General features: G+C 32.9%; 1 protein-coding gene across 3 annotated transcripts; it reads left to right on the top strand.

The window, feature by feature from the left end:
- Positions 1 to 24,267: 24,267 nt before the first annotated feature.
- Positions 24,268 to 62,679, top strand: VSTM2A (V-set and transmembrane domain containing 2A). Of its 3 annotated transcripts, none has more exons than XM_020981293.2 (5): positions 24,268 to 24,802; positions 26,723 to 26,889; positions 28,030 to 28,080; positions 32,760 to 33,096; positions 59,992 to 62,679. In XM_020981293.2, exons 1-5 carry the CDS (start codon positions 24,727 to 24,729, stop codon positions 60,078 to 60,080), a joined length of 720 nt encoding a protein of 239 aa, XP_020836952.1. In that variant the 5' UTR covers positions 24,268 to 24,726; the 3' UTR covers positions 60,081 to 62,679. The 3 variants fall into 3 exon arrangements, with proteins under 3 accessions (XP_020836952.1, XP_020836954.1, XP_020836953.1); XM_020981295.2 differs by lacking the exon at positions 59,992 to 62,679 and adding an exon at positions 59,737 to 59,960; XM_020981294.2 differs by having other exon boundaries at positions 24,269 to 24,802; positions 59,870 to 60,149.
- The last annotated feature ends 9,410 nt before the right edge of the window (positions 62,680 to 72,089 follow it).

Here is a 72,089-nt window from a genome sequence, read left to right as displayed (position 1 = left end):
TACAATCTTAAAAAAACAAATTAAACAAGCCATCAATGAAATCCCTAAAAAAAAATCTGCAGGGCCAGATGGATTTGCAAATGAAATCCCATCAAACATTTAAAAACAATTATTGTCAATATTTTTGGTTGGTTGGTTGTTATCCTTTATTCTCAAAAAGGACCACACTGACATCATTATGAGCTATTCTCTGGCTTTTTAAGAGGTCAAAAAGGAAGAATGATAGTGCCTTACTGTGTACTCCTTCATCCTGGCTCTAGGAAGAGCTCAATGATTTTAGAAAAAAAAATTGGAAGCTTTTGTATGAAATAATGAAGAGTAAAATGAGCAGAACTAAGAGAACATTGTGTACAGTAATAGCAATACTGGTTCACGAATGACTTTAGGGACTTGCAGGAGCCAACATGATGGAATAACCAGTAAGCTGCTATCACTGTACCTTTTTGACCTTTTAAAAAACCAGAAAATAGTGCCCCACCCACCAGGAATAATCCTGGAACAGTGGAGCCAGCAGAAAGGTGAGGTGGAGCAATCTCTTAGTCCAGGAAATTTGGAGGATCAACAAGAAAAATCCATTTCACTAAGGTAAAAAACAAACCTAAGAAGTATATGAACACAATTACAAAACACTTTTCTCACAACTAGAGTCAGATCTAAATAATGAAGAAAACATCAGTTGTTCATGGGCAGACCAAGATAATATTATAAAAATGACAATTTTACCTAAACTAATTTACTTATTTAGTGCCATGGCAATCAATCTACCAAAAAATTTTATAAAGCTAGAAAAAATAATAACAAAATTCATCTGGAAGGACAAAAGGTCCAGAATATCAAAGGGAATAATGAAAAAAATGCAAGGGAATACACAGCTAGCTGTACCACATGTAAAACTGTATTGTAAAGCAACAATAATTAAAACTACTTGGTGTTGGCTAAGAAAAAGAGTGGTAGATCAATGAAATAGTTTAGGCATACAAGACACAATAGTCAATAACTGTAGTTAACTACTGTTTGATAATCCCAAAGACTCATGCTTCTGGAATAAGAACTCACTATTTAACAAAAATTGTTAGGAAAATTGGAAAATAGTATGACAGAAACTGAGCATAGACCATAATCTTATACCATATACCAAGATAAATTAAAAATGAGTATATTGTTTAGACATAAATGTTGGAACTAAAGCAAATTAAGAGAGAAAGACAAAGTTTACTTGTTGGATCTATGGAAAAGGGAAGAATTTATGACCAAACAAGAGATAGAGAACATTATGAAATACAAAATGTGTAATTTTGATTACATTAAATTAAAAAAGGTTTTGCATAAGTAAGCCAATGAAACTAAGATTAGAAGGAAAGCAGAAAGCTGAGAAACAAATTTTTATAGTCAGTGTCTCTGATAAAAGCCTCATTTCTAAAATACATAGAGAATTGAGTGAAAGCTATAAGTGTACAAGTCATTCCCCAATTGATAAATGGTCAAAGGATAGGCACAGGCAATTTTCAGATAAATAAATTAAAGCCATGTAGAGCCATATAAAAATGCTGTAAATCACTGTTAATTAGAGAAATGCAAATTAAAACAACTCTGAGGTATTACATCACACCTATCATGATAACACTGGAAAATAATAAATGTTGGAGAAGATGTGTGAAAATTGGGACACTAAATCTTTGCTGATGAGTTGTGAGCTGATCTAACCATTCTGGAGAGCAATTTGGAAGTATATCCAAAGGGATATAAAACTTTACATACTCTTTGACCCAGCAATACCACTTCTAGGTCTGTATCCCAAAAACATCATAAAAAATGGGGAAAAGAATTTCATGTACAAAAATATTTATAGCAGCTCTTTTTGTGATGGCCAAGAACTGGAAATTGACGGAATGTCCATCAATTGGGGAATGGCTGAAAGAGTTGTGGTACATTAATGTAATGGAATACCATTTTTCCATAAGAAATGATGAGAAGATAGACTTCAGAAAAACCTTGAAAAAACTTATATGAACTGATGCTGAGTGAAGTGAGCAGAACAGAAGAACATTGTACACAGTAACAGCAAAATTCTGTGATGACCAGCTTTATCAACTTTTCTCAGTAATGCAAGGATCTAAGACAATTTCAAAAGGCTCACAATGGAAAATACTATCCATATCCAGAAAAATAACTCTGGCGTCTGAATACAGATTGAAGCATGCTATTTTCTCTGACTCTTGTTTGTTTAATCTTTCTTGTAGTTTTTCCCTTTGGTTCCAATTCTTCTTTATACCATGACTAAGGTGGAAATGTTTAACATGATTTTACATGTAGCCTATATCAGATAGTATGCTCTCTTAGTGAGTGGGGAGTTGGGGAGGGTAGAACATTTAGAAGTCAAAATCTTACAGAAGTGAATGTTGAAAACTAAAATGAAATACATGCATATACATTTTTTAAATCATTGAGCTCATCACTTTTTAGTACTGTAATATTCTATCACAATCAAATATGCCAACTTGTTTATCCATTCCCTAATTGATGAGTATCCCTGAAATTTCTGGTTTTCACCTCCATGAAGAGAGCTTCTTTAAACATTTTACAACATATTGGTTCTTTTCATTTTTTCCCAAATTATCTTTGAAAATAGACCAAGTAATCATATTGCTAGGTCAGGGAACATAGGCAGTTTAATAACTTTTTGGGCAAAATTCCAGATTGCTTTCTAAAATGGTTGGATCAGTTCACAATTCCACCAACAATGAATTAGTGTTTAATTTTTTCCACATCCGCATCCAACATTTGTCACTTTCCCCTTCAATCACTTTTGATAATCTGGTAGGTGTAAAATGGTATTTCAAGGTTATTTTAATTTGCATTTCTCTAATCAGTAATGATTTAGAACATTTCTCATGATTATGATTTGTTTTGATTTCTTTCTCTGAAAACTGCCCATTCACATCGATTGCCCATTTATCGATTGAATAAGGACTCATATTATTATAGATTTAACAAAGTTCTTTACATATTTTAGATATGAAACCTTTATCTGAGAGACTGTTTATAAAGTTTCCCCCCAATTTTCTGCTTTCCTTCTGATCTTGGTTACAAACTTGTTTTATTTAGACAAAAATGTTAAAATTAAATGTAATTGAAAAATCCATTTTCTGCCTAACTTTGCTCTTTATCTCTGGTTTATTCATAAATTATTTGTGATCCATAAGTCTTATAAGTAATATGTTCCATGTTCTAATTTTCTTGTAAAATCTCTCTTTATATATAGGTCATGTATCAATTTTCACCTTATCTTGGTGAATGCTATAAGATATTGGTCTATACCTAGTTTCTGCCATACTGCTTTCCAGTTTTATCTATCTATCTATCTATCTATCTATCTATCTATCTATCTATCTATCTATCCATCCATCTATCTATCTATTACCAAATAATGAATTCTTATCCCAAAATATTAAATCTCTGCACTTGTCAAGTATAATGTTTATTTTCTTCTATAAACTGTATGCCTACTCTGTTCCATTGATCTACCTTTCTATTTCTTAGCCAGTATCAGATATTTGTGGTAATTACTGCCTTACAGCATTAAGATCTGGTACTGCCAAGCCTCCTTCCTGTAAATTTTTTTTTCATTATTCCTTTGATATTCTTGACTTTTTTTTGAATGAATTTTGTTACTATTTTTTGAGTTCAGTAAAAAAAAATGGTAATTTAATTGGGATGACATTGAATATACAAATTAGTTTGGGTAAAATTGTCATTTTATTATATTGGCTCTGTGTACTCATGAGCAAATAATATTTCTCTGAGCATTTAAATCAATTTTATTTGGACAAAAAGTTTTATTTTATAATTTTGTTTTTATATTTCTTAGGTTTGTTTTGGCAGGTTTACTCCCAGGTATTTTATAACATCCAGATTATTAAAAATGGGATATTTGTTGCTATCTCTTCTTTCAAAATTCTGTTTGTGACATATAGATGTCACATGATGATTTATGTGGATTTACTTTTTATCCTGATACTTTTCTAAAATTAATAATTGTTTCAACTAGCTTTTCATTTGAGTCTTTGAGATTGTCCACATATATCATAATATCATCTGCAAAAAGAGAGAGTTTTAATATTTAATTCCATATTCTGATTCCATCTACTTCTTTTTCTTCTCTTATTCCTATTGCTAGGATTTCCAACAGAACAAAATTCTTAACATTTTTTTCATAAAATAAATCCCTTTAGCAATCTAGTGAAACCAATTTGACCCTTCTCAAAATAATGTTTATAATATATACATATGTACATAAGCATACATAAATGTAATACAAAGATTATAGGGGAAACTAATGTTGAAATACACTTATTTATCTTTCATATCTTTCAGTCTACACAGCAATACATTAATCTGTACATCTTTTTATCTATATGCATATACATACACACATACATACATACATACATATAGAGGTGCTAGCTGTTCAACACAAGTACACCTATATGTATAAATGTACATAGCATGTGTGTTTGTAATATTTATGCACATACATGTACACACACCATTCACTTGTGTATGCACATATAATATTGCCTGCATTTATATATTAAAACATATTATTTTATATAATACATGTAAATATACATAAACGCACATAAATACACATGTACATATACATACATACATACACATATGCATGCATCCACAATATTAGAGAGATAGATAGATAGATAGATAGATAGATAGATAGATAGATAGACAGACAGATGTGATTTGGAAGTAGCACAATCTGAGTTAAAATCTGGCCTCGGTTAATTTCTAGCTGGTAACCTTAAGCAAATTACTGAGTGTCTGTTTCGCTTTCCTTATACATAAAAAAAAATAATAATATCTATTTCTCAGGATTGTTGTGGGCCTCAAATGAGATGTAACACACTTACCACAGTGACTGGCACATAGAAAATAGTAAATGTTTGCTTCTTCCCATACATGTATATGTATATATACACATACATACTTGCAGGCATATACAGGGTCACATGGCTAGTACTCAAGTATTATATCCACTATGCAATCTTATCTTTCAGTATCATCCTAATATATCAATATTCTATTATTCCCACTCCAATTAGTTTCATATATGAACAAATTAGAATGTAAGTTCCCTTGTTCCGAAGGGGCATTTTTTTTAACTTTGTGCCCTTGGGGCTTAGTATAGTACTTAGTAAGCTCTTGTTGATTGATAGATTGCACTAAATCACATTATATACAGTGAATTATAATGAACTAGTCTCCAACAAATATTACTCAGGATTAAGGTGACTTTCTGTGCTTAGGCTTTCTGGTAGCATGCAGCTCTGGGGGTAATAAAGAAAAATGTAGTCATTCTCAGGGAACAAAGGTTGCTGTATTTACTTCATTGCCCTTGTAAAGTTCAGTAGCATTATTTTCTTTATTTTGGTAACTGGTAGAGATAGGTGGCTCATTGGATAGAGTGCCAGGTCTGTATCAGGAAGACCTGGGTTCAGATCCAGACATAGATACTACTTGTGTGACCCTGACCAAGGAACTTAGCAGTTTTCCTCTTCTATATTGTTTCCAAGAAAACTCATACAAGGTCACAAGGACTTGGACATGAACACAAAGTTTGAGAATATGTCTTGTATAGCGAGATTAGTACAAATGCTAATAATGATACTTTGCATTTGTACAATGAATTATAATTTAGAATGCTGGAGGTCAGATGATTAAGATTTGATTCCCAGATATTGTCACTAGATGCTTGACAAATCAATTCTCTGATTTTATATGATTATGTTTCTAGAGGCTTTTTCTACAGGCTATTGTTTGTAGATACATTCTTGAAGTATATAGACTTTCTACACATGTCATTCTAAGTAAGAAGAAACTGGCTATTGGCATTTAGAGTATTTGAGAACAGGAGCAGAATAATGAAGGAAAATCAGGCAGGGGAAAGTACATGGAAAGTAATAGTAGTAGATAATTTGATATAAGACATACAGTTCTAGAATGTTAAAACTGGATGAACTCCTTTTCACATATCAGCATTCTGAGACTCAGAAAGAAGAAATGACTCCAAAGAAATTTCTTGGAACCCACCAAAATTAATGTGCTAAGACAACTCTGACTCTCAGATTCCCTCATTTTTAGGAGGGAAAAGAAAAAAAAGTAACAATTCTGTCCCTGGATTTTTTTTCAGTGCTGGACAAATACACACACACATTATGTGTGTCTATGTATATATATATATATATATATATATATATATATATATATATATATATGTGTGTGTGTTGTGTGTGTGTGTGTGTATGTATGTGTGTTTTCAGCCTGCTAAGTGGCCAAGGATTAAGTTCAATTCCATTCAGTTCAACAAACATTACCTACCATGGGCAATAAAGAAAGGAAATATGACACAGTGGATGGAGGACTTCCTTGGATTCAGGAAGACCTGAGGTCACATTTGACACATGATGTGTGGAGAAAATGCTTTGTTATTTATTAATTATAATTTGAATGTAGCTTTATGTAGCTAGAAATTGTCTAGCCCAAAGCTTACAGTAGAAGTCAGGCTAACTTCAGAGATGCTACAGGTTAGCCAGAGATCTCATAATTTTTGGGCCTACCCAAAATATTTGTGTTTTGTGTCTGCTCAACCAGGTCTTATTTTGGGTTTGCATTTTGAGTTCCACACTGGTTTGTATTTTGGCTTTGTCCAAATTATATTGAATATAACCTATATACCTCAAGGAAAGTATGTGCAGCAGTTCATGTGCTGTGACTCATTTGAACTCTACATAATCTAAATTTCACAAGGGGTCTAGGAAAGAACTACACCTTTTTGTGGCTGAACAAACAATAAAATTCTTTCTAAAACTTTTTAGGTTTAGGGATTTGTTCTTCACTGACAACTGGTTCTGACTATGGACAAGTCACTGAACTTCCTGGTGTGACCAGGCTGATCTCTAAGGTATTGCTGTTGATGTTGTTATTTTCATGTTATTTTGTTTCTCCTGGCTTCTGGATTTGAGAGAAACCATTTGCTTTTTCTGAGCTCTCTTCTACAAGGGAGCCCTGGAAGAAGCAAAAGAATTTGGGAAGAAATCTAGATATTGAGGAGTACACATTAAGGTAGCTAGGTGGACCAGTGGATAGAGTCTTGAACTTGGAGTTAGGAAGACACAAGCTCAAATTCCTTCTCAGATACTTCAAAATTGTGTAACCCTAAGCAAAGTCACCTAAACTCTCTCACCATCAGTTTCCCCATCTATAAAATGGGGATAATAATAGTGGGTGGTTGGGAGAATCAAATGAGGAGAAGGAAAGGAAATAAACATTTGTTAAGTGCCTACTATGTATGAGGGATTCTGCTAAGTGCAATACAAATAGTATTTCATTTGATGGACAGCTCTTTGCCAACCTTACAATACTATATAAATACTAGCTATTCTTCACATTATTATTGTTGTTGTTATAATACCAAAATTTAAAAATAAAATAATCTATTCTGTCTGAGAGGCTCAATTCTACAGTAAAGATCTATAATTTTCCCGGGAGAGCAGCTTGTCACTGCACCTCTAGTAGTTCAGCTCTGGTAACATTGGTTAGCCATAGCAGGTCTCAGACTTCTACAAAATGACCCTGAAATAATTTCAAATCTGGAAAATGCTTTGTGATTCCCAAGTACCTTATTAGTCCTTTAGATAACTCTATGGCAAACAATGAATACTAGTCCTATCAGTTTTATATTTGACAGATGAAAATTTAAATGTATAAGAAATGGGGATGTATCAAAGAAGGTCTTACATCTGCTAGATTTTATCTTGAAACAATAGTGTGTGTGTGTGTGTGTGTGTGTGTGTGTGTGTGTGTGTGTGTGTAATAGAATAATAGCAAGGGGATGGTCAAAAAGATAGATTTGGAAACTACAAGAGAAAAATGTCAAAAATTTATCTAAATTTATCAGTGAGTTATGGAAGCCATGAATTGTTGAAACAATTTGAGGGTGTATCATTTCTGAAATTAATAGTTTGAAATAAGAATAAATATGACAATATTAAATGGTCATTCTGAATCATCAGTGTGTAAAGAAATACCATATCGGGTTTTTTTACATTGCCCTGGTTTATTAATGTTACAATGCAAATAATTTAGGTACTATTTAATTATTGAAAACGATATCAGAAAATATTTCCTTTTCTCCCCTCCATTTCTTTGATCCTATGCCTGTTTTCTTAGCTGGTGTCCAAGGAAGGATGACATATCTTACTTTTTTTCTTACATCATAAGTAGGTTTTATCCACAATTTATGACTTGTGATCTTTTGTAGGAAACCAATGCAATGGCAAATAATGGTCTGAGGATATCCTCTCAGAGTCCCTGCAGTTACTGCTCATGGAAGATACATTATTTTGGAAATATCAAATATTCACGGATCCTTTACCCCTCCTTTCCTGCCATGATAAAATATTCCATTTTATCTGACTTTCTACAACAGCTGTGATAAAAAATAAAGAGTAAGTATGCATCATAATAAAATAATAAAACATTATTTTCATTTGAATTAGTCTTTTTTTTTAAGTGTCTGTGATGTAAACAATATCAGATTTTCTCAGCAGGCCAAAAGACAGCCTAAGAGAAACTGATAAATAATGGGAACTCAATGTCTGAATATGTTACTAGTACTTCAGCAATACTTTTTTTTTTTTTTTTTGAAATTTACATATTTGTGTTCTTCCCTACATTTTGAATTCTTTCATCTCTGTCAGGTAAGTCTAGAGAAGCATTTGAATTAAATGAAATCTTTCCCACGTACAAACACATTCACACACACATACATACAGATATACATATAGGCTACTCCTCCCTAACATGCTGAAGCAGCTAGGCATTGCAATGGATAGAGTTCTGAGCCTGTCACCTCAAAGAACTGAGTTAAAAATTGAGCCTCAAACACTTATTAGCTGTGTCACCTTCATCAAATCATTTAAATTCCATCTGCTTGAGTTTCTTCAGCTGTTAACTGGAGTTAATTTATAGTACTTACTTCCCAGGTTTGTTATGAGGATCAAATGAAATATTTGTAAAATGCCTAGTACAGTGATTGGCACATAATAGGTACTTAATAAATGTTTGCTTCCTTCCTTCTTCCTTCCCTCCATTCCTTTCTTTGAAAGATGGTGCTTAGATCTGAATATAGATACATTGACATTCGAGGTTCAGAATTCCCAACTTCTAGAGTCAGTGTGATAATGTAAAAAACATATTGTATGAGTAATAAAAAGATCTGGATTTGAATCCTGCCCTAAACACGTAGTAACTGTGTTACTGTCAACAAATAATTTAATTTATCTGAGTCTCAGTTTCATTATCTATAAAATAAGAGGGTTAGCCTTGATGACCTTTAAGACACCTTCAAATTCTAAGTATATGACCCTAGGGAAAGGGTCATAACAGTAGAGGTTATCTTGTCCAAATCTTTTAGTTTATAGATAATGACATGGAAGCTTAAAGAAAAGAAATGACTAGCATGTGGTAACACAAACCAGGAGCCCTTGGGGCAGAGTTTGCAATGTAAGACCTTAAGGAAGAGAAGAATCTAAATTTAGGGTCATCCCAGAAGTGAATTCTAATCCTTATAAATGTGTAACTCTGAGAATGAATCATATAATTAAAAAGCTTTTAAGGTTCTTAAACAGAAGAGTGACAAAACAACAACAATGCTGGTGGTATATAGGATGGAATGCAGAGAGAGAAAGGCAATGTCAGACAGATAAGTTAGTTTAGTGTTATAGAAATTCAGCCATGAGATAAGAGTGAAGGCCTAAATTCTATTTGAAGGAGTAGTATTATAATGTAAATGATCAGTTTGGGACATATTTCCAAGAAAGAATCTAGAGAACAATGAATTATGAAATATAATATATAATGGAGGGAAGGAAAAATTACTCCAAGCTTCCTCATCTAAAAGATCAGAATTATGCTTCTCCTACCATTAAGGGAAAAGGTGAATAGGGGACTTTTTTATGAGGGAGAGAGCAGAAACTAAAATTTAGAGATTATATACGCATGTATGTATGTGTATCTCTATCTATCTATCTATCTATCTATTTATGTGTACATACAGACACACACACATGCACGCGCACTCGCGCGCACACAACACACACACACACACACACACACATACATATATATATATTAGCGTATCCAAATAGACATCTTAGTAGCTAACTCTAATATGGAAGTAGAGCTTGCGAGAGGTTGTATAACCACAAAGATAACCTTTGACCAACAGTCCTCATTTTATGAATAAGGAAATTAAGTCATGGAATTGTCAAGTAGCTTTAAGAAGGTCATGAAGGTAGTAACTAACAGAGACAACTAATTTTGATCTTATTATTTATTATGTTTTAATGGTGTCATATTTAATGCCACAGTTTCTTCACAATGTATATCTCTTATAGCATGCTTCCTCATACTCCCTCCAGATAAACTGGTAGACTGAAAGAATATAAAACAGTATATATCCATAAGCCACTACCAAACTACTAAGAGGAAGGAGACCTTTGGAACCAGCTTTGGATATTGTATTGAAACTGATGTTGCTTTTTCCTATTGTCTTGGTTTACATTATTGTTCTTGCTGGGTATAATGTAATTCTGCTTCTATTTTATTCATTAGCACATAGAAGTCTTATGCTTTCTTAATTTTTCATTTTCATTATTTGGTAGGGACCAATAATATTTCATTGTATTCATATGCCACAATTTGTTTAAACATTCCCCAACTGTCAGACAATAGCTATGTTTCCAGGTCTTTGATTTGAATATTTTCATAGAGTAGATCTTTCTGTCACTGACTTATTTGGGGTATAAGCCCAGTAGTGCATTCACTAGGTCAAATGGAATTCATAATTTAGTGAATTTTCACATGCAATCCAAATTATTTTACAGAATGATTGGAACAGTTCACATATCCACTAATTTATTTCTGTTCCTTTCTTTACCAAATCTCTGCAACTTTGATTGTTTCCATCTTTTATCATCACTGTAAATTTAATGTGATGCCAATATAATTTTTATTTAAAACTGTTTCTATTTGCATTTCTCTATTAGTAGTACTTTGGAACAATTTTCCCCATAAACTGTCATTGCTAATTTTCAATTCTTTAGAATATGTTTTGATTTTATCTTTTGAACATTTATCTTTCGGGAAAATGACTAAGTCATACATTTGTGTCAATAAATCTTTAATGTTAGAGTTATCAGAATTGAACTGGAAAATTAAAAAAAATAAATCTCCAGAAAAAATCATCTTTTGATTTTAATAATGTTATGATATTGTTGGAGCAGAGGTTTTCAACTTCAGATAACCAGAATTCTCAATTTTGTAATATTTTCTAATTTTTTATGGATATGTACTTGCCTTTAACCATAGTATACTAATTGTTACAGTGATTGAAAAAAGAAACAATCTTCCTTTGTCTGGCATGAACAGAATTTGAGGCCAAACACTCTTATACTAAATCCATTTTACTTTTTATTACAACATATTGGACATCATGTCCAGACTTATATACTTAAGTACATATGGATTATTTAAATCATCAGTAATATGGTGATAGCTAAAGGTGTGAAGGGAAAGGAGGGGAAGGGGGAAGGGTGGAGGGAGGGAGAAAATGCTTATAATCAGCACATATGGAAGGAAGAAGAAATATCAGACAAAATATGTTGAAGATATTGAAGTCGAAACAGGGAACTGGAATGTCACCTAAAGCCTTAGAAGAAATTTTTGTGAAGTAGGAGGGAAGCAACAAGGTCAATTTCAATAGAATAGAATGCTCAAAAGTAGGCCACTAAGTTCTCCAAATCATTCATAATCTTCTCAAACAAAATTAGTTAGGAGGTAAGGAGCCATGCTATTTGAAGGCAAGAGTAAATTAGATGGATTGAAAGAGAAGTTGCTGGTTGAAAGCACAGATTCCAGGGATTTTAGAGCACAAAGACCATTGGATCTGTTGTTGTTCTGTCATTCCAGTCATATCTGACTCTTTGTGACCCCATTTGGGATGTTTTTATTTTTATTTATTTTTTTTTTTTTAGCAAAGATAGTGGTGGGGAGGATCAACCTTTGAACGAGTTTGCTCCTCCTTCGTTGAATTCCTTTCCCAGAGTGATTCACAGGCAAGAAAGTGAAATAGGATAGTTGAAATATTACAGCTGGAAGGGACCTTAGAAATCATGCAATTCTATGTCTTCGTTTATATAAGAAATGTATTTCAGAGATTGTTATATGACCGTAAGGTAACAGGTTTAGAATTGGAAAGGAATAAAGAGTTTCTCTAGAGCAGTTTTAATCTTTGAGTGGGTATCATGGACCACTTGGGAAATCTAGTGAAGCAAGCTTATGAGCCTCTTCTCTATTTTCAGTGAATAAAATAAAATATACAGGATTATAAAGGAAGGCAATCCTATTGAAACCCTGAACCTCTAATCTGGAAAGACATGACCAAGACTATCAAGGTAAATTTATGTTGAACTAAGTGCTACATCATAGGTTTCTCATGAAACAGAAGAATTACAAATGCCTTAGGAATGACTTTCAGCTCTAATACTTATTTTGATAAATTTTTATGTTGTTTCAACTAGTTTTCTATTGATTCTCTAGGATTCTCTAAATAAATCATCATAGGACCAACCAAGAGTAATAGTTTTATTCCCTCATTGCCTATTGTAATTCCTTCAATTACCTTTTCTTGTCTTATTGATACAGCTAGCATTTCTGGTTCAATATTGATTAATAGTGATGATAATGGACATCATTGCTTCTCCCCTGATCTTATTGGGAAGGCTTCTAGCTTATTCCCATTATGGATAATGTTTGATGATGGGAAAGCTCCATTAATTCCTATGCTCTTTATTTTTTAATAGGAATGAGTGTGCTATTAGCTTTTTTCTCTGCATCTATGGAGAAAATTATACACACACACACACACACACACACACACACACACACATAGAGTTATTGATTTGGTCAATTATTCTAATAGTTATCCTAATATTGAACCAAGCATGTATTTCTGCCATATATCCCACCTATTTGTAGCATATGATCCTTGTGATATACTTTTGTAACCTTCTTGCAGTATTTTATTTACATTTTTACATCAACATTTACATCAATACACTCAACAATGATTTACATCAATACAATTTGTATCAAGGGAAATTGGTCTATAGTTTTCTTTCACTGTTTTTGCTCTTGATGGTTTAGATATCAGCACCATATTTATATTGTGAAAGGAATTTGGTAAGACTCCTTATTTGCCTATTTTTTTTCAAATAGTCTATGTAATGTTGGAATTAATTGTTCTTTAAATGTTTGCTAGAATTGACTTTTGAATATAAATCAATTTAAATGTCATCCTAGATAATAATGAATCTATCATAGTTATTATGTCTTTTGTCATAATAATATTCTGATACATTTATAAAGAATGATTACTTTAGCAATTCCCTATTGATAAATTCTCACTTTGTTTCCAGTCTTTCACTTAGATAAATGTCAAATATATGTTTATATTTATAAATTATATTATGTGGAAACATAAATATATTTACATATTTTTCTCATTCCATGGCACTTCTAGCAGTTGTCATCTTTTCTTTATTTGTTATCTATGCCTGGGTAACACCTTTAAAGAGTGTTTGAAATGGGATATTAGTGGGATTTTAATTTGAATTCCTTTTATAATCAGTGGTTTGGACATTTTTTGAATGGTTTTTAATAATTGCCATTTCCTGCAAAAAAAAACTTCTTACTACAATTTGACCATTTACGTATTGGGATATGGCTTTTATTTCTGAATACTTATATCTGTTATTTATACTTCATGAATATCAGACATGTATATATAAGTTTGTGGCAATTTTTTTTTTCTGAGCTGTTTACTTTATTAATTGAGTTCAGGCAAAACTTCTCAATTTTATCTAATTAAAATGTGTATTTTCTCTCCTTTGGTCCATGTACTGTAATGCCAACTATTCCGCCTCTATCCATTGTGAAAATCCTCTTCTTTCTTCCTCCTTTAATTTGTGCATCTTCTGTAGGGTTTCTTCTTTTACTCGTTCTTGCTCTAATATCATCATCATTATCAACATCTTCATCATCTTCATCTTCAATATATTTAATACTTGCTATGTAATGGGATTCTCTTTTATGTTAACAGATGACTCAGCCCCAAACTCACTATTAATCTCTAACAGACTTTATCAATTTTCAGCATCACATCACAATTTTTTTGATAATTGCTTGTATTCCTTTTCTTGGTTTTGTTTTCTGCAGTGGATTTTAGAAAGCAGATATTTTTGTTCAGTTATATTGCAAGTAGTTCCTCCTGAACTGGGCATGTTAACCTAATGATGCATGTGATGGCATTTGACTGGAATTCATCCATAGTTTTACTCTAGGTTCTGATTAATTTGGATAAATGTCATTGAATACTATAACAGCAGGGAAAATAAAGGTTCAGTGTTTGCTTCTAAGTATGAGGTGGTATACTTAAATTTCAGTCCTTCAGTTTTACTAACAGTGTTACATTAGGCAAGTCACTGAGCCTAACAAGCTTTGTTTTCCTCATCTGTAAAATTTTGACATTACTAATTCTGCTATCTAATTCACAGTCTAATTATGAGAATGGAATGTTGCAGTATAGAAGAAAATGATTTCTTACCATAACATGTTATAAAAGTAAAGAGTTTTTAATTAATAATAAATTGTTTTGATTCATAAAAATTATTTTTAGTGTAAAATATGGGAAAAGATGACTTAATTTTTTTCCCCATGGTCACATTTTGGGTGGCCATGGTCAACAATGAGTTAGAGTTTGTTAGTATATCTATTTTCCTCTTGAATCCTGTCCTAATTGTTGCTCAGAAGCTTCACCAGACCCTGATATGTGCTTAGGAACCTCTTGGATATTTTGGAAACCCTAGATAGTGGTTATGATGGAAGAGTATAGTGAAATACAAGCATAATGAAATGAGATGGGAAGAATGAAAGACACATTATAGTAGGAAATAGGTATCTGGTATTTTTGATAATTGTGTTTCTTTCATGTACTGTATATGCCTTACAGGGAAGTAAATAGTGTTTGAGTACTTTCATTATTAGCATCAGTATTAGGAAATCTTGGGTCTAATACTGGTTCTGACTTTGTAAATGGTTGTCAGAATAAGAGGCTTTGTACAGCTCCTAAATGTCCTTGGATTGTCACTACAATCAATTCTTTCCTCCTTCCTATTTCTCCAACTCCATGCCCCACACACTCCTGGTAGTAAAGCCTTTGGAATTCTCAGCAGTAAGAAGTTTGAAGTAATTGAGTGATGGAGAGTGGGAAGGAGACACAGAAATAAACAAAGTGTGGGTGAAAATTACATGTGTCTTGTAGTTTTTAGACTTTTAATCTCTTTTAGAGATTATCATGCATTCCTCAGATAGCCACAAAGTTAGGTAATCTGTACCTTAAGACAGAGCCCTCTCCATTTTTTTTAAAGAATATAGTACAGGTGCATAGAGGAAATAAGTTGGCCTGAGTCATATATGAAAGAATATTAATAAAATTCATCCCATAACTCATCACCATTTCATCTTTCCTGTGAAGACCCTAAAGGTTTTCCCATACATTATCTTGAAATCTTAATTAGAACAATCACAAAAAAGAACAAAATGATTAATTCCTCATTCTTAGTTTGCTATATTTGTTTACTGATTTACATTAGGCTTAAGGAATATGAAACAATTCCAGCCTATACCTGTGGAATATCAGAAGTGGAAGAATTTATGGCAATATTTAGTCCACTGACCTCACTTTACAGCTGAAGAAACTGAGACTTAAGGAAGTTAAGCAACTTTCTTAAGGTTACGAACGGAGCAATATGTAGAGAGGATTTGAATCCAGGTCTTCTAATTCTAAATCCATAGCTCTTTCTACCCATTGCCTGCTTCAGAGAATGATTTTTCCATTTTTATAATTACTCAAATGTTGAGAGATGGCCAGGATTAATCATTTGTTTGTAAATTGCTTTGTATCCTTTGGGAAAGCATTAGATAGGATTAAAGTAAAGTATTATTATTTATTTTCTGTTTACTTCTAGTCAAATTGTAAACATAGGCATGGGATTGTGGGTATGCTTGAAAATTACAGACTGTTGAAGAATATCTGCTTATTTTCTATTTTTATTTTCTTTCACAAAATAATTATCTATCACATAAAAATAGAGAAGATAGTTACTCAAGTCTAATCAAACCTATATTTTTCCAAAGAAGCAAACATATCTTGAAACTAGTAAATAGTGTCACAAACCCTGAAGCAGATCTGAAACACTCCAGTCTTTCCTACCTCCAATTTTTGGACTCCCAGAATTTCTGGATATACAATATTTCTTTGACTTGCTTGCTACCCATCAAATAGAGTTCTAGAACAAGACAGAGTCTTATCTTTTACACAAAGAGAACTTTTTTTTCTCTTTCTAATAGTTATGATTATATAAATGCATGGAAGGATATGTGAATAAAACCATTAAGACTTCAGAAATTTTGAGAAAGATCAGTCTGTGAAGACATTTATCCTGTAAAAACATCAGAGAAGACTGTGATCTTGATGATCTGTCCAGAATTTATTGAAATCCAATTTCATATTTATAATTAATTTTAAAAGCAAAGTTTTATAGAGAATAATTTTTAAATGTAAATAACCTAAGTTTTGCCTTGATTTCTTTCAAGAAGTATGTCATAGGAGATTCTGGGGGTAGGGAGAATCAGGTCTATAGTTTTTATTCTAGTCTTGATGTGAAGTTAGATCTTTTAGTAGTTTAATTAGCAGTCATACATTCATATGTTTTTTGTTTGTTTGTTTTTGGATCATTTCAATCATGTCTGTCTCTTCCTGACCACCTTATGGGTATTTCCTTACAAAGGTACTGGAGTTTTTTGCAATTTCTTTCTCCAGCTCACTTTACAGATAAGAAACTGAAGCAAGCAGGGTTAAGTGACTTGCCCAGGGTCACACAACTAGTAAGTATCTGAGGCCAGATTTGAATTCAAGGAGATGAGTCTTCCTAACTTCAGGCTTCACTATGCCACCTAGATGCCCTGTGTCTATATAGATAAGCATTTAAAATATCAGGATAAATTCTATATCTACAAAGCCTTTATCATGAACTAGACTGGCTGCAGAATCACTGAATTTGAGAGTTCTAGGGAACTATCTGGTCATATAGTCAAAATTATATAGAGAATATAAGGAAATAAGTGTTTAAAGAGTGTATGTTATGTGCCAAGCACTTTTCTCATTTGATCCTCATAATAACTTCAAGGTAGATATTATTATCTTCATTTTACAATTAAGAAAATTCCAAGGAGAGGAGAATGACTATCTTTGAAGGTTCTGTTGAGGAAATTGCTGCTATTGTTGTTGTTCTTGTCCTTGTTGGTGATTTGTTGTGGTCGTGGTTGTTGTTGTTGTTGTTTCATGTGTTTCTTGACATTTAAGCTAATTTGGCCTCTTCGCAGTATCCATTTATTACTCATACTTCTACCTTCTGAGGCCCAAGAGAATATGTCTAATTTTCTCCTCCACATGACAAATCTGCACATAATTGAAGGCAGCAATATGACATACACACATACTCACACACACTCACACATCCTTGCTCTGATCTTCTGCAACACATTAGTTCATGTGTCTCTGATGATTATGTTTTTAAACCAATAGCAAGCAGAGGATCTCAGAATTATATATTTCATTTCATAGTTCCACTTAGCTCACCTTAGGATAAACTGATTTAATTGACTATCTTAAAAATGCAGACTATATTGGATAACTACATTATCACGAGTATACATTATATATGTATTTATATACAGGATGTGCATTCAAGTCCTTAAAGGGAACATAGTCTAATGTTTTGGTTTTTTACCCAGTTAAAAAGTATTAGGAGAAGAGGAAAAAAAGATTTACTTTCTATAAATATAAGCAAAATCCTCTTAGAGTCAAATATTTATTATGATACTTTAAAAATCCATGATTCTAAAATTATATGTATATCCTACATTAAAGAAAATTGTTAACCCATACATGCTTTATTCACCATGAATTGACTTAGTAAAAACAAAGGCCTGGAGATCAACACTCTGTAGAAGATCATTTAATCCAATTGCTTCATATTATAGATCATATATGGACCTTTCTAAATTTATTGAAGCTGCTTCTGAAGTGTCAAAAATGCAGCTTAAGTCTTGGCCTTTGATTAAATGTTTTAGTGTGTTCCAGGACCTGTAAGTGTCTATGTTCTCCTACTATAGTCTGCAAAGTTTGAGTCAAAGAGGAAGACCTTAGAAAATTGGTGTCCTCAACATTTTCTTCAAATTGAATTCAATTCAGCTTCTTTCCAGTTCTAAAACTGGAATCCTGTAGTCCTGCAAATATAAGATGTATGACGGTTTAAGAAGAAAACATTACTTTCTCTATGTATTAAATAAAGATATGGAAAAGAGTTCGCTCATGAACTTATCTTTGAAGGAAGAAGAGGATAAACATAAACACATGTGAAGAAGTATATTCAAAGCATGGGGGATGACTTTTAAAATACACAAAAATGGAATGTATAATATTTTTGAGGGAGAGCTGGTAACTGATAAAATGAGATGCTGCATGTAAAGAACTTTGCAAAGCTTGAAACTATGTGTGTGTGTGTGTGTGTGTGTGTGTGTGTGTGTGTGTGTGTTTCCTCTTACTATTTACTAAAAAATAGTATTCACTTAACATCTGTGTAACCTTGAGTGATAAATCACTTTAATTCTCTGGACCTCAATTTCCTGATCAGTAAAATGGGGGAGTTTAAATTAATCCTTTAAATTAACCTTTAATTAACCCATAAACTTTCTAGGTTTAATTCTGGAATGTCTTCTTATTTCATCCCATACTCTTTTGATTTCTGAGCATTTCTAACTTTATCCTTAGTAAAATGAGATGTCAGTTCTTCCAAATACATTTGATATAACACCTTTTCACTTTTCATTTTTTAAATATTATTTTCAAATCAAAGTTTACATAATGATGGTAGAATATTTCCCAGTAGATTTTTGGGGAAAACATAACTGTGTGCATGTGTATATGTGTGTATGCAAACATTCATATATGTGTGAAATATATAAATAATACTGTATAGTATAGTTATATATGCCATACTAATGGAAAACTAATGTGAGATATAGATAGATCAATATCGATAGATTTATCCATATCTTCCATTAATATTCTATAGGTAAACATCTTCCTTCCTTCCTTCCTTCCTTCCTTCCTTCCTTCCTTCCTTCTTCCTTCCTTCCTTCCTTCCTTCCTTCCTTCCTTCCTTCCTTTCTTCCTTCCTTTCTTTCTTTCTTTCTTTCTTTCTTTCTTTCTTTCTTTCTTTCTTTCTTTCTTTCTTTCTTTCTTTCTTTCTTTCTTTCTTTCTTTCTTTCTTTCTTTCTCTCCCATTAATTTTCTATTAGTATTTAGCTGGAATATAGAGTGTACAAAGGGAAAAATGTAGAATATAAATTGAAAAGTAGGTTGTACACATATTATGGAAGGTCTAAGATACTGGAACTAATGTATGTGTTTCTCCCCAGAAGCAATAAGGAGCTAATATGTTTTAATAGTATAGTAACATGGCAATTCCTACGATTTAATAAGATTATTATTTTGACATCTGTCAAAATGCCACACATCTGTGCAGGATAAATTGGACAGGCAGACTGGAGTCAGGAAGACTATCTAGGAGACTGTTATTATAGTTCAGAAGACAGGTTTTCCTATGGATTTTGCAACTTCTCAAGATCTATATTCATTTCCCCAAAAGTAAAGGCTAATGAGATCATGGTTCAAATAGGTAGCATGAAACTGATTTTTTTTCCTGAAATATGCTTTAAAATCTCCTGGGGACATTATTTAAAACATGATTTAAGATAATATTTTATGAATTAAGAGTGGTAATGTGTTATGGAAGGCATATTTGGAAGAGCTAATGGTTGATTGTACTGTGGATGATGTTAGAAATGCTCAAAAATCATGAGGGTACAGAATAAATTAAGCATAGAAGTAATGGATTTGAATATAATAACTAAGTAGGCCATTTCATCAAAGGTAAGAGGTGAAAATTAAAAACAAAAATAGTATACTGGAGACAATGGAAATGTAGACAGCAATGCAAAGATGAAAGAGCTTGAAGAATTATAGATCCTTCTCAGATTTGTACTTCAATAGGTTAGATTGGCATGGTATGAAATATCAAAAAGAATGGTGCTTATTAGGATTTATATTATTAGAGAATTGTGGCCTTCAAAGTATATGATGATAAATCAAGTAAATGAAAAGTGAAAATAAGTAGGTAATCACCATGAGTTTTGGTTTACACAATAGTAAAACAACAACAGCAGCAACAACAACAAAACAAAGGATATAACTCTATCCATGCCATCATTATTATCCATCACCAGTCGATTGTCTTTTCTGCAATGAAGAATGGCAGACATTAAATCAAGATTCTACATTTAGAAGTGAAGGTTGAACAAGTATGGATAACCAAATATCTAAGTTGAAAATTTTCTAAATGATTTATCATTAAAAAGCATTTGTAGATATCTGGAAAGATGGGATTAATTTTATTTATTGTTAGTTTTCTTTTAACATTCTTCCTCCATTTGCGGTTATCTACTTGTACTTGTTTAAATGGTCATACTATTTTTTCTCATAGTTGTCTAATTCAGATTCTGGGAGAAAAAAAATATATGGTATTTCCATAAAATGGATTATGAAGAAGAGATAAAAATATGGGCTATAAGTGGAGAGATAGCTAAAAAGAAATTAAAACACCCAACTGTACAGCAGTTTAAGTTTTTACAAAATATTTTCACCCACCACAAAACTATGAGTTCAGAATTGCAGTTATTATCACTCCCACTTTATAGAACTAAAATCAGGTATTGAATAATGAAAAGCTTTTATTTTTCCAGTGGTGAACAGATAGTGACCATATTAGTATTCAAACTCAGGTCTCTCCTGTCAGTCCTGTGCTTTGTATACTGTACCACATTGCCTCTAATCAATGTTGACCCTAGATAGAAAGGAACAATAAAATAAGAATGCAATTCAATTGAACTAAGAAGAATTAAATATCTTCCATTTTCAAGATGTATTTCCCATTTTCAAAGGCTACAGACAAAATCTCTATCTTCAATGAACTTGAAGTATTACAAAGACAATCAGAAGACTTATGATGTTCACTTTTGCTGGTCAATCATTTCACTTTATTAATTATTTTTTAATTCAAGAATAATATATAATATACTCATTTTTGTATTTTCTTAGCATTTCAATTTTTGAACACAAAATATTACCTTAGCTTTCAAAGGGAATAATGCAATATTCATAAGGTAATGTAAATGTACTTAATTACCAAAAGTTACAGAAGCTGAAATAATTATAAGAAATTTTTAAGAGAAAATATCTACCTAGCTTGTAAAATGCCAAAATTTAAATTACATTTGGTAATTTTTTTTGAAACTGTTTCTCTAATTCACCCTGAGTGGAAAGTGCAGTGTTCACTCAATAACCCAATCTCACTACTGATTGGCACAGGAGGTTCAACTTTTTCTGTTTCTGACATGGACTGGTTTAACCCTCTCTTGGCAGCCTAGCAGCCTCCTGCTCACAATATTTGTGGTGGATGTAAAGCAGAAAACTGATTGATTTAGCCCCATAGTAACATAGAACTCTTGAGCTCAAGAGATCCACCAGCTTCAACTATGGCACTAACAAGGATTAGACATGTGTGGCACCATGTTAAGCAAGATATCATTGTGAGGAAAACAAAACATGTTTTTGCTTCATCATCCCTAGTTAGATCTTATGGATGATATTTTTAAATAGTCTTATGATTTATCTGACACATACAAACTTTTGTGAACATTTTTCCCTTTTCATATCCCTCATTTTTCTTCTTTTTTATAATACTATGATATCTTTAAAGATAATATGGCTTTTGGAACGTTAAAAAAAACCTACTCCATCTTGTCACTTTACTAAATGTGAGCCTTTTGTTTATTTTTCTTATTGGAAACTGCTCCTTATAAGGGAAATAATTTTAAGGTTTAATCATTAATATGAGATATTGGCATTATTCTTATAACTAAGATAAAGAATGAGAACTATTGAATATACATAACCTAGTAGTAGATAGTTTACCTCAAAGATTACATATCATTTTCAAGCAATGTTTAGAACAGTTAAAGTCATTAACTTTTTCATTTAAGCAGTCTTTTTTTTTGTTAAATTTTCATAGAAAGATTACAAGGGTCTTGTCAAATTTTGAAACAGGTTTAAGTTGCATAGGATTCAAAATGTTACTTTTGTTCCCATTTTAAAATTGTGATAGATAAATATGAAGTCTTTAGAAAAGCAAATTTGAACAAAAATAATGTTTTCATGAAAGTGCAACTCCAAACTATCTTAGCATCTACTGCAAAAGACAAAACTACAAGTTCGACACTAGAAACTGATAGGATTGGTTGAAATCCCTCTGCCAGTAGGAGTGTATTATCCTTTTAATAGCACTTTCTCCATCAAAGTAGCTTTTGGCAAGAATACAGCTCTTTTCCTTTGAATGATCTAAATTTCATAAGGTTTAACTGAGATGACTGAATCAAAGAAAAAGAGAAGATCTAGTATTATGAATGCTGAGCAGCTCCTGAACTCTCATCCTAACATGAATTCCCATCCTGATTTTTTGCAAGTCACATATTCTAAGTTTACAGAGAAAACAAAATGAACACAGTATTTTTGTGTAATCTACCCTACCCAAGTTTTACAATCTTGTATTATTTTTAGCTGCTAGTGGAAAGAAAACACAACAGTCAAATAAATAGCCTCGAGAAGCACAGTATGTATTTTAATGGTTATTTTGTCCAGCTAGTGTAGGCATGAACCTACTTTCTCTGTTTCATTTTATGTATCTGCGAAATGAGAATGCATATGCTGCATTGACTTCTTCAAAGATCACTGTGGGGATTAATTCATGGTTGCAAATATCAGTTCAGATTTGTTATATCACTTTGTCAACATAATAATGGATATAAACTATTTATCAATCGGTATGGATGGAAAAATCACATTTGGGGGAAATATGTAAATTAATTGGCTCTAATGTCTGTCCTTGTGAAAACACATAGCATCTTTCCTTAAGATGACATGTTCTATTGTTTAAATCCTCAGTAAGAAACAGTATATATTTAACAGTTAATCACCTGCCTTCCCTAGTACGATCTTTTTTCCTCTACTTCCTCCAAACCATAAGCTTCAAGGTTAGTGTGTTTTCCACAATAGTGTAGCTTGTCTTTATGACTCTAGGGAATATTATATAAGCACTTCATTGTGAAGAGTTAAGAAATGTCTTGAAGATCCTCCACCTTCCTCAATCTTATGTCTCTCCCCTTGTGTATTTGTTGAGGGTAGTGTTTGGAAAATCAAGACATTTCAATGGAATGATTTTGTTTTAACTCTAGAAATAATCTGAGGCATCATACTTTGTTTATTCTCTTTTTCCCCCTGGTATTCATTCATTAACTATATCATATTTATGGATTCAGCTTCTATTTGTTTGGGCAATGCACAGCAATAAATTCATAGAGTCATAACTTGTGAATGTTCTTAACCAAAACATGTAACAACTAGCTAAGCAACTTGACTCTCTCATATTAACTATTTACATCACTCCAAATCATTACCTTGCACATATAACCCAAAGCCTCCATATATATGTATATATATATATGTGTATATATATATTAATACACATACATATATTCCTCATTTTCAACAATTCCCGAAACTTCCCTTCTCAAATCACTTCAGTTTTCCACCCCATAAGACCCCCCCACACACACATCTTCAACATACCCCTAATGAAAATCTGCATTACCCTTTCAGCCACTGAATAAATGCATCCGAAGCCAGGAGAGAATATATCAATGTAAAGGGCAAAAAAGAAGAAGAATAGAAAAGAAAAAGAGAAAGAGAGGAAAACATAAGGAAGTGTAGAAGGGAAAGAAAACCTCCTGCCCTTTAGAAGGATTGGGTTTACAATGCGCCAAAATCTCCTTCCTAGTAAATTTCCCAGTGCAAGTTCACAGCAGGACGAGAATCTGTCTGGCACGTACAGAGTTAAAGGCATCATCGTAGCCATTAGAGGGAAAAGTTGAAGCAATGCAAGCACAGCGGAGTCCTCCAGCCCTCCCCTTTTGCCCACTCCCCACTTCTCAGACTGGTTCAGTGTTTAGGGAGAGCAGTGATCACGCAGTCCTGAGAAGCAGCAGGCTGACGTTGGACGAGCTGCCAGGTATCTGAAAACAGGCAACGAAGAATCAGATAGTCACTTTTCACCGTTTCTATTCAGGATCTGGACTTACAGCTTCACAACGTTCAAGCCAGTCCATTTTATCTTCCGTGCATCTCCATACCCTCTCCCCAAAGACAATCCACCCGCTGAGTAGGAGCAGAATGCTTTCACTGTCGCATCCAGAGAAACAACGCAGAGCATTTTTATAGATTCGCACGGATTTCTTCCAAGACATTTTGGTATCGGTTACCCTGATGTGACTTTTCTTTTCGGCTTTGGAATAATGGGGATCTTTTTGGCTTATGTTGGATTCATTTTCTTTTCTGTTTTATATATACAGCAAGGACTTTCTTCTCAAGGTAAGTCGATGTTGGCTGTATGCGCGCGAGTGCTCCCTGTGTAGAAAGTGAGACTGAAAATCACTGAATGATCAGATATAATCAGAGTTCCCAAACAAGCATTCCATGGGTTTGGAAAGTGTGGGTAGCGTTTTGTTTGGAGGCTTTATTATTTTAAGTTGATTAAAAACCTACTGGATTCTAAAGAAAATCAAGTTTTCTGGATAGGATGTGTGTTACTCAGAAAGCATAAAAAAATTGTCCTGATGAGCTATCTATGTACATGTATTGAGTATCATTCATGCGTACAAAATCATTGCAAACATGCACCAGCACAGCAATGGGATCACTAAAACACTAGTTGTAAGAGAACAGTTAAACCAGAATGCATTTTGATGTCCTTTCAGCTCGGCTTGTTTCTCCAATTTTGCCATTATTTCGCGTAGCTCTTTTACCTCTCCTATTTGTATGTGTATCTAACAAAAGACCAGTTTTTTGGAAGATGCAATAAAAGGTCCTACTTGCATTGCAAGCAGCCCTTTCTCTGCAGGAAAAAAAAAAAGCCAGTTGTTTGGAACTTTGAGGGCTGCAGTGATCATTTCAGCACCGTGGACAGATCACAAGCCACTTCTGGGTTGATTACTGCATCACCTCCGCAAATCCAAGTACTACGCTAAGACTGCCTCTTTGAGAGAAAACTCTTTCATTCATTAATGAGAAGATATTTGGATATGTTACTTCATATTTTAAATGTAAATAGAAATCATTAGAAGCCTTTTTTTTTTTTGCGGGGGAGGATAATAGTGAATTGATTAAAAATAACCTGTAATGGTGCCATCATTTAAAAAGTGAGCCCAGGGAAGATCATGCAACCTTCCTCTATAACTGTACAATCTATCCTGCACTTCTATTCCCTGCCTCACATACACACAAATCTCAGGAAGATGACCTTTAGGGAGCAGGATTTAAAAGAACTATTAGGAAGAAACTGCCTTTCATAAATTCTCCCGTGGGTTTGGGATAAACAACTATCTGATGCGATCTATTTGCAACTAAGTTGGCACTACCATTCACTGTTAATTGAGTGCCTTTAGGCTAAAGGAAGTGTTCTTTGTGACTTTTCTAAATGTCAGATGTTCAGATTACAAGAGAGTACTGGCAAGTATAGAGACAAGAAGAAGACACAAAATCATCTTGGTGACTAGTTAAAAAAAATGGCAACAAAATCACCACACACAAAAACACCAGCATTCGTGTCCTCAGCTAGTCTCAAATGCTGCAATATTGGCAAATAAAAGTCTGGAGTCAAAGATGAAGGTTAATTTGGAGAGGAAGATATCTACCAGATTTGTCAGAACCAGTGCAATTTGGTTTACTAAAAGGAACAACAGATGGATGCAATGCAATATAAGGGAAAGAAAATAGCAAGTCCTTTTTTGATGTTACTGAAATGTGCATCTTGATATATGATGATACATAATGATAGCCCTTCATTAAAACATTAAAGATGCATAGTATCTACTTAAGTTAGCAGAATGGTGCTAAATGATTCACAGGCTACACTTTCACCTCCAAAATGTAATAATGCATCAACTGGGCTGATTTTCTAAATTGCTATGCGCTGAATACCTCATGAGTTTTGTGAAATACCGCATTTCACTGAAAGGATCCTTGAATTTAATTATAAGCAACTTGGCCAGCCCAAGGGAGTGCTTGGTAAGCTAGTTAGCTTTCCAATTATTTGGTCATAAGAAGAAGAAAGTGACATAAGCATATTATACAAAATGAGATAGAAGTCAGAAGGGAATTGGGAGAGAAAGCAAGGGAAAGGCAAACATGATAAAGGTCATTTTTAAAAAAGAAGGTGAGTGAGAAGAAATATGAAGGTAAGGAAGATAAATAAAAGAAATTCAAATTCAAATCATACATTTTTTTTTCCAGCAAAATTTACCGAGTTTCCTCGAAATGTTACAGCAACTGAGGGGCAGAATGTGGAAATGTCATGTGCTTTCCAGAGTGGTTCTGCCTCAGTTTACCTGGAGATTCAGTGGTGGTTTTTGCGGGCAGCTGAGGACCAGGAGACTGGAGCAGAGGTGACAGGCACTCAGGTATATTCCAAACCAGCCATAGGTTTTCCTCTTCATCCTCACCTCCATGTCCTATAAGTAAACAGCCACAGAAAGCAAAGTCTGCAGCTGCAGGGGTACCTTGAAGCAGTTGTGTGATTGTCTCTTTTAGAACTCGGTTGTACCGTAAACCGCAAGTAATATACACATTAAGGAATACCTAGCATTACAAGGCTCAATTAGATTCCTTCCTAGGTCACATTTAAATTTAAGAATCTGTCTTCTGTTAAAGGGAGTATAATGTCAGTTCACCAGTTTGTAATAATAATGGCATTGGGACTTACAACTAAATTTAATGATTTCAATGTTATATTGCTCTTTTTTTTATATGCCATGTCACCCCTTATATGGACTGGAAGAAAAACAACCTTCCCCTCCTTTTCTCTCCTCTTTTGCCATTGTTTTACTTAAATAGGATGAAATAAATGAGAGAGAGGAGAGTGGGGGAGAGAAAGAGAGAGAGGAAGAGAGTTGGTTTATTTCATTCATCATCTACTGGAAAGAATTATCCTAATATCAGCTCAAATCTTAATATCAGATCAGAAGATCCAGGATTAACAAACCAATATTCATATGCACCTTATCTGTCATAGACCTTTTCTCTCTTTTTTTTATCTATGAGCTATAAACTGAACTTAAACAAACCAGCACTTGAATAAAAGATTAAGAGGGAGTGCTGTGTAAGACCTAGTTGTCCCCTGCCTTCTCCAGCACTAAAGCTTTTTAACCTGGAGCCTAAATAAATAAATAAATAACAATCTAACAGGCTTCTTTCCCTGATGCCACTGTGAACCTTTGCAGCTCATCACTTCTCCAAAAGAAAAACAAACAAACAAATAAACAAAACCTGGTGCTTTAAAAGCTGGGTGTCCTGTATTTGGGCTCACTTGGTTTTCATGTAAGGAAAAAGGGAAAAAAAAGTAAACGTAAAATAAATGAAGAAATAACTTTATCAGCAAAGCAAAAATCTGTGTTTTCTGGAAGGGGAAAACGGTGTTCTGCCCATAGGTGGCACACTTAGCATACGAGTGAGCTTCTGGTTGTCTTCAGCTTTTCCAGGGACATTTTAAAGCACAAGGTTCAGTCATGCCTTTTTGAAGCAATGTTATCTGTCTCCAACAGGTGGAGCTCTTACCAGAAAGAGACCTAGACAACGATGGAACAAAAATCAGCGTAAGTATATTCAAAAACGTTAGAAATGAAAGACAAAACTACCCCCACCCCATATATATCATATTATTTTAGCCTTGTCATTTATTAACATCTAGCTAATAATAATCTGTGGCAAATTTATTAATTTTTAATTAAGAAGTCCTTTAAATAATTTTTTTTAATTTTAAAAATGTTTTTGAATGAAAGTAGGGGGTATATGTAAATTACACAATGAATTAGGCAAAAAGAAAAACAAAAGCAAAAAAACCACCACCAACAACAACCTGTAAGCAGTTTTTTTTCTTTCAGCTTTCACTACAGAAAGAATCTATATTGTCTGATCCTTACATGAAAAAATTCAAATAGTAATGAACATGTAAATAATAAAATAATAACATTTTTATTTATAGGTTATAAAGTACTTCACTCACAAACCCATCCAAAAATAAAATAAAGTTAGGACAGCAATTTTGCTTTTTAGTATTCCTGATAATAGTCTGAATAGCAACCTGTTTTGCCATTTTTAACTATGAATGAAAATAAATAGCTTCCTTTCCTAGCAAGTTAAAAATAAAGGTTAAAAAAAAATTAGAGTAGCAGAAAATATATCAGTGAGATTTTAATAGTTTAGATGGCAAGAATTAACCTTAAATGACATTGATAATAAGATAAAGCTTTGACAAAATTAATACCAATTGTAGAATATCAATATTTATTGAACATCTAGTATAGGAACAGCAATGTTCTCTGAGTTAGGTGAGATAAAAGCAGAAGTCCAACAGTGCCTTAGGAAATATATATTTTACTGAAAGTAACATTAATTTTTAAATGTTATGTATTTATGTTAAAATATGAGCCTCTTTATTTTAGGTCTTTAAAACTGATGAAATTGCCATTTTAAAGATATATGGGCCCTTTATGTTTTACATTCACTGAAATTTGGTTAATATATTGCTTTAGAAAGACAACCACAACAACAAAAATTATGCATTTGTCTTCCAAGGGCATGACCATGTAATAATTTGGGAATGAGAACATTAGTTTAATTTGAAATTTTAATAATTCAGACTTTTGTTACTATTTTTCAAAAGTCCATATAACTTTTAATATAGAAATAGGTGATGTCTCTAAGCATTATCTTCTGTTGTAGATACAGTACCTTATGTAAAATCCTGATGACCCTGCTATGAGAATCTAAGTCAGGTGTGGGGAATCTGTAGCCTTGAGGCCACATATGGCCCTGTAGGTCTCAAATTTGACTGAATCCAAAGGGCCATATTTGAGGACCTAGAGGGCCACACATGACCTTGAGTCTGCAGCTTCCCCACCCTGATCTAAGTGAAAAGGCAGTTTACCCAGACATAGTTACCTATTCTCCAAGAATAAGAATTGAATATTTCCAATATATAGAAGGGCATAGTCATTAAACACATGAGATAAACTCTTTGTTAGGGTATCCAAAAAATGGAGGCTATATATAAAATTTCATTAAAAGTATAATATAATAATAAAGTGACATTCAAATCAATAAAGTCACATTCAAGACATCTATATTTTAAAAAAATAAAATAAACCCATTGACTTTCTTCTATTTAAAAATATTCAATACATATTTTATTAAATACTTTGTGCAAGGCACTATGCCTAGCTGCTGGTGCTATTAAGGCATCCTACCCATTCATAAACACAGTTGCCATCAAGCAGCTTACATTTTCCTGAGAGAAAGGAACAAAAAAACCTACCAAGATAAGTAAATCCATGAAAATTTTTAAAAATAAAAAAAAAGGAGAAACATTAAGCACTAGAAAATCAGGAAAATCTTTTAGTAGGATATGACACCTAAACCAAGCCTTAGAAGAAGCAAAGGTTTTTAAGAGGAAAAAAAATGAGGAGGAAATATATCCCAGGCACATAAAATAATTCTTATCTTAGAAATTAGGCCAGTTTGATGAGAATGTAAAGTAGGGCATATGAAGTTGGATAACCTTATAACTCTGAAAAGGAAAATGGAACCAGATTGTGAAAGACTTTAAAGGCTAGAAGGAAAAATATTTTTATAATAAAGACAATAATGAGCAACTGTAGCTTTTCATCATGGAAATGTTGTGTTAAGATAATAACTTAAGAAAGTTAATTTGAAAGCTCTGCAAAGGATGGGTTGGAGAAAAGTAGAGAGAAAGCATGAAGACCAATCAGGAGAATAATCCACGAGATAACTACTGAGGACTTGAACTAGTCTGGTGGCCATGTTAGTGGAAAGAAATGGTTAGAGGTAGGAGCTACCATTGAAGTAGAACTGAAAAGACTTGACAAGTGGTTGGATATGAGCGTGGTAAGGAAATTGCGAAAGTCAATAAAATTTTGTGATCAGAATAAGCTATCTAAAGGATAAAGAACAGCTTGCTACATAAAAGATGATGATGTGAAACTAAAGGCCTCAGGTTATCTTTCCAAATCCATCAGACATGTCAGTACTGTTAGATATAACAATTATTACTGACATATGAATAATAATTCAAGTTATACATGCAGCAAGTGTGTGCAACCATTCTGATTTTTTTTCTATATCTTATTATCTGTACTTCAAACACAGTGACTCATAAAAATGTCACGTAAACCTTGTCACTCTTCCATACATAGATATTTATAGTATAATGGGAAAACTTTTGGAATTGGTGTCAGGAAAATGAGTTCAAATGCATCCTCTGACACTAATTTATTGGTATGGACAAGTCACTTCTGTTTCATGAGTCTCAGTTTCATCCTCTGTCAAATGGGATACATAAAATTTGTAGGTTCACCTTGCAGAATTGTAAGGTTTTTACTACCTAGATATTACTACCCTATATCCACAGATAAAAACTTACGAAAACAAAATAAAAATTCATATAGTTTAATAGAGATCACTAGACAACACCAGGAGACTTGGGTCCTAGGACCTATTCTGCTACTGACTGATGGTATGATTTCAGAAAAGTCAATTTTGAACTTTAGTTTTCTTCACTGCAAAACTACTATAATAATAGCTACTTGCCTATCTTGTCAGTTAGTTGAGGGGGTATATGTTAAGCAACATTAAAGGCCCAAAAGCCCTGAATGATTATTAGGAATTATGGTTATTATTTACAAATAAGGGTGCAGAGATACTCAGTTACAAAATTCTTGGCTTGTAATTTCAACTTTTTGAGTAACTATCCAGTGTGGACATTCCATTCATAAATTCAAATTTATAGGGTTTTTTTTTTGGTAACCTGAAAAACTAACTAGTAAATATCAGAAGCATGATTTGAATCCAGATCTTCCTGTATACATATCTTGATCTCTATTCACCAAATACACACATGCACATATGCATATGCATATACATGTATATTCATATATACATACATATGTATCACACATATATTTGAGCTTAATGAGCGTTAGCTTACTCAAATCCTGTGATAGAAATACACATATCCACATAGATATAATCATTTAAATATACATACAAATGTACAGCTTATAACTGTAATTTCATTGGTGTGAAGAGAAATTCCTATTGAGAAAATATTCTATATTAATGCAGATCACTACTTTCTTTGTACATTACAGTTTCAGAAATTTGCCTGGGGCAATGAGCAATTAAATGACTTGCCCAGGGTTACATAGACAATTTGTGTCAAAAGTAGGACCTGAAAATATGTGGCAGCCAACCTTAGAGTCACTTGATGGCTCCAGTCAAGCTTATAAAACCACTTACTCTTATCATTGCATACTATTATGTGCATCATATTTGACTTGAATTAAGCTCAAAAAAGAAATGTCTTTTCCAATAGAAATGACTATGTGAACAGAGTACATAACTTATATGTATGAGGTACCTAAGTGGCATAATATATAAGGTGACAGATTTGTACATAGGAAGACTTGGGTTTGAATATTACTCCAAATACCCTGGACATGTCACTTATAAGCTCTGTCAGCCTCGGTTTCTGTATAGGTAAAAGGATATGGTAATAGTACTTGCTTCACAGAATTCTTGTGACGATCAAAAGAAATATCATGGAAAGTGCTTTGCAAACATTTAAGTGCTATTTAAATGATAGCTATTTAATGTATATGTATTATAAGAACTTTGGTAGTGCTTGCATTTTGACTATTTTTCTTTCACTTCATCAGTTTTTTACAATCTTTCCATAGTGTCTCACTCACTTCCTCTTTGGACCTAAAAAATGCATTTTAATTTGTATGGCATACTAGAATAATCTATGAACTCAGCATAGACTGGACTTCTTTGATCTCATAATATACTTCCCAGAACTAACCATCACAGAGTTACTCACACAGTTAGATAATAATAGGACCAGATATTTTAATTTTGGAAATGGAGATCACTTGGTTAACAACCTGGAGATGGGTAGCTTGAATCTGAAGTGTATGACCATCATGTACATCCAATACTGTCATATTATTCCTAGTTACCAACATGCATTGAAAAATGTAGGCTTTTGATAAATATTTGTTGAATTAATTGAAGAGATGAAAAAGAGAATGTATTTTTATTATTTTTAATTGCACTTGAAAATTAAAGTTCTCTGACCCTATGTCCCCAAGTCTATTAAAATTTATCCATTTTACATATAAGCATGTATAGTTGACAAAACTTTGAACAGAATTTTACACAACAATACATTTCTTTTCCTCTGAAAATTTTACAGACAGTAAAAGTACAAGGGAATGACATCTCCCACAAGCTTCAGATTTCCAAAGTAAGGAAAAAGGATGAAGGCTTATACGAGTGCCGGGTGACAGATGCCAACTATGGAGATCTTCAAGAATACAAGGCCCAAGCCTACCTTAAAGTCAATGCAAACAGCCACTCTCGGAGAATGCAGGCTTTTGAAGCCTCTCCCATGTGGTTACAAGACATGAAACCCCGAAAGAATATCTCTGCAGCCGTTCCCAGTAGCATCCATAATTCTGCTAATCAGCAAATGCGCTCTACTTCCAGCCCTCAAGCTGCAGCCAAAATCCCCAAACAAAGTCCACAATCAGGTATGATAAAAAGCATTTTGAGCCTTTCATTTTACCAATGAAAAAACTCTCAACCTGAGGATAAACCAGACATAACTATTCAGCTAAGGAAAGTATGGACAGATTGCTGTCCAATGTTTTAGGGAAAATAGTTTAATTTGAACAAACAATGAGATGCATGTCCTAGGCATCAGGAAGGGCTTTACAGGGGATATAAATTAGCCACTGTAGTCACTGACATTATTTCATTTTAAGGGTGAATAAAAATGGACTCTTTTTTTTTCTGTATTTCCACATGTTCTCAAAGTAATAAATGATGGAATTTGGGTGATACTGTAAATGCATGCTCATTTTTTATGAAAAATATACCCTTTTTTAAAAACCCTATTCTTACTTAAATATTCACATCAATTAAAAAGAAATATATATATATATATATATATGTATATATCATGTATGTTTTCAGTGCCATTTACATCTAAACAATGCTCTTCCTCTGAGAGCTTTTGATTGTTAAATGGATATTTCTCTGCATGTGCTGGGGGTGCATATAATAACGGAAGGGAATGAAGATGTGCAAAAGGGAAGAAAGTATAAAAAGACAGAGAAAAAGAAAAGAAAAAAAGTTGCCAAGAATGGGTATTGAATATTAATTTGGAACCATAGTTAAATATTTTTTAAATCCATTGTGCAAGTTAAAGCTTCCCTGAATAGCATATATTTGTTCTATCACTTCAGGCAATGAAAATTCTTTGAGGTGTTAGCTTTGGCATGATGGCAGTGATTAATTTCTCCCCATGATGATTAGCACTCCAGTACATCTCCTTCATTGTTAAAATATCCATAAGCCATTTATGGAACCTCTTTAGAGAACATAAAATGAGAGAATTCTTTGTTATTGGCCTTATTCTTCATGCATTTTGATAGGCAAAATTATCTAACCATAATTCCTATCAGTTTTGGCATGGAAATACATTTTGAAAACATTTCAAAGTCCTTTGCAGCTATTACACCTAAAGATTGAACATTTTCTGAAAATTTCTTTTGAAATAAAAAATAATTAAATTGACGATCTGTGATTTCATCAGTGTAGTACAACTCTATTGATACAGTTGATTACTACTCTATGCTTCTCTTTACAGCTTTTGTGATTAGCCTTAGCTGAGAACAAATAATCAACTGGTGTGTAGTCTTCTACTGAATGAACCCTTTTGATCAGTGTACATGACAAAAAATAAATAAACTAACCTTATGCCCGTATTTAAAGACTTCACAGTTTAATAACACCAAGCAAGGCTTAAATTCCACTGGCATAGCCTTCAGGAAGACAGGAAGGCCTTTATACCATGATGACACAACACTTGCTTTTATTTCCCCATTTTTATTGGGTAATAGCTATTACCTCCAAGACACAATTACCTCACCTCTTAATTGCTGTAATCATTATAAACTTTAAATAAAAATATGGATTAGTTTATCAGGACCTATCAATTTTTGGGGGCATCCTAAAGTAAATGAAGATCATATATTTTCCCTTTGCTCATGACAAACATAATTTGCCAAGAAGATAGCTGGAATGAACATGGCAGGTGTTTGGTGACTCACTTCACTCCCTGAATATCAACATGGCCTAACTTTGCCCATGCATCCTCTCTTATGGTTCATGAAAAAATGATAGGAATGTTATTGCCAGAATATCTACCTGCTGTTTACCAACATTATGTAATTCACACTTTATCTTTTGGGATAATGGACTTTTCACTTCTGTCATCAAAGGAGACATACTAATGTCCTCTAATCATCATTTAAGGATATAGCATTTTTTTTTGGGGGGGGAGAGTGGGGATATTGATATTAAAATGTAAAAGTCAAGCAGTACCAAATATACACACTTAGAAATACACAACAAATATACACACAAATATATATACAACACACATATACATTCGTATATATATACATATATAAACATACATGCACATATTAGATATTAAGGTAACATTTTACAAATCAAATATATGAAATAAAATCAGATCATATCAGCTAGTCTTGTTGAAAACTATTTCCAAATATAATTCTACATTCATGCATATTTCTAAAGTATTATTCTTTTTTTTTGTTTGAAATAATGTAAGAAATTCCTACACATTTTGAGTCTAAAATTAAATATTCAGGATAGATGATAAAATATAGTTTCTAAAAAAACCTACATTACACCATCCATATATTACAAAGTTAACAACAGACAGAATATACATATGCATATCTTCAGTGAAGGAATTCCTTAAAAAGACAAAAGGACTACTTTTTCAACAAGTTTCACAAAATGCTGTTGTCCTCTTTTTGTGCAGTTTAATGGAAGCTCTACCATGACAATTGTGTGAAAACAAGGTTTTTGTTATTGCAGTTGAGAGAGAAATAAGGCATTATTTCACTTCATTTAAAAAGATCATTTACTTTTCCAAATGACCATGCTAACAAATCTTTTCTAGTATTCCAGTAAGAACTAATATTATAGCCTCCCACTTCAATATACGAAACTTCCTGAAAGGAAGGAAGAGAAAAAGCTGGTATTTTGTTTGATTTTATATTACTTCATTATTACTTAGAGTAATAAGTCAAGTATTTATCTCCACCTAAGGTAGTTCAGAATTAAATATTGAAATTTGTTAACATTGGGCATATAATTAAATCTCACTTCTATGTTTCATTTTCAGCATGCAGTATATTAGATAATATGTATAACAATGTCATTTTTACATAGAGGTCAGAGGTCAAAGTCCACAGGTTTCAATGTTTGTGAGAATGGAAAAATTTCCCTTCTTTAACAAAGCAAGGAAATAGGAGAGTTGCTCCTTTCAATACCTGGAAAGAGCTGGGACAATAATATTTAAAATATGTCTTTTAAGAATTAACCTGAAGAATGAAATATTTTATTACAACTGTCTTTAGATAATCTTTAGAGATTTTACACAGTTTTTAGAAATTTAGACAATCTTTGGAGATTTTAAATAATCTAAGGAAAAACTGATAGACTAAATATATAAATAGGCCCATGTAAGATTTTACTATTTACTCAATTTCAAAAATATCAATATGGAAAAATGTTTATCTTAAGTATTATTGCAAAAATTGCTAAATCTTCTAGCTCCAATAGAAGGGGTCTTTCAAGTATGACTTGCTAAATCCATTATTATGTTAAATATTCACAGTAGCTCCTAGGAAGTAGGCAAGGGAAGTATTATTATGTTCATTTTACAGATGAAAAACTTGAGGCTTAGCATGGATATGTGACTTGCTTAAAATCAAATGATCTGAATAAAATGAAAATACAATGAAAAATGCAAACATATGAATTAAGATTTGACCATACTTGGTCAATAGGGCATGCACATTTAAAATCAAGAATTTTTATGTTATCTTGGAAAAGAAAGAATATCATTATGGGGCTACTAAGGGTGGATGTGAACATAAGTAGCAAAAAAGGGGCAGCTAGGTGGTGCAGTGGATAGAGCACCGGCCCTGAAGTCAGGAGGACCTGAGTTCAAATCCAGCCTTCAGACACATAACATTCACAAGCTGTGTGACTGTGGGCAAGTCACTTAACCCCATTGCCTAACCAAAAAACAAAACAAAACAAAACAAAAGCATAAATAGCAAAAAGGAGAGACAGGACAGAATAATTCAGAGGTTATTTTGATTTTATCTTCACTAATAAGGAGAACTATCTTTGGATCAGAAAGGACAGAAGGGCAGAGGAAGAAGGATGAAGAAGGAGGCAAAATTTAAAAAAAATGAATGAATGGATAGGTAGATAGATAGATACATAGATAGATATTAAAATTGCTTAGTTGCCCTCAATGAGTGAAGTCACCAAAATCAGCTGGTTTCTGAAGGTACTGAAAGACTTGGCAGGTGTGCTTGCTGAGGCAATGCTATTTATTTTTGGGAGTGTGTGCAAAGTGGGAGCAGTGCCACAGGACCACTGAATAATACATTTTTTTCCAAGTTTCAAAAAATAAAGAACAGTGATGAATCTGCAAATTATAGACCAGTGAGTCTGACAGATTCATGGCAAATTCTGAAATGTTATGAAGAAACAGTCAGAAAGCATCTACAAAAAGAAGTGATGACACAAGTTACCATGACTTCATGAAGAAAAAAAAAACAATTAAAAACTAACCTCATTTCCTTTTTCTAAAGTGGAGAGAAAAGATTATTAGAATGGTAGATCAATGAAAAGGTGAAGATGAATTTTATAAAGATTTCAGCAAAGCATTTGAAAATATTGTATACAATGTTTGTGGAAAGATGAAAAATGATGGCTATAAAATATTATTGCAGGTGAATTCATAACTATTTCACCAAATTGTCAATAAGAGTAGGTAATATTACAAAGTGACAGTTAGGAGAGACCTCCAAGACCATGTGATTCCCCTGCACCTGAATGAAATATGTCTCTATAACCTTCCAGCATGGCTATCCTACCATGACTTGATTATCTTTAGTGACTAGAATGCTACTACCTCCCAAAATAGTCCAGTTCTAGTTGGAGGGAAGTCTCCAGGGAAATGCAATCTGTCCTAATCCTAGTGCTGGTTAAATTTATCAATTAATTGGACAATGATGTAGTTGGATCTTAGAATAATAAGGTCATTTGTCAATTAAAAATGACCTCAGAATTCATGTAATCCACTATTCTCAACCTTGAGATGAAACTGAAACTAAGGAATTTAGATGACTTTCTGGAGTATAACACTTGGTTGCAAGTGTTAGAGATGTCATTTGAACTCATGTTCTTTGACTCAACATGATATGCTTATTAACTTTTCAAAATTAGGTAACATATTGGAAGACAGAATCTAAATATGAAAATAATTCAACTGGATAGAATGACTATACAAATCTAATAAAGTAGAATTTAAAGAAAATTAATGAAAAATCATGCATCTGGGTCAAACTTAATTTTAGTAATTTGATGGTGTAGCATGGCAAGACAATAGGCTATGTGGGGAAAACAGAAATTCTGGGGTTTTAGTGGACTACAACATGAATATGAGTCCAGAATGTGACAGCATAGTAGTCAAAAAAAGTGAATGAAAAAATTGGCTGTGTTAAGAGAGATATAAAGTCTAGAGTTCTGATTCTGATAATATCTTATTGTATTCTATCACCTTTCAGATTACATTTGAGTACTTCTGTTAAGTTATGAGTATCATATTTTAGGAGGATAATTAAAAGTCAGAAATAGAGGATGATTGAAGGAGTTGAATACCACATGTAGATCACTTTAAGGAATTTGGTGAAATTATACTGCAGAAGTGATAGCTGATTTTGTACATGTAAAATGTTATATGAACAAAATTATTCTTATTCTTCTTACCCTCAGGGAGCAGAACTAGCACAAAAGGACAGAAGTTTCAGTGAATCAGATTTAAACTTTGTGAGTGAGTGTGTGTGTGTGTGTGTGTAAGGGGAACAACTTGGTAATAGAAATGTAAAAGTTGAAGGGAAGGGAAAGCATTGGGTTGTTCCTTGATAATCTTCAAGCAAAGATTGGATGAGTGTTCACTAGGAAATTATAGAAGAGACTCTTGGGCTGACTGTATTAAAATGTTTTGTAGGTCTGTTCTAACTGACATTTTGTGGTTCTGTCATTCTGTGGTTAATTGTTTTCACTAATCATGAGGAGTGATTTATGCTGATCCACTCATCCCTTTGACCTGGTAACCTTTGTGAAGAGTGGTAAACATCTGGGAGACAGCTGGATGGCATTAAGGTATAGTTATTTTTCATCCTGTGATGTTTGTGACCACAAACAATATGGCTCTGGGGATGGGTGACAGCTGCTGATGTTGTGGCCAATAGCCAGAAGCTCACCATTGTTTCTCTGCTACCAAGGGCTTTGGCAGTTTTACAGTATCTGTCATAGATGCTAGAAATTATTTTATAGCAGAATAAAAAAAAAGTATGTATATGTATAAGTTCAAACTTATTTTTTCATACCTATTGAATACCATTTTCATGGCACTGTGTTAAACATGAAGGGGAGTAGATTCTAAAATAACTAATAAGGAATGAAGCATTATAAGTACAAAAGAAGAATTTTCAAGGTGCTGTGTGAACTGTGATGAAGGAATTTAATTTTTGGTGTGCAAGGGAAATATTAGGGAAGGCTTCATTAAAAAAAAAAGTCATACTTAAGCTTGGCTTCATAGCCAAGGAAATGATAGTAAAGAAAGATATGTTTGGCAGCAGCTAAAAAGTGCAAAGAGGTACAAGTTCTGTTTTATGTAAGGCAAAATGTTCTAAAAATGAGAATCTTAGAAATATGAAATGGGCTGCCTCAGGAAATAGTCCATTTCTCCTCCTTAGACATCTTAAAATAAAACCTAGATGATAATTTGTTATTCATATTGGAGAGGGCATTCTTGTTTAGTTATGGGGAGGAGGGACTACTGGCTACTGGAATCCTTTGAAATCTAAAAGGATTTTGCGGCAATAATTAATCTAGTTTGATTGAAACACAGAGTCTACAGGTAGGAGTGGTATTAGAGAAGAATGGAAAGATAGGTAGGAATCCAGTGGCCATAAAATCATAAATTTGGAGGTAGAAAGTAACTTAGAAACTCCATGAAGACTAACCTCTCCTTTTGTCAACTGAAGCCAAGAGAAGTCAAATGATTTGTCCATAGATTCATATTTGGATAAGCATCTGAGGCATGATTTGAACATAGGTCTTCCAAACTCTAAGCATAGCATTCTGTTGTACCATTTAACTGCCTACAAGATATTTAGAAATATTTTTGTAGGACATGGAGAGATAGTGAATAGTTTTGAACAGGTAGTTAACATGGTCATATTTGTGGATATTAATGATTAATCTGATAGCTTTTTGATAGTTAGATTGAACAGGGTGATAGAGATAGGGGGAAGTAATATACCAATATTTGCTCACCATATTAGAAAGGAAAAGAATAAGTACACATGTATGTTATCATTTAGTCATTTTTCAGTTATGGGTGACTGTTTATGACCCCGTATGGGGGTTCTTGACAGAGATGCTGGAGTGGTTTACCATTTCCTACTCCAGCTAATTTTGCAGATGAGAAACTGAGACAAACAAGGTTAAGTGACTTGCCCAGGTTCATACAGATAGTCAGTGTCCAAGGCCAGATTCAAATACATGAAGATGAGTCTTTTTTTTTTCTCTAGGACTATCACTGTATCTACTACATGATCCAGATGCCCTACATACATACAAGTATGCTGTACATTATATGCATTTCCAATATAGAAAAAATGAGTCAATGTGTAAGGTATATTTAAACATATCCTCAAGTTCTCTACTTCAGAAAAGGGAAGAAAAATGCTACAAATTTAGTGTTTCAAAAGCCATATGCAAACAATATGAGACTGAGTAGTAATCTAAATACAACAGGAAATGAAAATTATGCTGAAAAATTTAAGTTTACCTTATGTATTTTGGAAGATACTGACTCTTCCAAATCCAAAGTTATTTTACCTTGTCCAAATGATTGATTTTGTATGCTATTGCAATCTAAGCTTACTGAATTATTACAAACACAGTTATGACAGTACTTTAAGAATCAATCTGTGTCTATGGATATGATGAAGAACTGGCTGGAAGCAATTATTTGGATAATTTAAGCTAGATCTGCCCAAGAAAGACTTGGGTCTGAATTATTCAAAGCGTATGTTCACAATGATTAAAATCACCAGAAAATTTGACCCACTTAACTTATGAAGTCACTTGTTTTCTGAATCTTCATATCCCATATCCAGTCACATAAGCACTGATATTTATACATCATCCTACTCCTGTATAGCCGACTTTCAGGCATATAAGCAATAATACCGGCATCTAGATATGTATGAGCTAGGGAATAGAATCTTCGGAACCAGATATATTTATATCTATACAGAAATTACGTTACAGTGTGGCATGCAGGGCTAGCTTTAACCTCATATAGTTTTTCATGTAGGGTGTTTACTACTACAGGAAGTTTAACAAATCATAGGATTATAGATTTAAAAGTGGAAGGCAGCATAAAGGCCAACTAATTAAACATTTTCATGTTGTTGTTGTGGAACCTGAGGTAGAGAGGTGGTCGAAAGAGAAAATAACTGAGAATCTGTTAGATAGACTTCTTATGTAATCTTAGCCCAACCTCCTTGGTTATCTAGAACAAGTTTAAAATGAAGATGAGAGTCCCCACTTCCACCACACACTACCAATAGCAACAATACCATCATTCAGATTTAGTAAGGGTTACTTAGTAGCAATAGTGGTTGGGGCTGAAAGGAATAGAGGAGATATTTGTTAATCATGCATCACTACAGAGATAGACGCAAGTGAGCCAATAAAAGGGGAGAGGAATGGGAAAGAGGTATCCAGAGACCCTCAAATTTATCCCAATCCTTTTTGGAAGAATATAATAATTAAAGGATGAAGGCTAATTTTTCCTTTCTTCTGTTTCACTTTCTCTTCCTTAATCAGTGGGCAAATATTTTTTTTTTCTGCATGATAATATTACAGCAATGATCAATTCATTGTGAAGAGTAAGCATTGGATCATATTAAGAAGATGAGATAAAATCCTAAGGTTATTATTATTGTTGCTATTGTTTTTCTTGTGAGAAGAGGAGAGAAAGAGAGAGGGAGGGAGGGATAGAAAGAGGGAAAGAGACAGACAGACAGACAGACAGACAGAGACAGAGAGAGAGAGAGAGAGAGAGAGAGAGAGAGAGAGAGAGAGAGAGAAAGCAGGAGCGAGGGAAAAAGAGAGATATTGTATTTTCTTGTCTGAATAACCAAAGCAGATAAGAGTACAAAATTACCCAATGGAGCTATTTAACTTTTGTGCAATTTAAGCTTTAAACAATCATCTTTATTTTTCTCTATAAAAAAGAAAACCAACAACAGAAAAAAATATGTTTTAATATCCCATAAGCACTGTTAGCAAAATGGCACTATTGTGCAATCAGTAATAAGACATATTCTTTAATAACAATTAATCTTTTAGAATATATTAAACACAAATATCTAACATGATCCATTCTCTCCCCCAACATAATGAATAATCATTTTCCAGGAAAATTTAACTGACTACACTGAAAAATAGCTTGATAGCTTCATTTATATTTGTCAAATACATTTTAGTGTTCAAAATAACTGAAAATAAATATTAATATATTTTGTAGAATAATGCATAATAAAACAAAAGTAAATATAAAAAACTGGAATATTTTTAGTTTGGTTACTTAAACGAATGTTCTTCATCATCTCCAGTATACCAACTGCATTCCCAGGGTATAAATATAGGTTATTTTTTTATTTCTGTTTGGCATTTCCATCAGGATAGTAAAGCATCTATTGACTAAGCTTTTCTTAAGAAGTAGAACACTGGCCCCTCAAGCTCATCATGTTGAATAGGTTTAGTGAAAATTAAACAAACAAACAAACAAAGTTACTTGGTCATCGGTAGAAATATAAATGTAATTACTTATTCAATTTGGATTCTTGCTGTTCATAACCACTGTATGTATATTTGTTTATTTGTTTTCATATAAAATGGTACAGAGGAACTAGCACTAGATCTGGAGTCACAATACTTAGGTTCAAATCTTATTATGGTTACTTATTGTCATTTGATATTGAACAGTTCCATTTCCCACTTTGGACCTCAGTTTCCTCTCTATGAAATAATAATATTGACCTTTGTGACCTCTGAGTTCTGTCCAGCTCAAAATCTTGGATCTTAGGAATGTTTCCCTTTAAGGACGGAAAAGAAAAATGAGTACTTGCAGAGAATATTCAGTTTTATGAGTTGACAATGAGTTGGAAAGGGAAATTTATACAGATAATCATCAGAAAATGTCCAGTTATATAATTCTCCATGAACAAATGAAGCTTAAAAAGTAACTTATCAATAAATAAAGGCAATTGCAAAGCAATTAGTACACAATTTATGTCATTTTTCTCCTGCATAAGTTTGAGTAATATAGTGACCTATTCATAGAAAGATGAAAAACAGCAGAAATGGCTGTCATTTAGTCAAGAAAGGGGAATGTTCTTGAAAATAAGAAATACGTTTAAGACATATTGCAAAGAAATGTCTTAGAGAGTGGCTAAGTGGCACAAGGGATAGCGTGCTAAAATTTTAATCAGTAAGGCCGGAGTTCAAGTCATGTCTCAGAGCTGTATGAACCTGGGAAACTCATTTAACCTCTCTAAGTTTCAGTTTCCTCTCCTGAAAATGGGGACAATATTAGAAGCTACCTCATACAAGAATCAGCTGAGATAAGATAAGAAATGTAAAGATTTTGCAAACCTTAAAGCAATATAGACAGAGATAGATACATATATATGCTAGCTCTTATTGTTATTATTAGAGAAATATTTTTTTTTTGCCAGAATTCAGACTCTTTAATGCATAAAAACACAAATAATGTATAGGCTAATTCCTTCCCAGATAATCTATAACCATATATGAACTATGGCTGATTTAAAGTATCAGTGCAAAAAGTTTCAATACTTGATTGGTTCCAAGATTTCATTGATGGTGCACCTTCTTAAAAGTTGAGAGCAAAAGGAATCCATGCTTTCTCACACTATTAGTTATCTGTGTATTACCGCAAATCTGCCAAAAGGTCTCTGTGCAATAGGTAAAGGTCTTCATCTAGGTGTTTTCAAATTTTGTGAATACCAACATAATACACAATCTGCTCATTTATTCTCTTCTCCATTTCCAATATTAATTACAATGACATTTTATGTTGTTTCATGTATGCAAATTTGTCATAATTGTCAAATACATATTTTGAAGCTTTACACTCATGCTTAGAGTTCTCGTACAATAAAATCAGTTGTTCCTTGAGTGTTGAAGAAACTTTCTTTAAGCTTATATGATACTGAATAAGCAAGTTTCTCATCATATGACTATCTACACAACAATAACCATTTTTACAAAAACAGCAAAACACACTATGCTTAGAAATTCCAATTGACCTGAAATACCACAATGAAATTCCACAAAGTATACAGGTGTGAAAGACATTTATTTTTATTTTAAATGAATCTTTGAAATAATGGAGTCATGAGCTTAGTAAGCACAGTATCTCAGTTACTTTCTTTATGTTTGTAATTTACACTAGAAACTGATTTATGCTATACAAAATGTAGGGATTCTCAGCTGCCCTATCCCAGTATTATAAATAGTAAATTTAAAAGGGCTAAATCTGAGGGGTAATAGTGGAAGATAGAATTATATTATGTTTCAAAAGCAGACAATGATAACCTTACTGGGACATTTTGTAGAGAGACGTTTAGCTAGAGAGAAAGTATCACACCATTTCAAAATAGCCTCTGATATTGAGAACTTTGTTTAAGTTTATGTCTATATTAAAATGTGCATAATGAACAAATGCATTTTAACTTATATAATATTTTCAGTGTCAAAAAATAATCTCTGTCTAGTGATGCCTTAAAAATGAACAAAAAATATCACTCTTATAGCAATTTTTTTTGCCACATTGCCATATCAGTGGAAATTCTAATTAACAGCAGTATGCAAATTACTCGGGGGGCAATGCAAAAGTTGACATATAGAACAAACCTTGGAATTTTCTCAACTTTTAAAATCTCTTAACATACAACATGCCCTCCTTTTAACTTCAATCACTTTTTTATATGATTTGGCATTGAGTTCATTGGACTTTGAAACATTCTGTAGTTCATCATAAAATCATCTATAATTTCACACTTTAAGTCTACTTTTTTATGAAGTCATTTCCCCCCAAATTTTGCCATTTTCATATGTATCTTTTAATGCATTTTTAAACTATCCCTGATGTGCGACATGATGTGAAGTCATGTTGCAATATTTTATCTCCTTTTGAGAAATTTCTTCACTCTAGAACAATTTTCTTCTCTGTGTATCAATATATTTATCATAGTTCAATATTCCCTCACGACCTCTAGACCAATTGAAATTAAATTTCTAACATATATTTGGAATGCATATTTTATAGTCTGAATAAAATGCCCAGATCTTACATGTCTACCTGAGCTTCTTTTGACAGCAATAGTCTTGAATGATAAAACGAGTAAAAATTACCCATAACCAAACTTCGGTGCTCCATTGTTTTCTTTTTTTTTTTTGTCATGCTCATGACAAATGTTTTTCACCATAGCAATGGTTAGCAGTTTAAAAAAAATAGTTTTCTCATTGTCCTTCCCACTTTAAGATGTCTTAGAGAAAGATGTCTTTGTATGTGGCAAGGAAACCTTGTGATAAATCCATGAACCACTTCACAACATAATGATTTTTAAAACAAAATCATAATTTAAAAAATGGTAAACTGTATTAGAGGATAATGAGAATAAAATATTTTCCCATCCAGATTCATGGGCACTCTACATTTGGGTTCTATGGAACCCCAGGATAAGAATGCCCACTGTAAAATAATCAAACAATTTTTGTCAATTGGTAGGTCCCTTTGAAAATTGTTTCTTTCTTTATAAAGATTTACCAAGCTGTTTTGCAGCACTTGTTTAACACTGTTTGATGCTTTTTTTTTTTTTTCATTTTTGACTGAACATTCCATTGTGCTTGAGAGAAACATCCTTTTACACTTTTGGCTTGTATGAACCTTGAAACACTTGACTTTCTCAAACTAACAGTAATAGCAACATTTCTAACATTCATTAAAATGTACTCTAAAAGTTCCACATTTTTCACATTTCCTCAGAGTAATATCCATTTTAAAAACCACAGTATTAAAAACAGCAGAGAGAGTAATTGAATTAATTTATATAGTATGGTATCCAGGATTCAACTGACAAAGGTATAACTAAAAGTGGAAAAAGTATTTCAATCTAATTTGATCTGGATTGTGACCAGTTAGTAATATTTTGAGTCAGTTTGTTAGTGGAAGTTCATACATATAAGCATTGCTGTCACAAAATTAAATATTTCAAAAGTATTGCTTTTCCCAAGTAAGTGTCATACCAGTATTCTATTTTGGTGGTAATAAGTGAGGAAGAAAAGAGTCTGGATTCATGATTTTGTCTTAATGGAGAATTCTTGGTATGGAAACTCCCTCCCTAGATATAGATTGACAACTTCCCCATAACTTAAAATCTTAAAGAGTTGCTTAGGAAGCTGACAGTTTAAGGATCTTGCTGACACAAAGTATGTTTGTGTCAGATGTAAGACTTGCCCCAAAGTCTTCCTTACTACAAGATCTTCTCTATATCCATTATCCCATGTTGTCTCTCAATTATAAAAATATTATGTAAATACATGATATGCTGATTTAGGAATTTGGAGATAAATACATTGTTATGACCTTTTTATTCACTGTCTATGACCGGGAATGAAGTGGACGAGAGCTTGCTTGAAATGGCCTTGGTTCTAAATACTCCTCTCTGTTGGTTACATGACTCAGTAGCTGTGAAGATGCTTCAGTTAAGTTTAAGTATAGATTTTGGAAGAATGATTTAACTTATATGAACAGAGAAAAATTCATTGATGTTTGCAGCTTTTTAAATAAAATTTGGAAAGCATTCTATTAAATATTTATAGTTTCAGAGTTAGGAGAGGTGAGATTAGGGATATTAAACTAACAATAGTCATCGATCTGTAAAACCAATAGACTCGGCACATTGAACTATTATAGTGTGTAGGTAGATAAATATTTATACACTCTATATGTATGTATATATACATATATGTGTGTATACATAGCCACACATATTTTTATCTACTTATAAAGGAGGGGGTAATCTCAAGTATTATTGCTTATGTTTCTGTCAAATCTAGTGAAATTTCTTCCTCAATAGTTTCTTTCTTTTACTTTTCTCTCAAAGGTTAATATTGCTCAAAGTTTAGATTAAATTAGGTTAGATTAAATGATTAAATGCTTATCTTGTGTTAGACTTTGTGTGTAGCACTGGCAATACAAATCAAGCAAAGAGAGTCTCTGTCTTAGGGAGCTCTCATTCTAACACAGGAAGATAAGACATAAAAATAATCTGAAAAAGGGTATGTGTCCTCAAGGTGGAAAAATTGTAAGGATGGTCAGGAACTGTGCTAAGCTAAAGTTTAGGGGGAAAGCATTTTCTTTTGTTGAAAAGACTATTTAAAGAAATTACTCAGTCTTATCTAATTATTTACTTTTAAATTTCTATAGAGCATTGGCTGGAATGGGAAACTATTTGCTTACTTTTATCTCACTTCTACTTACCATTCTTCTCTAAAAAAATACTCCAGCATTTTCAGAGATCAGGGGTTTGAAATGATGATTTATGTTGTAAAGGGTAAAGAGTGTAGGATATAGGAGGGCAAACTGAAATAGAAGATAGATGGGACCTCTTTGAAGAGATTCATTAATTCTATTGAATGAGTTTCAGCCCAATAATTTCTCTTTCTAACTTCCTTTGCTCCAATTTTAAGGAATTGTAAGAAACTTTTCACTATTTGGTTTATTTAGCATATTGTTAAATTGCTCTATAGTTTGATATTTTAATAAATATTCATTGAAGTAGTTTAAGTAATCATTCATTACACGGGGAGTAAACTGAGGCCCAGAGAACTAAGTATTGATTTGCCAAGTTACATGATTGGTTCATTCAGGGTAAATATTTAATAAACTCTGTGCATGTATGTATACACACACACACACACACACACTCACACACACACATATATATGCATCCATATATATATATGTGTGTGTGTGTGTGTGTGTGTGTGTGTATTTTCATATTTATATGTGTATGTATACACACATATACATGCATGCACACAAACATACCATGGAACTTTTTTCAGTTCAATCTGCATTAGCATTCTCCATCACTTTCTTTCTTTCTTTCTTTCTTTCTTTCTTTCTTTCTTTCTTTCTTTCTTTCTTTCTTTCTTTCTTTCTTTCTTTCCTTCTGTCTTTCTGTCTTTCTTTCTGTCTTTCTGTCTTTCTTTCTTTCTGTCTGTCTTTCTGTCTTCTTCTTTTTCTTCTTTCTTTCATTCTTTCTTTCTTTCTTTCTTTCTTTCTTTCTTTCTTTCTTTCTTTCTTTCTTCCTTTCTTTCTTTCTTTCTTTCTTTCTTTCTTTCTTTCTTTCTTTTTTTCTTTCTTTCTGGCAATTGGGGTTAAGTGACTTGCCCAGGGTCACACAGCTAATAAGGGTCAAATGTTTGGTCTGAGGCTGGATTTGAACTCAGGTCTTCCTGACTTCAGGGCTAGTGCTGTATCCACTGTGCCATCTAGCTGCCCCCATCACTTTCTTAAGTCTAGATTTTCCATAAAACAATAAATCAATCCTAATTTTAAAATATTTTCAAATTTTCAATGTGCGGATGCTCACAATGAATATGTAATAAAGAGCTTTTGCAATCCTGTTGAGTTGGCTCCTATGAACTTCTGAATGTGTGGCTTGCTATAATTCAAACCCATGTCATTTGATTATATATTTAGTGCCTTTTCAATAAACCATGCTAACTTCCTAAAAGCACTGAAGTCTAGAGTCTCATCATATGTACTCCTTGGAGGAGCTATCACAAAATACCTCTGAATTTCTATTATACCACTTTTGCTCCAAATTGCCACTACAATGAAAGCACACTTGTCAACCTTTCCCACTTCTGCTATTTATTTTCTTCGTTCTGCATTGTTGTGATGTTAGACAAAGAAATGGTGTCAGCTAATTATCAATAACACTAAATAATTATAAAGCACCTTAAGTTTTGCAACCTGGCATTCATACATCATTCCATTTAATGCTCATTATACCCTAAAAATAGCTTCTATCATTATTCTCATCTTTTAGTTGAGTTAACTGAAGCTCAGAAAAGATTACTGATTGTCCATTTTCATTTAACTAGTAAGTGAAAGAAGTAGGTTTCAAATGTGATTCTGCCTGACTCCAAGAACTCAAACAACCAATCAGTCACCAACTCTTTTAATGCATACAATGTGCCAGATACTATACTAGGAGATGTGAGTGGAAATATTGGAAAAGATAGGTGAGATTTTGTGGAGGTAGAATCAATAACATTTAAGAGCTGACAAAGTGTGCTGATAGTGAGGAAGGGAGGATGACTTTTAACATTGCTAACTTGTGTAACTAGAAGGATTGTGTTGCTCTTAAAAGACATAGGAGAATTTGGAATTTTTTGGTGGGGATGGGGAGGGGGATGAGTTCTGTTTTGTTTATGTGAAATTTTAAATAAATTAAAAACATCCAGTTTAAAATGTCTACTAGGGAGTTAATGATGTTGGACTAGAGAACAAGAAACTAGATAGGAATGTGGAAGCATGAAGTAGAAGACTATTAATTCCACCTGGTGCCTAGGTATTCTCAAATGGGAACATATCATCCCCTCCTCCAAATGCCCTAGTCTTGTGGCTATGACCCTGTTTGCAAAATTCCATTGCAAATATTTATTAATAGAAATGGAGAAAGGATTTGTTGAGAAAGTTAATCACGTAAACAAAATTTCAGGAAACGTATTTAAATTATTTGAGAGAACAAACTCTTTCAAAACTTTTTAGCACCATTTATTTACATATAAGCAATTGGTGTGCTAGTTATAAATTGCTCTTGCTTATTCATTAGCCTCATTACTTCATATATTGGAAGTAATAAAACTGCATGTCTTTTAAAACGGTCTAATTTAGAGTCTTCCCTCTTTCCCTCCTATCCAAATATGTAAATCAGTATAATTTTCATAATTTTAAGTAGAAGGAGGCAATTTAACTTAGAAGCTATAGCCAGAGACAAAGAATAAATGAATGTGTCACACCTCCTGCAGAGATCAAATCTTGCTGATATCAATAGTGTCATAAAAATAAATAGGTTACTTTAAAATGCAATGTGGCAGTGTCAAACATTTGGGAGAGGGAATCTACTGTGTCCTCTTCTCCATCAGTCCACTAACATTTTTCATTGCCACTGACATTAATAAAAAAGGAAAGGAACCAAAACAAACAAATGTCCTGGTGATTATGTTTGTGAAAAAAGGAGGGAATTTGTATTATTCTCAGGTGAGGACAATATCCTCCATACTGTTCAGCATTTATGTCTTTCTATAGTTCTGCTGCACTTTGCCTTGTGCCTATCTTCAGAGACCTTCTGGCTGGAATAAAGGTGTAGACTATTGACCAAAGGAAAATGTAAAGGACATTTGTTGGCTACTGCCAAACCCATTTAAAGAAAAAATTGGTCAGAATGAAGGCCATTCCTTTAAAATGGATTGTCTGGGATTGTCTGGGAAAATTGAAATTGGTAATTGAACATAAGAACTGTATTGCAATATAATGTATGTACACACATACATATACATATATACACACATAAATGTACTGCATAGCATATTTCAACATATGCATTTGTATTATATTTAGATAATTATGAGAAAAAATCCTTTATTAATCAATTAGAACACATAAAAATCAAATAAAATTGTATAAAAGGATGATGACCTATTTCTTCCAAATTACTTTCATTTCTTAAAATGAGCATTTCATTTAAAGGACTAGTTCATGAAAATGGACTTTTCATCCATCACCATTTACTCATGCTTACTCTTCATTCTTCATAACATCAACACATGTACATGAAAAAGGCATACAGGTTCTACTCAGTGTGTAGAAATTTGTTAGCTTGTGTCATTGAGATTCAATTTCAGGTTTAGAGAACTGTAGGAAGTTGTTCTATGTATCATGTTTGTTGCTCTCTACTACATGCCCAGGACTATTTTAAGAATTGAAAAATGCTGTCAGTTAAAATTAAGATGAAAGGAGATAGATAAATGGATTGAATTATAGAGATCTTCCAATCTACTTCTTGTGAAGACCTATGTGAACAGAAAGAAAAGACAGTGGTCCTTAAAAGCATTGGTCTTGTTTGTCCTCAAAGCTTTGGACTTTGAGACCTGGATATCTGCATTCACATTCTACTTTTAGCATTTATTAGCTATGGCCCTGGGAATCTCATTTAATCTGAGTCTTAATTTCCTCATCAGTAAAATGAAATAATAATATCATCAATACAGTATTATTGCAAAGTTTAAGTGAAATAATATATAAACATAAAATATTATATAAATGAATATATTGTTGTCATTATTATTATTATTATTTAAAAAGCATGTAATTCAAGCTAAGGGAGAATTCCACCAAAACAACAACAATGACAACAATAACAATAAACATAAACAACTCCAACACCAACAACAAAACATTATCCAGACTACACGAGCATTTCAGAATGGAGACCTGAATTTGTATTCTGAATTGGGGAAAATATAATTTTTTTATTCTCAATTATCCAGATAATCATCCAAATTCTTCTATTTGTGAATTAAATTAGTTAAATGGGCTCTCTACCTGCACTGTATTGGTAATAATCAAGGAAATCATTCTCACTCTGTTTCTACTCTTAACATGCCCTTAACCTTTGGCAAATCAACCCACTTGTTGGGTCCTTAGCTCCCAATGGAAACATGAGAAAGATAGATTAACCAGTGTTCAAAGTCACTTCAAACTTTAAAGTTCTTTTTTCCCCCTATGAATCAATAAATAACATTGTATTTCTTAATCAATTCAGCAATGTGACACAATTGATAACATACTACTATTGGCTTCAAAAAGAACTGGGTACAAGTGTCATTTTAGATACTTAACACTTGTTTGACTTTGGTCATGTTAATTCTCTTTCTCTGGGTCTCAGTTGACTCATTTGTTAAAAGGATATATATAACAAAGTCCCCTCCCTCACAGAATTGTTTTAATGATTAAATGGGAATATATATATGTATATATATATGCATATATATACATATATATATGTTCTTTGCAAAAATAAATAGCCATATAGATGTCAGACCTTATATTAATACCTTAATAGAAGTATAATTAGTACTTTAAACATATAAAACTAAATAAATATATCTGAGTATTTAAATAAAGAAAATTAAAATTCATATTTTAAAACATTTTAATATATGATATAAGAAATAATCAGTTCATACAATCTTTAAACTAGTATAATTGAGAGTACTAAGTTTGAAGTCAGAAGACCAGGTTTTTAATTTTAATTCAGCTACATAATAGTCTATGGTCTTGGACAAGCCTTTTCCCCATTTCTGGGCTTCAGATTCCTCCTCTATGAAAGAAGGGGTTTTGTAGCAATTAATCTCTAATTCCCATCCTAGCTTTAAACACAACGTGCAAAGTAATTACAGGGGTCTTGTACTTAGAATAGTTTTCCATAAATGTGACAATCTACTCCTGCTTTAAACCAAGTCCCATAAATTTTATTCTAGCTTTGAACTAGGCATTTTTTAAAATATACAACTTGAAGAAACTTTCAATTTCAGTCTTGACTATCCTTGACCATGAAAAGGTCCTAGCAAAGACTATTACTTTATCATGTTTCACTTTAGGTAGAGAACAAAGTGAATTCAGTTCAAGAAGAAACATTTATTAAGTCCCTACCAAGTTCCTGGCACTATGCTAGCCCCTGGATATACAAAGACATAGAGAAGGTAGCCACTGCCTTCAAGAACTAACCCAATATTCTATAAATATGATACAACACATTACACAAAAAGTCTAGTAGAATGGAGATTCAGAGAGAGGGAGACATGAAGGACTGAGCATATCTCGGAAGGATTCACAGAGGAGATGGCAAGTGGTCTGAAGTTTAAAGAAAACAAGGGTAGTGAGAATCTGAATTGAAAAAAGAGTATATTTTAAGAATATTTTATTCTAATATTTGTTGAAGCAGATTGAGAACAAGTTGAAAACAAGTATTGAAAACAAGTATTTCAGTTTGATTGGAATATAGAGATGTAGATAAAGACTGTATGAAATCAGGCTGAATGGTAGGTGGAAATAATATATTGATGGACTGAAAGTCTCTGGCTAATAAATTTGTATTTTATTCTATACAACAGTTAGTGGGGAGTCAAAGTTATTTTTGTTTTTGTTTTAGTTTTGTGGAAAGGAATTGCATGGTCAGACCTGTGCCTTAAGAATATTGTTTTTTTTTTTTTTGCAGTTCTGTGGAATATGACTTGGCAAAGGGAGAGTCTGGAAGAAATCCAATTAGGAATATATGATATTTATATAGGTGAGAAGTGAAGAGAGTGAAAATTAGCATGGTAGATGTTTGAATGGTGATGAGGTCTGCGATGCTGTAGAGTGCAATCCAAACCAGATTAAATAAAATTGGGAAATATTAGTAATAATACAATAACATAGTGTTAATATGTGGTTTTCTAAGTCAATATGCAGCCCACGAGAATCCTATTGTACAATGACCTTGTGATTATTTGAGTTTAATGTCACAGTTCAAGTTCGGCCCTTTCATTGTACAGGAGAGGAAAACGAGACCCAGAACATTTAGAGATTTGTCCAGTCATTTAGGTAGTAAGTGGCAGAGCCAGGCTTTAAAAAAAAAAACCCTACTAGCTTTTCCAAGATCCTACAAGTCTGTGGCTATGGTTGTACTTTAGAATGTAGTCTTTATGTTCCTGAAGTAGTTTTTTAATCTGCTTTGGTGGTGAATACAACAATACTAGAAGGCAATATATGTGTGCATGTGTGTGCATGTGTGTATGTGGATAGATAAATAGATAGACAGATAGATTTATAGATAGATAGATAGATAGATAGATAGATAGATAGATAGATAGATAGACAGTAGAAGGATAGATGGGTGGATGGATGGATGGATGGATGCATGGATGGATGGATGGATGGATGGATGGATGGATAGATTCTCTACTTTTACAGCATCTTGCCAGTGGCCTTGGACAAATCACTGGATCTCTCTCATAGTGTTTTATTTTTCATCTGTAAAATGGAGCTAATGACATTTCCTTGTTTACTTAATAGAATTATTTTGAAGCTGAAATGACATGATATGATAAAAATTGGAAGTATTCTAAAATCAATGTAAGATTTGTAATTATTAAAATAATTATTATCAACCATGGCCATCATGGTTGAAAACCAGACAGTTACTTCATCTGTATTAAATGATGAGCTAGATGAATTATATGACCTTTGTGATCCATTCCTCTAAATCTTTTAATGGTAGCTTTTGTTTTGGCACCATATGGATATGAAATTCACACTTCTGCCAATGGGCTGCAGGAATCTACTATAATGTGAGTGGTAACATTTGGTAGTTCAGCCAAAGTCTATCCTCAGTTTGATTTCTGGATTAGCATTAACTCCTTTGAAAAAAATACTATCATGTGTTACCTAATTGTGGAAATTACCTTCTTAATGAACATGCTCATTTATCATCTCGGTACCTTTCCATAGGATTTTAAATTACAAACTTTACCAATGCATTAGATTTACTAAAACAGTAGTTGCCAAGAGGGCCACATGACATAGCAGATAAAGAGATGGCTTCACAGTCAGGAATACCTTGGCTTCATGTCTTGGCTCTGAAACAGACTAGTTTTGACGCAGGTAAATCTCTAAGACTATATATAAAAGGCAGAACAGACACAGCTGCATTGTTAGAATAAGTTCCTCATTAGGAGCTCCCTTCCTCCAAAGAAATCCTAAATTTAATCCAAAGTTTGGTGCAGGTGTGTGGGAGATAAAGCAAATATTTGAAATAGTGGATATCTATATAGCTCTTGTGTATGAGGTAGATAGAGTAGACACTCATTTATAAACTCCTGGGAAGCAAACTCTCTCTACCAATGTAGATGATGAATTTGTTTGTAACTTTAGTCTTAGAGAGTTACTTGGGACACTGAGAGAATAATGTATGTAATTATGCATCCAGAATGTATCAGAGGCAGTAGGTTCCTGAATTTGGGCTCCTGATGCTAATTCTAGCTCTATCCACTGTATCATGTGAAATATTTTGCATATATTATCTCATTTAATCTTCAAGGTAGTCCTGTGAGTTAAGAACCTAAGTTAAGAACCTATTCTACCTAAGAGGTAGAATAATTGGCCACAGGTCTTACCGTTAAATCATTCTTAGCAATGGTATTCAAACTCATCTCTCTTGACTCCAAATCCAATACTCTTTCCAATAAACCTTGCTGGAAAAACTAATAAATAAATAACAACACCAACAAAAACAAATCACAGAGTTCAGCCAAGGAAAATGAGTGATAATATATTTTTTAAAATGAGTAATAGCATATTTTATTAAGCCTAGGTTAGATGCCAAATACCTTCTCTTCAGAATGCTCAGGGATTTGTGAATGTAACTTTCAGCCTCATGTCCTCAATTTGAAAGGCAAGAAAATGATTGAAATTCTAAAGGATTTTGATGAGTGAAGAACAGATGCAGTTGCAATTGAGACCAGACAAGTATGCAGAGAAATGTAAATGAATTATTTAGAAGCAAACAACCCAGCTAAGAGAGATGCCAAAATATATCAGCTAAGATAGTAAAGTATTTTAAAAGATTTGTTCAGCTCTCCATGTATGATATATAAAAGTAATGTGTATGTATGTGTATATACACACATATATTTATATGTGTATATTTAATGGATGCATGCACATATGCTAATAGCATATGCAAATTACATACTTCTGCATATATAGGTATACATATATCCTAAGAGTTTCATCATTTGTTCTGATTCTAAGGCCAAAATCTTCAAGACATTTTAAAAGCTTTAAGGGACCATATAATTAATAACATATAATCTTTTCCTTTAATAAGTAAGGAGAATGAGCCCTGCAGAGATAAAATAACTTGTCCAAGGTCATACAGGAAGCAAAAGGTAGAAGTAGGATTAGGAACTTTCTTTTGACAAGAGATCAAGTGAAATTAACTATACTATGCTGACTTTTCCTTAAGAACCTTTGTTCAGAATGTAAACACCTCTTTGAGAGCTATTTGTTTTTAGTGTAATAAGAAGGGTTTTCCTTAAAAGTTTGGTTAATTACTATGTTACTTTGTATACTGTAGTTGAAAAAAAAACTACTGTAAAACACACACATGCAGAAACAACATCATGTTTTCCTAACATTTATTTTTATGTTCTGAAACATAATATGAGAGTAGATATTGAGGAAGATAGATGAAGAAAATCATGCTACTTTCTCTGTAAAAATTCTGAGATGAAATTGACACATTTCTGGGAAAGGGGCAAAGAAAACAGAAAAAAGTGAGAAATATAGCTTTACAATCTTGACTTTTATTTTGGACACATTTTTTCTCATGTCTGATTTCTCATAGATGCAACTGATTCAGAATATTTTATAGTCAAGAACATGTAGCTATTTGATCAAACTGCTAAAATGTGCTTTTTCGTCACTGCCATACTTATCCAATGAAATTCAGGTTACTTTGAGTCTTCACAGGTTTTTCAAACACAAACTGGGCAAATTAGGTTCTTTAGATGAAAATGCATTTTCAAAATGTGAGTGCAATCTGCTTTTGGCCTTGCTATGGTTATTGTTTTTCCCTCTATAAGACAGTATAATGCTTTGTTTTGTTTTGTTTTAATTTTCACCACTGAAAGTTCCCTGAAGACTTTACTTTTATTATTCAGCATCACACTTTTTTTAAACACTCTTTCCTCTAGCCAGTAAAAACAAACAAAGAATTACTAGGTTTCATAGCATTGTTTTAATTCCTTATAGGTGGAAAGAGGAAGTATGCTGCAAAAGGCCAATAGCTAAGTTTAGTTTCAAGCTACTTGGGGAATTATTTTCATCTTCAATGATAATGTCAATTTTTGTGGCTTCTAGAAGTATCTGCAAAGACTACTGCTCATAAAACTTTATGCAGAATATGAATTAAGAAAAATGTTTAGTGATGAAACATTCATACTATTTATGATAAGAATAATAATTTTATATTAGGATATTTGTTCCTGTTAGTTATTTTTCAGTTGTGCCCAACTCTTCATTATCCCACTCGGAGTTTTCTTGGCAAAGCTGCTGGAATGCTTTACCATTTCTTTCTCCAGCTCATTTTACAGATGAAGAAACTGAAGTAAACAGGATTAAGTGGCTTGTCATTAGTGTCTGAGGCTGGATATAGGAAGAGGTGTCTTCCTGACTCTAGCCCCAACACTCTATCCACTGCATCAGCTAGCTACCTCTCTATTGAGACATAGAATATTAGTGTCCATAATGCATCCTATGGACAAACTAGAATACATCCAAGCCCTGTGTACTATAAGGGTCAGCTCAGTGGCTCTGTAGATAAGAGTCCTGTTCCCTGTGCCTTGTCAGGAAGACTTGAGTTCAAATTCAGCCTTACAGCCTTACTAGTTGTGTGACTCTGGACAAGTGGTTTAACCCCTGTTTGCCTCAGTTTCCTCATTTGTAAAATGGGGATAATAATAATACCTATCTTCCAAGGTTGCTGTGAGGATCAAATGAGATAATTGTAAAGCACTTAGCACAGTGCCAGGCATACTTTCTAAATGATATTATTACAATCATCATCATGATCAATTATTAAAACAAAATGTTCCATATGAGCATTATGAAATATGTCTTCCCTATCTGCTCAAAACAAACACATGCACACACAAGGAAGTGGATCTGACAAGAAAATACAGAATGACTTTATCAAATTTGGAGATAACATGGATTTAATTCCAATCCTGTTATATTAAAAAAAAAGATAAAGATACATTGTCTCATTATCACCATTCGTCCTTACCATCATAGCCTGGAAATAATTTTATTTGATAAAGAAAAAATAAAGAATATATTAAGAAATATATGTTTCTTGCAAGGAAGCATTATTTAAAAAAAAAAAAACCACTGAGAAGAGCTAAGTGCTGCCCTGCATGCTTGAAGAGAAATTTAGATTTTCAAAAATAGATTCACAATCCTTTTCTTTGTTTCATTCTGACATCCTAGCACTTTTATAGTTGCATTTGTCCACACTTGATCTCATTTATTCAGCCTCTGCTTTAACTTGCACATACTGGATACGGTATTGTAGGAAATGTTGTATCAAAAATGATGCTACTTTAGTATCCCATAGGGAAGGATGCTGTTGTTGAACTATTCTCAGTGAAGAATTTGTGTCAGGAAGTGGCTATGTGGAAAGGCCCTTGCGTTCTGCATGGTGAATCAGAGAATATGAATCCTAAGTGATTTCTCAGAGAAAAGGAAATGGTGACCTCAGAGGGAAAACTACTACTTAAAAAAAAATTTCCATGATACATTTTGAGGGTGAATTGTTTTACCTGCTTGCTTTGTTTCTTAACATCAGCACCTCCCTAAACAAACAAAGAACAACAACAAAAACCAAACAAAACCCCTAAAATCAAAAGACAAAACAAAATACCGATTCCCCTAATGTCATCACCAATTCATCTAGCTTTCTATGGAAAGGAACACATCTATCCAAAAATGCCTTTGGTTGGGAGCAATTATCTTCATTTGTTAATGATGTAGTTTTTAGATTTTGGGAAACTGAGACTTGTGTTTTTTGTGCTGGTTGCAAATACATTCTTTAAACAATCTTCAGAGGAATGGCTCCAATCCAGCTACAGCTTAGACTCCTCTCACTCATGACAATCAAAATGGAAGCAAAATCAAATATTTTCCTGAGCTTCTGTCATGATCACTCTCATAGCACCCCATTGTTTATTCTTTCTGGTTGGAGACACTCTACCTACTATTAGAAATGTGTTTCACATAAGCATAAAATGGAAAATTTAATTACACTATTTTCAAGTTTTCACACACACACACACACACACACACACACACACACATACATGCAAAGTGAAATTGAAAATTAGCAAACAAACCAGTATTTGGTTAGCTCAGAATATTAATTTGTTAAAAGATCAATTTTCAGTTCAATCCAATTCAACAGATATTTACTTCATTGACCACTAGATGCATGCCATATGTGGAAAGTATTAGAGCTGAAAGGGAAAAAAAAGTGCCCCTGACTACAGTGAAGTTATATTTTATTCAGTACATGTAGGTTAGCACGATTTCCTATGTGGCCTATATGAATCTGCAAAACACTGTAAGTAGCTGAAAATTTCAAACAAAACCGAAAAAAAAAGATTAAAAAAAATAAGAATTGGTACCCAAATGACTTCCAGAAAAGACATATCTGATATGTCCTTAATTCTTAATATCCTGCTAATGATTGTAGTTTAATGCATGATTCATGAGCCTGAAGTGGATTTTCATCATATTCATGACTACATGTACAAAGTACAGTCCCCATCTTCCACTGAAAAAGCTCAGAGGCTCACTCAAAATTGCTGTTTCATAGGTTCAGCAGGGCCACTCTTGTAATCCCTGATTCAAAGAAGGAAAATTATTTAGGAAAACCAGATGCTAATATACATACAAACTGAGCTACAAAGTCCCTAGCATACATTCTTTCAAGCAATTCAGAGCCCGCTTTCAGCTTGCTTTATGTCTTTTAATGCTGGTGCTAGTTAAAAGGGGGATGCATTTGAAAGTTGCCATTATTGTAATCACTAAGTGACTGCAGGGTTAATTCCTCTAAGAGCGCTGTGAGGGGAAAGGTTCTTGCATCTAGCCCTCATTGTGTGCTGAACGTGGGATTACATTGTTTGAAAACAGACAAAACAAACAAGACAGCCTTCATGGGACTGAAATACTTTGTATGTGTTGTTATTTGCAGTGCATGCCAAGACATTCATGAGCACCAGAGCTGGCGAGCTAATTAAGTATATATATGTATGTGTTTAAAACAGCCTAATAAGGAGCATTGGAAATCTTCAAGATGAGCGAATATCTTATAACTTCTTCCGCAGGTGCGAGGATAGCTACAAGCCATGGACTTTCTGTCCTGCTTCTTGTTTGTGGCTTTGTGAAGGGTGCTTTGCTTTAATCTAAAGTGCTGACTTTTTTCCAATATCACTTTCTCTTCTTAAAGCAAAGAGCAAATCGCCTGTAAAATCTTCGGAGCGGACAGCAAAGTTGACCCTAAACTCCAACCATCACTCTGCACCCAATGTACTCTAATTCTCTACACAAGGAGCACCTTCTTCAGGAAGTTAAAAAAATAAAACAAAAAAAATAAAAAAACACAAAAAGTTAAAAAAAAGAAGAGGATTGCCCACGTTTTATTAATAATATTTTCTTTGGCAGACCACTGAGCTTTTAGTTCAAGAGGACTGGTGTGAAGTGGTAGGACATTTTGTAACAGCAAGACTTCTTTTCCATTTCTTCGGCAAGTAGAAGCACTGTATCACTGACTGCTCAGGGGTTGGCCTGTAAGTCATCAGTATAATAATTGTTCGCTGCGGATATCCTTGATTTCCACTAGGTAACACCATTTCTCCACTGGAGGCAAACAGAGACCAAAAATAAATAAACGAAATACTACAGCATATCCTCAAACATCAGTCAAAACCTGCCTTTTGGGGAAGGAACAAAAATATTGACATGACAAGTCAATGTGTAGAACATTAACTTAAGGCAGAAAAAAAAAAAGAAAAACACATGGACAAGAATGGAGTATTTTTTTGTATTTTTTTTTTTTTAGATTTTTCTTCACTTGTGTTGGGGCTCTTCTTTTTCATTTCTTTCTCTCTCTCTGTCTCTCTCTTTTGGTTTCTATTTCTTGTTCAATGGTGGCAAGTGCTGACTAAGGCCAATCCCTGTCAACTGCGTGGAGGTTTCTATAAATACATTTTTTTGAGTGTTCTCTATTTCATTGTGTTTTATCTAATTTTGCAATTCCTGTATATGCAAAACTGACATAAATTCTGTAAATTGCTTACAGTACGTGTGATATAACTTCAAAGTAGGCATAATATGATCCTCATGCAAGCCAATTTTTAATATAATATATATATCTATATGTCGTGCCACCAACAAACATCTTTATTTCCTTTTCTGATGAAGCATACTATTCTAATTTGTAATTAAGTATTGTGTGAATTTGGTAATACATGAATTCACTTCCACTGCTTTGACACTTGCAGATGTCTGCTAATTTCTGTAAAATGCACATTAAAATTTGTAATGGTCTCTGAAAAATGAACTATTTCAGTTGTTTGTATAATGTGTTGGAGTTTAATATTTGCCCTTTTATGTATGTTGGTTTTGGGGTTTGAGGGACTTTTTCCAGAAGAATGTAAATTTTTTTTTAATAAAGATTATACATAGAGAGGAAGGGAAGAAATGAAATGTTTCCTCCAAGATTTGCTTGTAACGTGAGCACAGGGAAGGGGATTTGATCACATTGATTTCTATAGTTCACTAAGAATTTTGCCTTCTATGACTGAAATCATTGGTTCTTTCATCCTTTCTGGATCTCCATAGCACCATTGTCCAGTCATATGCAGTTAACTGAATTTTGTTTTGTCTCTAAATTAAAATTTGGTTATTGTGTGAAAAAAATGTGCACAAGATAAATCAAAATAACTGATAAAAGGTAGAGGGTCCATCTTTCTTAGATGAAGTGAGAATATTTGAGTATCCTACTTCCTAGTTTGGTCCTAAAAAAAAGAAAACATTTTTCTTCAGCTGCTAGTTTCTTTCTGGAAAAGAAAGATAGGTATGACTGTATTTGTGTATATGTAAGCTCTACTATAATATGTATCTGGAAAGAGAAATGTGAATGATTGGAGCTTTCCTTCCATATTGGTCCCTCAATTTTTCTTTCCCTATGAAGAGGGAAGATCATCTATTTATGATCACTTCCTGCTCTTGGTCTGATGACCTGAACTGCAGTTTTAAAATTACTGTATGCTTCACGGTTTACAGGTAATGCGCTGACTGGTTCTGTGACTGGATACTGAACAACGCAATGTGGTTCAATGCTTTCAATGTATTTGTCTGAGAAGTGATGTCTTGTGCCATGCATTTCTTCTCTATTCATTTCTTGATAAGTTTGGTTCTATGATGTTATAGAGTCTAATTAGAAAAGCTAAAGAAAAAGAGATTTTATTTACACTAGTACAAGAAAAGAGAAATGGTATTTTTAGGAGGTTTTATTTACCAGAAATATATTTTCCTTTAAAATTACATTTACAAAAATCATGGAAAGGTCAAAAGAAAATGTGTTTTTAACCAAATCAAACAGGACCAAAGTTTATGTTGAATGCTCACCTGAGCCTCACTCTGAGATTAGTGAATAAACCTTGTAATGTAGAATTGGGCTCAGCCATTCAACATTAATGAATGGGGGGTTAGCCTAATCCTAAAAGTAAAGGTAATTTTGGAAGTTCAAGCCCTGAGAGTAGTCACGATTAAAGAAAAACCATAGGCTTGTAATTTTCCTAACTGCTGTTACTCTTTTTTTTTTTCAGTGTAAAGAGATGCTATATAGTCAGGAAGGACCTGGTAATAGACATAACTCTGTCCTTGCCCAAATCTAATGAAATCAGCTGTACCACTGACTTACTGAGGGTCTTTTTTTCCCTGAAAGATCATTTGCACATCATACAGTGGTCCCAACCTTTAAAAATCAATTAAGTATCTTAAACATTGTAATAGAAACTAGAATTTGTTAAGGAGGCCTTCAGATATTTTATGCCTCATATTGTGTCCTTCTGGGACTATGACTTTGTATGTAACCATGATTATGGCAATACAAATAAAGGTTGGAAAAACATTGCTATCTGAATTTCTCAACATTGGTTTCAAAGGACTTGTGTTGGCTTCAATAAAAGGGAATGACAATATTTTCAAAAGATATTCTCCCCTATGCTCGATTTATGTTACTTTTTATTTTCTATTCTTCATTGGTATTTACTCCCTGCCCATTTCCAAAAGGATTCAAGGTGGCTTCTAATTTAATCTTATAACAACAATGTCAAGATCCACCATTTCATGAATGTGTATATTGTGTCTACTTATTCAGATACATTTCTACTCATTCTTTTAAGAGGTGCTATAACCCTCCCCCACCCCAGTTATTTACGTTGTGGCTAATCTCCTAGGAGTGATCCTCTTACCATTCATTGAATTTGGTTTTCAGATGGCCAACATTAAGTCCATTAATAGGTGTGTAAATAAAGGAGTTGTTTTTCTTTTCCTTCAGTTTTCTAGGACTTACCAGAGATTGTGATCTACTTTCATGGGCTTTGAGAACTTGGAGTACCTTTCATGACATGATGAAGCATTGATATAAGACTTGCCTGGAGGATAATGAAAAAGTAAGGGTAAAAATAAAATGAAGGTCTCCTAAGATCGTATTAACTCATTATTACAATTTTGGGAGCCTGAATTTTACCACAAAGTTTCCTGATTGCTAAAGCAAAAAGGGGGAAAAAAAAACTATATTCTTTAACAAGCAAGTATGCAAATCCATCTGGAGAGATTAATTTTCTTTTGGTATTGTATACAAATAAAGATAGATTAATGGGGCCTCCCCTTATTTGAAGGACATTGGATCACTGGGTTGGCAATACTTCATCTTTAAAAAAGATGCAGGAAGAATATTATTATGGGTAGTTCTTTCATCTTTAAGGGTTATCTTTAAGGATTAGTGGATAGTAATAAATCATCCTAACTTGCTAAAGGTATTTCATGATAAAAAGGAACTGTTAGACCTTCAACATTACTTGTTTTCTCATAGTTTACCTTGTTACAGGGATGTGATTGAGAGAATCCAAATAACTCTCACTGAGAAATAGTATGTCTGCTTAGGTTGTGCAACATTTCTCAAGGTACCACAGAAACTAGATTCTTTTATCCTCTGCCTTATTTCTCCCATTAAATAAGCTTCTTTACTTGAAAATGAATATATATTACTCTGCAAAAACAGCAAAAAAATATAACTAATTTAATGGTTCCTAAACCAAGGACTAGCCCAAAGACTTTGTTTCTGGAGTTTTCAGTTACTTCCTGGAGGGAGTAGAAGAACAAATATAAAAAATATTGGAGCAAAAATATTTTTAAACTGATAAAACAAGCACTCCACCATGTTTAAATTACTCTTTTAATACTTATTTAACACTTCTGAAAAGAAAAAAATAGGCTTCCCAGGGAACCATCTTATTGCTGTATGACAATACAGCATTCAATGGACCTCCTTACAAAAACTAAGTAAAAAAGGCATCGGAATAATTAAAGTTTTCCCCAGGTAATCCTTAATTGTGCTCAAAACTTGAAAGAATGAAGTGGCAGGTGATTATAATAGCTTTGAGTCTGGAAAATTATACTTAATTCATTATATGCTCCTCCCCCCCAAAAAAAGAAGAAAATTCCTCTTAAATAATTTCTTATTTCTGTTGAGGTTAATATCATTCTTCCAGTCATGAAGCTTATCCTGTACTCCTCCTCTACTTATCTTCTCACTCTACTCATCCTCATCCCATATATCTAATCAGTTGCCAAGTCTTCTGGACTTCAACTCTATGACATCTAGATTTGGCTCATTCTATCAGTTCATTGGCCATCTCTCTAGTTCTTGTCTTCATAATCTCTCACCTAGATTATCATAACAGCTTCCTAATTCATTTTACTTCCTTCCATCTTCCTCTTACCCATCTTCCATGTAGTGGTTAAAATTATATCCCCAAGGCAAATATCTGACCATATTGTCACTCCCCTCTTTACCAAATATCTCCAGTACCTCAATATTTAATCTGGATTAATATGAACTTTTCTGAATAGTATTTAAGTTTTTTTAGTAACTGACTCAAGCCTATTTTTCTAGACAATTTCCAATTTACTCATCTTTATGTACCTAGCATTCCATCTAGCCTACTCTATTTACTTGTATCCAAACACCACAATACATCTTTTGCCTCCAAGGATTGTGCATGCTGTATATGCTGTTCTTTTCATGGAAAGCATTCATTTCTCATGTCCTCTTCTTAGAACTCCAAGATTCCATCAAAGCTCAGCTCAAATGCCACCTACTGCATGGAGTCTTTACTAAGTCCCCACTAGGTGCTAATGTTGCTCCATCCACATTTTCCTTGGCATGCACTTGGTATCTACTTAGATATTTATGTGGCACTTGCACCAAGAGAAGTAAAATCCTAGATGGCAGGGACTCTGTTTTCCTATCTATATTTCAGTGACCAGAACAGTGCCTTATATAGACTAGTTAGTAAATGTTCTTTGAAAAACTAGTAAAAGTTTCAGAGATCAGAAGAAAAAAGGGATCCAATTAATTATTTTCAACACCGATTGTACATTTAAATCATATTTGTTACATTACATTATTAATTATTATTACATATAGCTATTTACAAGTGTAAACCTCTCCAGGACAATATGTTCATAAAACAGCCTTATCCAAACAGAAAAGCAAACAAACAAACAATTGTATATTTGCTAGAGGAAAACAATGAAATGGAAGAGGAAAATGTCATTTATTGTTTATATACATGAAATATGTCATATATATATATATAATAAAAATATCACTCTTTACAGCTCAACACTGAAAATTCCTCCAAGAATTTAGTTTTTGACTTTGCTTTTGACTAGGTTTTTGTTTTTTAATTTAAGAATTAAATAAAAGGAGAAGGGGAAAATATTTACATAGAGCCTACTATGTGCAAGGCACTATGCTATTCTCTTTTATAAATATTATCTCATTTGATCCTCACGACAACCCTGTGAAGTAGATGTTATTATTAACATCTGATTTTACAGTTGAAGAAACTGAGGCAAACAGATTAAGTGAATTGCCCAGAGTCACATAGGTAGTCAGCATGAGAGGTCATGTTTGAACTCCTCTTCCTGACTCTAGGTCCAGAACTTTACTGCACCACCAACTGCCTCAAAATGAAATACTTTTTTTCTTTCTAAAATATTAATAATTGAATGAAAATCTATTTTTTCTTTTGTTATTACAAATAAAAACACCCAGTGCTGGCTGGAAAAAAAAAAGTTTGCATTATTTGTACACATCCCCATCACCAAGTATTCAAAAACCAAAACCAAAATTGCAACTATCATTCTATCTACACTTGAAATTGAATTGGGAATTTTTTGTTCCCAAACTCTATTCATTAATGTTCTTTTTTAATATTTTCTTACCTCAGATGAAGAGGAATTCATAAAATGTGTTTAAGAATATGTATATATATATATATATATGTATATATATATGTATATATATGTATATATATACACACACATTATATATATATATATATAATTTTTTTTTCTTTTAGGTCATTTATAGGATAATGTTGGAAAATAACATGTTTTCACAGTTTGGAACTTTAATCAAGCTTGTAAACATCTGTTCAATGTAATTATATTGGTTGGATATGTTTAATAAATATATTGTTATCCCATGCCTGGCCTTAATATCATAAGGCACTTAATTAAAAAAAAATTAAGCAAGTAAAAAGCATAGTTAAATATATATAAGGGAATTGTGATATAGTAAAAATAATATGTATGTGAGTTCAAATCTTGGCTAGTTTAGTAGCTTGTAACCTTAGAAAGAGATTTCTTTTTTCTTTACCTTGGTTTATTTATAAATTATGTTGAACTAATTGGTCTCTATGATCTTTTCAACCCCTAAATTCTATGTTAGTTTGTGGAGAAGTAATGCCACATAGGGAAAAAAAAACAAACAATTTCCACTGTATGGAATATTAAAGTAATTAGTATTCTAAACCTGTTACATTTGACAAAATACCATAGGAAAAAGATGATATATTCATATAATGTAAAATTATTTTTATAAAACTAATAGAAAACTAGATGGTTGAATAGTAATAAAGCAAATTTGATATTTTCACTCTTATTCAAGAGAGAAGATGGAAAGCAGAGATGTTAGTTACTTTACAATATAATGGCATTAATATAAATTTTCATTTGATGACTTAAACAGATCAACTGATTTCAATGCATATTTGTGTTACCATATAAGTCTAGATTGTGGTAAATGTTGACATTCATTCACTAGTTAACCAATGGTTATTATTAGACCCCCAAATATATGGTTATTGTTACACACCCCAAAAATCCCACATTCATTCATTCATTCTCATAAAAAAATTCAGTGACCATGTGCTCATAAATTATTAAAATTAATATCTACACATTTGAAGTGCTAATAATTACAGAACTTTTATTTATCAGTCTCATTTAGTCATAAAGGAAATATTTTTTGCTCTCAAAGAAAGCATATTTATTTTTAATTTTATATAATAGGGAACAAAGGTAAAAGGGAGGGAAGGAATTCAGAAGAAAGACATCATCACATTTTGAGAATCCTCTGTTCTGGTGACAAATATCTCAAAAATTAGCTAGATTGTTTTCAAATGACAGACACATCTACAGTCAATAAGGTAATACTTGACACCCTTCCAGATTGCTAAAATTGACAGAACTTGTGCATCATTCATGTTTCATTTAAGATTCAAGGGATTAAAAGATTATTGCAATGAGGAATAAGCGATATAGAATTTTACTGGAGGATTAGTCAAATTAACATATTGAAATAAAATAGATTGCTCTATTTATATAGGAATATACATATAATTTATATAGGAATGTATATATATGTATATATATATATATGTATATATGCATACACACACACACACACACACACACACACACACACATATATATATATATATATATAATATCTTTTTTAGATAGACATCCATGTTATATAGATTAACTAATTCAGAACAGTAGCACAGAATTCTATAGAAGAGTATTTTACCAACCGGTAGCACTGTGAACTTAGGTCAATATTTTTTTCCCAATAAATATTAATCAAATTCTGACTTTTCATCAAATTAAGATCATTATTCCAACCCTCAAACAAAATGCTTGCATACACCTAGGAATGTTTACATTGCTTTCTATGCATTTGTATAACCATCAAAGGATTCAGAAAAAGCATCTTGTGACAGAGCATAAGGTGATGTTGTTTGAATGACAAGATTACTTGTAAATGTTGACTTTTGTTTACAGAGCTAAAGGAATTAAGATCCACTAATGGAATCATATTTTCTGTAATATAGATTGCTAAAGGTTAATCAGCCTCATAAGCATAGTTAAACATGACTAAATGGAAAAGAAAATATTTAAAGTGTTCTTTCACAAATGATTTCAGTCACTAGCCTATTTTTTGAAGCATTTGCTTTTTTCCTTTCATTCATTTAAAGTTAAACTAGCTAATTGCACTCTTTCTGAAGGGCATTCCATATCTTTACCTTTAAATAATTTGGCATCCATGTCTTAAACGCTCTGTTTCCTAACCTTAGATTTTTGGAATACCAAGCTCCCTTCCAGAATTAGCTCTGCTACCCTCTCCTCTACACTTTCCTAAAACCTCATGTGTGTATAATATGTGTGTTGTGTGTGTGTGTGTGTGTGTGTGTGTGTGTGTGTGTGCCCTGCCACAGTAGATTTTAGGCTCCTTCAGGGAAGAATTTGCTTATTGCTTTTTATCCCCAGAATTCATAGCAGAATGCCTTATTAAATTTTGTTGAATTCATCAATACATTTAACTCAATTCCCTAAAGGTTTATTAAATAGCTATTATTTGTCAACCACAGTGCTAGTTAATGGATTTAAAAAGACCAAAACTTAAATAACAATAATAATAACATAGTTTCTGAACTCAAAGAGCTAGTATTCAACAATCTAGTATTGAAATAATACATGTAAGTCATTTCTCCTTTCAGCAATTTAAAAATAGTCTACATAGGGGACATAGCAACTGAGTCACCAAGAAGAAGACAAGGATTAAACTAGGCAAAGATAAATTGAGACAATTTGACCCATGTCTATGCTACTGTCTTTTCATCTCCTTAAACTTGTAACGTACATAGATCTTATTGGCACTCCTGCTTTTCCATAGAAGACATGAGTTATGTTTTGTTTTGTTTCATTTTTTTTTGATGAATATTTGTCTCTTCCTGTTCATCTACCTGGCCTTGCAAGCATTCTTATATTTCTATCAATTATAGAATGTTTTAAGGATAAGTATATCATTTTGAATATGATAATTTATAAACTCTTCCCTTAACACTAATAAATCAATAGAATTGAAATTGCTGACTATTGAAGGAATAAGATGTAATCTGGACTTTGGAATAAACAGGATTTTGCCAGGTAATTTCCTGTAAACATGTTGACTTTGCAAAGTGTTGCTGAGCTTGATCTATTTTAATCTGAGTTATGGTTACCCCAGATATGGAAACACACAGTAATCCTAAATACATTTCTTAACCATCTACGTTTTATTCTTTTTTAATGTATGTGTTATAATGCAAAATGTTGTGGGAAATAATAAATTTGAAATCTGAAGACTTATATAGGGAACTTGGCTTTGCTAATTACTTGCTCTTTGATGCTGAATAAAGTCACCATAGTTCTGGCTCCCATTTTCCTAACCTGTAAAACAAGAGAGTTTTTGTTGTTTGGTCATGTTTGACTCTTGGTGATCTCATTTAATTTTCTTGGCAAAGATACTGAAGAGATTTGACATTTCCTTCTCCAGCTCATTTGACAGATGAGCAAACTGAGGCAGAGAATGTTAAGTGGCTTTATTCATGGTTACATAGCTAGAAAGGATCTCAGGTAAAATCTGAATTCAGGTCTTCCTGATTCCAGGTCCAGTAATCCCTCCACTGTGCCGCTAGATACCCAAAATAAAAAGGTTAAATAAAATAATTCTTCCAGTAAAGGATAAATCCTGGATTTTTTTCAGCCAAATTTGTGATCAGCAAATTGAAGGAGTTCCACTTTCAAGAGAATAATATCATTGAGTCCCACAGGTTTCCCGTTCTGTCTTTATGCAACAACTTCTGTGGTCTTCACTTCTTAAATATTGCCCTTGGAACAATTACAACAACAGATGACTCCATTTGTTGTATTATTATCCTGTTCATGAGATTCCTACTAATCTGACATCCAATGTCTCCTTATTTAATTCCCAATTTCCATCAACACAGTTGCTTAAATGTTTCCAATCTGCTTTAATCAGAGAATGAACTTCACCACCTCTCAGAGATAAGTTTTCCAAAAAAGGACCCAAAGTATAACTTACTGCTCTCTTCACTTTTACTGGTACAAAACTCACATGGTTCTAAAAAGTATTTAATTTGGATTTCTTCTTTTCCATGTAGAAGGGTAGTAAGTTTTACCTAAAAATAATTCAGTTTCATTTCATTTTTCATTAGAGTAAAAATAGGCATACTCAAAACCAAATTTATTTATGTCAAGAAATCACTCAATTAAACATTATATATAGCAATGTCAATAAGAATTTGAGACTGAGAATTGTTACAGTAAAACCTGAAATGCAGTTATTAATCTGCATAAGCCTAAGTAATAGGTGACTGAACTTCCAAAGTACGTAGTTCTTGCAAAACCAATTCTATTACTGTGACTTCAACTCATTTTCCTCTTTAAAACATCAATTTTGATGGCAAACTGACACATGATAAAATTTATTTCTTTAGCATGAAAGAGCACATGGATTACTGATTTGCCTAGTGTAGTCCCTGATTTTTTTTTATTGAAAAATGTTTTCCATTTGGTGCAAAACCAATTTCTAAAAAAAAATACTTATCCCCAAAGCAGCAACCAAATAGTACATTAATTAATTATATAATTCCATGAAAATGCATATATTTAATCTTGGCCAGGTCTCTGCAGCAAAAAATATCAATTCCTAAGAGATTCTTCCATTTTTATTTATACTCTGAATGTCTAACTCTAGTCAATTGTATTGAATTAATCAGCCATGATAAAACATGGTTAAAATGGGTGATAAATTCTTTTTTTTTTTCCTGTAGACACAGTCTATGTCTGTTTCTACATTAGGGAAACTCTGTATATTTACATAGGTAAAAACCAATTTCTTAGCATATATAATAAATCTATGATTTTTGCTAATATGCTGACAACTTTTGACTGTTTCCTATGATGGTTGTTCATTCAGGCCTTCATTCATTCATTCATGCATTCAACAAACATCTGCACTTGTGCTAGGTACTATGCTAAGCTTTGGGGATGAGGTACAGCATTAAAAAAACACAAAATCAAGAGAAGCACAGCCACAAAAAGGAACAACAAATAAGTCAGTTTGTTGGGAATGTGGAATGCATGAAAGGTTTGACATTGTTAAATGAGATTCCTATAAGAACCATGGAGTTCAATCCAAAAACTAATGACTTATGTGATACATTCATATATTTGGTCTTAAAACATGATATTGGTCTTCTTAAAAGACAGTTCATGATGTCTTGGTTTGTTTTAATAAATACGGTTCCAGTTATAGCTTAGCAAATAATAAATTCAGTTCAGTTTTAGCTATTCCCTATATCTGTGAAAGCATAAATGCTCTATCCATAGTATAAAAGGGCTGGGTGAATATTAAATTGTAATTCTAAGTAAGTCTAAAATTCAGGAAGCATCCAAACCAGGTAAATTCCATGATAACCCATCCCAGTTATTCACATTCCAAGGTTTCCATGTTCCTGGACCTTATTGTGTTGATAGACTTTCAGAGGATCAACCTCTAATTAATGAACTGAAAACTTCAGGTTTCTTCTATGTCTTGTAATTTTTGCTTTATGCCTTGTTATTCAATGAATCTTCAAATCACACTCTGGCCACTCCACTTTCAATTCATACTATCATCTTTTTTACCCTTGGAACATTTTGTTGGAATCTCCCTCTGAGGACTGGCACTTTGAAAATGATTCTGACATTAAAAGCTGCATGACAATTAATAACCAACTTCAAACTTTCATAAACATATTGAATTTAAGTTATTACCATATGATGGAAGGGAAGGGAGAATAGGAATTCAAAAGGATAGACTGATTTTTTTTTCACATGCTGCAAAGAAGTAAAGGAAGATTAGAACTAAGGTGAAAACAGTGGGGTTTATGATTAGTTCATTATTTAACTCCTTTAGAGAATATTATTTATATTGTAGAGTCATTGAGACAGGAAACTAGAATGTAAGAGGATGAAGAAGAAATGAGTGAATACAATAGTTATGGGGAAACAAATGTAGACTACTCCATTGAGTAGTTTGGTGACAAATGGAAAGAGAAATGAGACAAAATTTTG

This window comes from Phascolarctos cinereus, unplaced genomic scaffold, assembly GCF_003287225.1.
Source record: "Phascolarctos cinereus isolate Bilbo 61053 unplaced genomic scaffold, phaCin_HiC Scaffold_4;HRSCAF=312, whole genome shotgun sequence".
Taxonomy (NCBI): Eukaryota; Metazoa; Chordata; class Mammalia; order Diprotodontia; family Phascolarctidae; genus Phascolarctos; species Phascolarctos cinereus.
This window is presented reverse-complemented; position numbering and strand designations above follow the sequence as displayed.

Coding starts and splice junctions, on each gene's coding strand:
- VSTM2A (XM_020981293.2), top strand. CDS start 24,727: ATGGGGATCTTTTTGGCTTATGTTGGATTCATTTTCTTTTCTGTTTTA. Junction 28,081..32,759: donor ACGATGGAACAAAAATCAGC/GTAAGTATATTC, acceptor AAAATTTTACAG/ACAGTAAAAGTACAAGGGAA. Junction 33,097..59,991: donor CAAACAAAGTCCACAATCAG/GTATGATAAAAA, acceptor CTCTTCTTAAAG/CAAAGAGCAAATCGCCTGTA.